The sequence below is a fragment of the Nelumbo lutea genome, chromosome 1 (assembly GCF_056320005.1).
Source record: "Nelumbo lutea isolate HS-2025 chromosome 1, American lotus-T2T, whole genome shotgun sequence".
Classification (NCBI taxonomy): Eukaryota; Viridiplantae; Streptophyta; class Magnoliopsida; order Proteales; family Nelumbonaceae; genus Nelumbo; species Nelumbo lutea.
The window spans coordinates 37,584,468-37,656,556 of NC_142684.1; the positions used below are offsets into that span (position 1 = coordinate 37,584,468).

At 40.7% G+C, this 72,089-nt stretch overlaps 1 protein-coding gene across 1 annotated transcript; it reads right to left on the reverse strand.

The window, feature by feature from the left end:
- Positions 1-12,248: 12,248 nt before the first annotated feature.
- LOC148874309 (putative magnesium transporter NIPA4) lies at positions 12,249-48,222 on the reverse strand. The gene is made up of 9 exons (XM_088963778.1): positions 47,405-48,222; positions 37,317-37,373; positions 23,230-23,320; positions 22,995-23,155; positions 22,210-22,337; positions 21,976-22,113; positions 13,425-13,517; positions 12,879-12,984; positions 12,249-12,780 (listed from the first exon to the last, which is right to left on the reverse strand). The coding sequence occupies exons 1-9, from the start codon at positions 47,568-47,570 to the stop codon at positions 12,674-12,676; spliced, it is 1,047 nt and encodes a 348-aa protein (XP_088819904.1). The 5' UTR covers positions 47,571-48,222; the 3' UTR covers positions 12,249-12,673.
- Between the last annotated feature and the right edge of the window lie 23,867 nt (positions 48,223-72,089).

The following is a 72,089-nucleotide window of genomic DNA, read 5'->3' on the forward strand; positions in this document are numbered from 1 at the left end:
TAATGACTAATCAAACTAGCCCAGTTCGAAATGGGCTTAAGGCCCATTTTGGGTTATGTATTCATTTAGCCTTCCAAACTACTGCCCAGTTGGCCTACCTTGTATGGCGTGGGACCCAAACATTGATCTACACATCAGCCATATGGGTTCAGCCCAGCCTTTGTTACAAGGCCTGGCCGCATACACTATTATAGACAGTGCACCTCCTGAAACCCATCAGATGGGCCCTATGGGCCCAACACTTACCCTAAGTGGTCCCTGGGCCAAGTCTCCTTGTAACACCCAGGGAATGTGAGCAGATGCAAGATTAGCCCATCAAGTATTATCCTCAATGGCCTTACACTTAACCTCTCAGCCCATAATGAACATACACTACCCGACAAGAGAGGACCTCTCCCTCGGCTGCAAGGAACAGTGTTGCACTCTCTCAAGTATGGATCCCAGGAATTACAACCTTTTGCAAATCATTTCGAAACCATAATTTATATACTTTTATATCTCATATAAAATATATTTTGCAAAACAAATTTCAACGATTGAAATCAACTGTCGGCAGTCTTGGTTTCCATTAGTGAGAGTGCAACCCCGATCATTACCTTTGTCCGACAAAGGGGCTGATCCTGTCACTATGATCACCCACTCAGATGAATTCTCAAACTATCCCAACATACCCAGGTTTTGACCCCCGCTAAGGATCTCACTGATTGGTACATCAAAGACAGCCCAATCCGACACCTAGTGCAGTATCATAATCGAGTCTAGGGGTCGGGTGTAACTTTTCAGTTTTGCCCATCATTCTCCAAGGTCCAGAGAAATACTGAAAATCTGGTCCAGTTCAAAGATTCAATTAATCCTACACTGTATGTGCCTAGGGTCTCACCCCGGTAGCTGAGACAAGCCACCCCAACCGACTTGGTGACACCACAATTTCTTGATTAAGAAATCTCCTAATCCTATTAGGAGTTATCCCAATCCAAATCAGCATCTGGATAGAGGATGATCTTAATCCTATCTACAGATTAGGTTAGCTTACTTCTGATCTTATTAGGAGATTACCATATTCAAATCTGATTTGAATTTGGTCTCCTGGAGTGGATTAGGTTAAAGGCCCAATCCTTTTTGATGGAGCGCGATCCGGCCGGCCAAATCTTCCTTCATCACTTTTGCTAACCTTAATCTCAGATCCGCCCCATAAGTGGGTGAGCATATCAGCCCAGTCTGGAATGGGCTTTTGGCCCATTAAGTAATCAGTGCTCAATTGGTATCCAATCTGCTGCCCAGTTGGGCTTCTTTATATGGCATGGGACCCAAGCATTGATCTACACCCCAGCCACATGGGTTCGGTCCAGCCTTTATTATAAGGCCTAACCGAATTCGCTGAAAAGCCCAGTGGACCACTAAGTCCATCACATGGACCCTATGGGCCCAACACTTACACTAAGTGGTCTCTAGGCCAATCCATCTTATAAAAGGTCAAGGTTGTGGGCAGGTGCAAGATTAGCCCATCAGGTATTATCCTAAATGGCCTCACACTTAACCTCTCAGCCCATAATGATCAAACACTGATCGACAAGAGAGGACCTCTCCCTCGGCTGCAAGGAACAGTATTGCACTCTCTACTCACATGGATCCCGGGAATTAAAACCATTTGCAAACATTTTGAAACCATACTTAAATATATATCATATATATAAATTTTGCAAAAACAAAATTCCAACGATTGAAATCAACTGCCGGCAGTTTGGTTTCCATCAGAGAGAGTGCATTCCCGATCATTACCTTTGTCCGACAAAGGGGATGATCTTGTCACTATGATCACCCACTCAGATGAATTCTCAGACTGCCCCAACATGCCTAGGTTTTGACCCCCGCTAAGGATCTCATTGATTGGCATATCAAAGACAGCCCAATCCGACACCTAGTGAACTATCATAATCGAGTCTAGGGGTTAGGTGTAACTTTTCAGATTTTCCCATCTATCTCTAAGGTCCAGGGAAATACTGGAAATCTGGTCCGATTCAATGATTCGAGTAATCCCATACTTGGCAGTTGAGACAGGCCATCCCAACACTTGGTGGCACACCAGTATCAACCTTGGCAGGATAAATCTCCCTAGACTTATCCAATGCCTGTGAACATTAAAAACTAATATGAGTCTCATTAAGTGTCTAGTTTTAGGGTCTTACACAGAATCATACCATACGATCTGAATCAAACATCCACTTTAGTTATTTACAATAAATGTCAAAAGTACATCAAATCAGATTGAAGCTAAGGGCATACAAAACTGTCTAACAGCTCCCACTTGCACTTAGGTCCAATCTGGTACAAGCCGGAGTCCCACACTTTCTACGTGTTTCTCCAACACCTTCTGTGTCAATGACTTAGTCAATGGGCCTGCCACATTATCCGCTAATGCTACCTTCTGAATTAGGACATTCCCTCTACCAATGATCTTCCGTAGTACTTGATGCTTCCTCTCGATTGCTTTGACTTCGAGTGGGCCTGAGGCTCTTTAGCCTGGGCGATCGCTCCATTGTTGTCACACAACAACGGGATGGGTGATGTGCTAGACGGAATAACTCCCAATTCGTGAACGAATTTCTTCATCCACACTGCTTCCTTGACAGCTTCACTTGCGGAAATGTACTCGGCCTCGGTTGTGGAATCTGTAGTGGACCCCTGTTTGCTGCTTTTCGAGCAAATAGCACACGATCCTATCGTGAAAACATACCCAAATGTAAACATTCTATCATCTGGATCCGACTGGAAATTGGCATCAGTATACCCTAGAACTTGTAGTGAACTACCACCGAATACCAGACAAAACTCTTTTATCCTTCAAAAGTATTTGAGAATGTTCTTCACAGCAGTCCAATACTCCTGCCCTGGGTTGACCTGGAATCTGCTTACCACACTCACCGACTAAGCAATGTTAGGACGAGTGCACAGCATGGAATACATGATGTTTTCCACGGCTGAGGCATAGGGAACATCTTTCATGCCCTCAATCTCCTCAGAAGTCTTGGGAGACATCTTCTTGGAGAGAGTGAATCCGTGCCTGAAATGAACATTTCCTTTCTTGGAGTTCTCCATGCTGTATCTTTTGACAATTTTGTCAATGTAAGCAGCCTGTGATAATCCAATTATCCGCTTCGATCTATCTCTATAGATTCGAAAACCCAGTATATAGGAAGCTTCTCCAAGATCTTTCATGGAGAACTGCTGTGAAAGCCATACCTTGGCCGAAGTCAACATTCCTATATCATTCCCAATGAGTAGGATATCGTCCACATACAACACCAAAAAGGTGATCTTATCCCACTGGACTTCCTATAAACACAGGGCTCATCCGAATTCTGCTCAAAGTCAAACGTTTTGACGGCACAATCAAATCGGATGTTCCAACTCCTAGAAGCCTGCTTAAGTCCATATATGGATCTATTAAGTTTACATACCATATGTTCCTGACCAGTAGCAATGAAGCCTTGTGGCTGCTACATGTAGATATCTTCACTAAGATCTCCATTCAAGAACGCGATTTTGACATCCATCTGCCAAATCTCGTAGTCATGGTACGCTGCTACAGCTAGCAGGATCCTAATGGATTTAATCATGGCCACGGGCAAAAAGGTTTCCTCATAGTCGATGCCTTCTTTCCGAGTGTACCCTTTCACCACCAGACGAGCTTTGTAGGTCTCAATTCTGCCATTTATAGATCCACTTGCAACCAATTGCTTTTACCCCGGAGGACGGATCTACTAGAGTCCAGATTCCATTGGCCTCCATCGAGTCCATCTCAGCTCTCATGGCCTCCACCCACTTCTGGGAATCTATGTCCAACATAGCTTCCGCATAAGCACAGAATCCTCCTAACTAGTCAAGGCTTCTACCAGGTAACTATCCTGGTCATAACCATATCTGATCGATGGCCTGGATACCCAAGTGGATCTTCTAAGTTGGTTACTACCTGAAACTTGTGGGACATCTCCCACTGCTCCTGAGCTCTCCTCGTCAAGGACTATTTCCTAACGATGGATGTCCAGGATGTAATCGGTCTCTAAGAACTGGGCGTTTTGACTGCAGAACACTTTCTGCTCACTTGGATCATAGAATAGATAACCCACCGAATCTTTTGGGTAGCCTATAAATAGGCAACGGCTGGTCTTGGATTCCAACTTGTCCGCACCCATTCTTTTAATGTGCGCAGGACAAACACCAAATCTTCAAGTGTCTTACACTTGGCTTCCGAGTGTACGAGAAGTGACCGGACCATGTTCAACAAGGTCCTATTCCTCCTCTCTGAAACACCGTTAAGTTGAGGTGTAGCAAGAGGAGCTAATTGTGACACTATCCCGTTGACCGTCAGGTAGTCCCTGAATTTGTCAGAGAGATACTCGCCAACTCGATCTGATCGAAGGGCCTTAATTTCTCTCCCTAACTGTTTCTTGACTTCCTGTCTGAACTCTTTGAACCTTTCAAAGGATTCAGACTTATGTCTCATTAGGTACACGTAACCATACCGAGAATAATCATCGGTAAATGTAATGAAATACACGTGTTGGTTACAAGTCCAAACACTCAGGGGGCCACATACATAAGTATGTATTAGGTCAAGTGTGCCTGTACATCTTTCAGGCTTACCGTTAAATGGCCACTTAGTCATCTTACCTTGGAGGCAAGGCTCACAAGTGGGAAGATTTTCTACGGTTAGAAAATCCAAAGGACCATCCTTTATCAGCCTTGTGATTCAGTCAACATCGATGTGGCCAAGTCAGTAATGCCACAAGCACGTGGGACTTACTGTATCACGAGTTCTTTTCTTGGGATTTTTGACTGATGTAGTTTCGGTTAAGTTAGTTTCTAGAGAAGGATGTAGAACATAGAGACCATTCTCCAATTCGCCGCATGTGATGAATTTATTATTCCGTTTAACAGTAATCACATTACTAAAATAAATAGTATATCCATCAGCACACAGTTTAGAAACAGAAATTAAATTTCTTCTCAAGTTTTGTACATAAAGACAATCTTTAAGTACAAGTACTCCTTCTCTAAAAACTAATTCTATGGTTCTTATTGCCGCAGCTACAACACTTGCAGTCATTCCCAAGAACAGTGTCACTTCTCCTTCACCCAGTCTTCTGCTAACTTTGAACCCCTGCAGTGAGTTACACACATGAGTTGAAGCCCCGGAGTCAACACACCAGGACACAGAAGTCACTCACATATTAGTTTCTATGACACAAGTTTCGAAGTTACCTTTCTTAGATTCCAGGTAGGCAGGACAGTTTCTCTTTCCAGTGGCCGGTCTACTTGCAAAAGTGGCAGGCATCAGATGCCTTGTTCTTCTTCTGCTTTTTGGGCTTGACGGCTTTCTTTTGGGGCTTCTTTGCCTTTCACTTTTTCTTGCCCAATTTGTTAGCTTCAACAAACATAACCATAGGCTCATCCTTCTTAAGTAAGTCATTGGCCCACATCGGTCTATGACACCCCTATCATCTTATGAAACACTCTGACAGATCCAACAGCAAATGGATAGCCCAATTTTATGGTGCGTTTCCTCATTACTGAAGGACCCATCATTGTGCTAATGACGGAAGGCCTTTAGAGAGTCCATCACATGGATCTCCCTATCACTTGATATGCTGGAGAGAACAAAATTATGCCCTAGTTTATTTTTGGTCAAACCAAAGTGGCTCCCACTGACTTTCATAAAGTCAGATTTCTAGTGGGCCTTAATTGACTAGGATTTCTGCACGTGCCCCTTTTCAAGGTTGTGGGGCCTAGCATGCAAGGAAGGGGTCATCCAATGACCTTAGGGGACACCATGGCAATGATGTGCATTCAGCCATGGTGTGCGTAAGAGCCACTAACGATTCATCATGAGTCAAGTGCTTATGGCTCATGGTCGCAACACATCATAAATCCACACATCACATGCAATGGAAGAAATTGATCTAATCAAAATAATTACTGTAAAGCCCATTATCCAGCCCATTTAAAACATAACATTAATTAGCCCATATACCTTTTCTCACAAGAGTGGGCTTTTGCAGTTTTAACCCTTTAAAACTGGGCTTTACAGGTGGGCCGAATTAATCCCTGCAATTGAACATCAGATTTCGAACAAGAAGTGTGAGAAAACTGATCTGAAAATAGTCCCCTTCAAACCCTAGATTCGGTCCATACGGCTTTGGTTCAATCTAGTCCGAAATTGTCCGAAACTGATTTTCAATTCAAGAGTTAATTCATGAAAGATCTGAAATTAATAATTTGATTTTAGACAATCATAAATCAAATATGGACTGTTCACACCACCTGCAAAGTAGAGGTTAATTACTAGGGTTGCAGTTTCACAAACTGCAATTTGCAGAATGCGATCTCTCCATCTGCAAATCTCCAACGCCGCCTTCTTCTTCAATCAAGGAAATAAAAAATTACAGAAATCCTATTTCTATTAATTAATTACATTCTTGATCAAATCATATACATTCAGTCTAGAAAAACAAAATAAAATAAATAAAATTATTTTACAGACTGAATTGAATGAATAATAAAAAAAAAGAAGAATTGCGCAGACCATCTGTGCCAAATCTACACTTCGATCTCCAGGCTCGAACAGTCCATTAAATCAAAATAAATAAAGAACAATTCTAAGTAAATTTTAGATTTAATAAAATTAATTTCAGATAAATCGCCCTCAATAAGAAACAATTTCTTGAAATAAAGAAAATAATTTGCGCAAATCTTGGTAGAACAACTTCTGCCCATCTGCGCAGGTTCAGATCTGATTTTCTTGGTTCAAGATTCGAACATGGCTCTGATACCACTGAAAGAATGGTAGGATCCATCGTATGGACGCCAAAAATGTTGCGGAATGGGTGGGCGAATTTCAAAAAAGTTTCCTACCTTCTTCCAACTGGGAATCATATTCCCCAAATTTAGAATACAATATTCAAGGATCCTACTTGAATCATAATCAAACCAGATCTGAACCAAAAGACAAGGGAGGAATTATACCTGATCCAAAGAAGTAGTATCTCCCAAAGTTGGTGTTCACGCCCAAAGAGGACACCAAGATCCGCTCCTGCTGAAGATGACACAGCAATCTGTGGAACGGAACCAGCAAAGTGCGTCCTACACATTGAATCCTTCACAAGAATCCTTTGGAAACACTGAGTACCGAATCTTTTCAGTTCCTTCTGCAAAACTGATATCAAGAACTAATTTCTTGATTTCTTTTCTTCAAATATCGAATCTTTTCAGAGAATGGCGGCGGTTGGAGGAGAATTCCTAAGATGAAGATGGCGAAGATTGTTTCTCTTCTCTCTAGAGTGTATGAGATCCTATCTCAATTCGCATGAAGATTTCTTGCTCAAAACCCTAGGTTTGAATTCTGTTAATCCTCTTAGGATTTCTCCTCTTTCTTCTTGATTAAAAAATCTCCTAATCCTATTAGGAGTTATCCTAATCCAAATCAGCATCTGGATAGGGGATGATCTTAATCATATCTGTAGATTAGGTTAGCTTACTTCTGGTCTTATCAGGAGATTACCATATTCAAATCTGACCCGAATTTGGTCTCCTGGAGAGGATTAGGATAAAGGCCCAATCCTTTTGCTAACCTTAATCTCAGATCTCCACCATAAGTGGGTAATCATATTAGCCCAGTCCGAAATGGGCTTTTGGCCCATTAAGTAATCAGTGCTCAATTAGTTTCCAATCTGCTGCCCAGTTGGGCTTCTTTGTATGGCGTGGGACCCAAGAATTGATCTACACACCAGTCACATGGGTTCGGCCCAGCCTTTATTACAAGGCTTAGCCGAATTCACTGAAAATCCCAACACTTACACTAAGTGGTCCCTGGGCCAAGCCATCTTATAAAAGCTCAAGGACTGTGGGCAGGTGCAAGATTAGCCCATCAGGTATTATCCTAAATGGCCTTACACTTAACCTCTCAGCCCATAATGATCAAGCACTGCCCGACAAGAGAGGACCTCTCCCTCGACTGCAAGGAATAATGTTGCACTCTCTACTCACATGGATCCCGAGAATTAAAACAATTTGCAAACATTCTGAAACCATACTTAAATATATATCATATATATAAATTTTGCAAAATCAAAATTCCAATGATTGAAATCAACTGTTGGCAGTTTGGTTTCCATCAGAGAGAGTGCATTCCCGATCATTACCTTTGTCTAACAAAGGGGTTGATCCTGTCACTATGATCGCCCACTCAGATGAATTCTCAGGCTACCCCAACATGCCCAGGTTTTGACCCCCGCTAAGGATCTCACAGATTGGCATATCAAAGACAGCCCAATCCGACACCTAGTGAAGTATCATAATCGAGTCTATGGGTTAGGTGTAACTTTCCAGTTTTGCCCATCTATCTCTAAGGTCTAGGGCAATTCTAAAAATCTAGTCCGGTTCAAGGATTCGAGTAATCCCATATTGCACGTGCCTTGGGTCTTACCCTAGTGACCGAGACAGACCATCCCAACACTTGGCGGCACACTAGTATCAGCCTTGGCAAGATAAATCTCCCCAAACTTATCCAATGGCTGTGAACATTTAAAACTAACACGAGTCTCATTAAGTGTCCAGTTTTAGGGTCTTACACAGAACCATACCATACAACATGAATCAAGAATGCACTTTATTTATTTACACTAAATGTCAAAAGTACATCAATTCAGATTGAAGCTAAGGGCATACAAAATTGTCTAACACTTGGATCCGGACTTGTTGAAGCCGGCAAATCGAGCAAGAAGAAGAGGAAGGCTAAGAAGAAGCCTCAGAAGAAAGCTACTAAGTCCAAGAGGCAGAGGAAAGACAAAGCATCGGATGCTTGTCACTTCTGCAAGCAGGCCGACCACTGGAAGAGGTATTGTCCTCAGTACCTGGAATCCAAGAAACAATGTAATTTTGAATCCTTTGTCATAGAAACCAATTTGTTGGTAACTTCTGTTTCCTGGTGTATTGACTCCGGGGCTTCGACTCATGTGTGTAACTCACTGCAAGGGTTCAGGATAAGCAGAAGACTGAGTAATGGAGAAGTGACTCTTTACTTGGGGACTTCTGCAAATTTTGCAGCTACAGCTATAGGAACTGTAGAGTTAATTTTTAGAGAATAAATTATTGTACTAAAAGATTGTCTTTATGTACAGAATTTGAGAAGAAATATAATTTCTGTTTCAAAACTGTGTGCGAATGGATATTTCGTTTTCTTTAGTAATACAATTACTATTAAAAGAAATAACAAATTCCTCGCATACAGAGAACTTGAGAATGGTCTCTATGTTCTCCATCCTTCTCTGGAAACTAACATAACCGAAACTACGTCGGATGATATCCCCAAGAAAATAGCCCATGATACAATTAATCCCACGTGCTTGTGGCATTACCGACTTGGCCACATTAACATAGATCGTATCACGAGGTTGGTAAAGGATGATCTTTTGAATTTTCTAATTGCAGAAGATCTTCCAACCTGTGAACCTTGCCTTCAGGATAAGATGACGAAATGTCCATTTAACGGTAAGCCTGAAAGATGTACAGGCACGCTTGACCATACTGATGTATGTGGTCCCATGAGTGTTAGGACACGTAACCAGCACGTTTATTTTATAATATTTACCGATGGCTACTCACAGTATGGTTACGTGTACCTAATGAAACACAAGTTTGAATCCTTTGAAAAGTTCAAAGAATTCAGACAAGAGGTCGAAAAACAGTTAGGGAAAGAAATTAATACCCTTCGATCGGATCGAGGTGGCGAGTATCTCTCTGACGAATTCAATGACTACTTGAAGGTCAATGGGATAGTATCACAGTTAGCTCCTCCTGCTAAACCACAACTAAACGATGTGTCAGAGAGGAGGAATCGGACTTTATTGGATATGGTCCAATCACTTCTCGTACACTCAGAGTTACCTATATCCTTTTGGGGTTACGCATTGGAGACTGTGATACATGTTGAACCAGATTCCAACCAAGTCCTCCCTATGAGCCTTGGACCGGTAAGAAACCAAGTGTAAGACACTTGAAGATTTGGGGTTGTACGGGTTCCAACCAAAACCGAAATATCTTTATTTAACGATTTTAAATATAAAATATATTTAAGTTAAAACCGAAATATAAATTTAAATAGATTAGGTTTTTCATACAAAACTGAAAACTGAAGTTTTTAAGATATTTTCTGAAAATATATTTAAAACTGAAATATGTATTTTAGAAATATATATATATATAAACAAAAATATACATACAAATATATTGGAATATATATTTTCTGAAAATATATATCTCACATATTTTAGAATATAGATTTTTTTCAGATATTTCAGTTTTTATGTAAAACCAAAATATCTTTATTTAACAGTTTTAAATATAAAATATATTTAAATTAAAACCAAAATATATATTAAATAGATTAGGTTTTTCATACAAAACTGAAGTTTTTTGTGCAAATATATCATCATTAATTTGATTTTTTTTCAAAGCTTAAACTTAAACAAAACACAAATAAAATATATCAACTTGTAACATGCATTAAATTAAAAAAATTAAATAAAAAAATACTAACCTTTAAATGACTAAAGTTGAGACTTTGAGAATGAGACTTGAGCTTGAGTTGAGAGAATGAGAACTTTGAGAAGATGGGAATTGGGAGAGCCAAGTTCAAATGATGTCTTGAAGTTGAGACTTGAGAACTTGAAATTTTAATTTTTTTTATTCGAGTTGAGAGTCAAATTGTATTAGAGAATAGAGATTGTGCTTGAGTTGAGGGGCTAAGGGGGGCGGACCAAGTTAGAATTAGAATAAAAGACAAAAGTTATCAAGAAAATAGAAAGTCAAACTGCTTTATAGAAAGATGGCTAAAATTTGTATATTTCAATAAACTTTCTAAGTTCTAATCTAAGTAAAAATTGACACCTAATTCTAATTGTAATTGCCTATTTGGTGTAAAAGACTATAGAAATTAAGATAGCGACAACTTAGTTATGTAGGAACTAGAAGACTAGGTTAGGTTGTCATTAGGAATTAGGATAGAGGCAACTTAGTTAAGTAGGAACTAAGTCGATTCAGGTCGGGTTGGTTTCCGTTTTCACACAAGAAAACCAAAAACGACCCAAACCATCAGTTTATGAATTTATACAACCCGAAACCGACCGGTGCTTATGAAAACCCGGCCAACTCAGGTTGAATCAGTCCGGGTTGGTCGGTTTGGTCAGGTTGGGCCTTCTTATGAATAGCCCTAGCAAAGTGTAAAAAGATGGACACAATGACCATGTATGCATGTGATTAATAGTTAGGGCATGTTTTGCCAACATATGAGTGGCCACATTACCAGAACGAGCAACCCAATTTACTGAGCAGTGGGAGAAATTTCTAATAAAAAGTCAGCAATCTGCGATCAACATGTGAATCCGCCAAGGAAAGTGAGAACCAAACTCCAATAGACTTGTAGTCACAATTCTAGAACCTCCCTCAAATCTAAAGCAAACAAAAGGGCTGCATGAGCAGCTTTTGCTTCTAATTCTTCTGGAGAAGCTTTAGGAACTTTAATGGATCTACCATAAATAAAAGCACCTGAGTGATCACGGATCACAACACCTAAACCCCCATCTGAAGACGATAAAACACCATCAAAGTTGATTCTGTACATAGGAGGGATAAGTTTCTGCCAAAAGTGGGAGGAGTCATCCAACCTTGAGATGGTAGTATTAGAAATATCCCCAATAATCGACAAAGCTTCGAATCTCCTCCACTTGGGACTGGGCCTTGAAGATAACTGTCATAGGTTCAAATGCCTGATTTTCCATGATTAAATTACATCTAGATTTCCATATCTGCCACATGAAAATGCTTGCAATAGTAAAATATGATAATTGGCTTTCATTAAAAGGAGAGTCATTTAAACCAATCAAATAGCCACATAGGACGCATATGTACAGAACACTGAAATATTCACTCGTGAAGTCGTGATAGCCTAGCCCGGATTGCATGATTTTGTCACCAGTTGGATAGCATGCACTCAAAAGAGGCAATAACAACACTACAACAGCCACAGGGCTGCCAGAGGCCCAGAATGTGCCTGCTGATAACTATGGATTTACATTTACTCAAATTCAAAAAAACACCACTATATCTGTCACGTCAAATTGATTCAGAATACTCATCATTTCTTCATTATTGTTGAGGGCTTGGGGCTCAAGCTTAGACCAACAAATCCAACCTTTTGTACATCTCTTTCCTCCATACGTATTCATTTATATTTTGAACTGTTCCTCCAAAAGAATATAAATCATTGTAATATTGTTTACACAAACGACAAGTAATTCATGAATTATGTGAGGAAGTCTATATTTCTTAGCAAATTGAATTTAAGATACACTATCATATAACAAATGTGTTCAAAATTATCTTTGCAAATGTCTGCAGATGGGGAAGGGGGGAAGAAGCAAAGGACGAGAACACGGCATAATGGTGAAATAGCATCATTTCATTTTGATCCAGAAAAGAAAAGCCCTACTTGGTTTACTATTTATAGTCAAAAAGAACATGATGGGGTTGATCAAGCAAAGCTACGATGAAATATTGGTTGATGGCAGAGTGGTCCCTCCCTGAAATTGCAATGTAGAGAGACGACTTAAAGAATACATCACGGTGCTCGCAAGGGTTCCTGGCGTCTAAGATGAATGCCTTCAGAATCAAAGCCATCCTCTTCGGTGTACTTACCAAGGCGGAAGGACAAGGATGTCGACAGACCTGTGAAAGGATGCACTTGTTATACCAATCCACTAAAGAAGGGGGAGAAAAAAAAGTTAGTACTATAGAATTTATGAACCAGTCACATGAGAATGTACCTTCAGCCATATCCTTCATCTTGTGAAGAAGAAAAGTGCCAGAAAGTATTGTTACAAATCCACACATTTCTGTCACAATTTGTGTTGGATTTTGCCTATCCCAGTCCTGAATCAAGGTAAATCATATATGATAACCAATGTTCAAAAATGTAAATTCTAAGCCTAGATCATTCAAATTAAATTTAAATAACGGTATACAGTCCAAACTGAGTCCTTGCACCTCATAAGTTCTTTTCCATTTCTTTTTCTTTCTTCTGGCTTAGGTAGAATTTCTTTTTGTTGAAATTTTGTTTCCAATTATGTAATGGGATGTAAGCTCAAAGAATCATGTTGGGTGGCCTTTGCTTCTATGGGGTATTTGAACAGACAATTTCGTGGCTGTGGCAACTATTGCTCACCAGAAGAAACTTAAGATGCTTTGCAATGTTCTCAGTTAATCCATTTGAGCATTTAAAGCATTAGGTCTTTAGAAAATCACAGTAATAATATAACAGCAAATCAAGTAGTAAGAAGTGCCGATGCACATGAACCAGTAGAAAGAATTACCTTAAACATGATCACACTAGCCAAAATGGTTAATGATGTAAACATCACATAGTAAATAGGTGATACAACTGCTGTGTTGAATGTATCAAGAGCCTGCCATTAAATACAAAAGTTGAACATTTTCTCAGTACAGAGTACTCGGAACAAATGATAATTTTAGTTGTTTTAAGAATACTCAACAATCAATGACCATTAGAAAACTCAACAAACAACATGAACTTAATTTTGCATTTAATCCTTCATTAGTTCATCAATAAAAACATCATCAACAAACAACATGCACATGGGACAACCTCCTGAATATGCTTAATCAATATATCTATGGTCAATGCAAATAAATAAAGGCTAATTGCTGAACCTTGGTAAAGACCCATCATAATTGTAAAATCTGATCTCTCTCACAAGTGTTTTAACCATGGTTCATAATATTGATATCGGTGAACATTTCACCATGTAGAGTTGGTGAAATTTTGGAGATATTTCGCTAATTTTGCTAAAGATAGTTGGAAAATCTAAAAGTTAAGATAATTTTCTAAAAACCTTAAATTAGTTAATAAACCTTCAAGATCATTGGAAGAAATACAACTGCACATTTAAGACTCAAAAAAACATAACAAAAAATTGTATAAATCAAATAGAAAGAAATTAAGCGGTTGCAATAGATATGTTTCTCTTTGTCTCCCTTTTGGTCTTTAGCCGTCTCTTCTTTATTTGTGTCAATTGCTTTCGGTTTTAACTTTTGTCTTTATTGTGACTATATGTTTTAATTAGATTCCAAATAGTGAACTCTTTTGTAATTTATGTGCTTTTCTGTTGAATTATAATGACTTAGTAAGTGAATCATATAATAGTAAGCCAATCCAACTACTAATTCCTTGTCGGTTCTTTTAGGAAAATATTGCTTAAAAAAATTGGTGATTTTAATTAAATATTGAAAAAATTTTAATAATATTCTAAAATTGTTAAATTTAAATATAGAGTCTATCATTGAAATCTGAAATATCACTGACATAGTGGCAGAATATCGAGGATATTTGGGAGAAAAGAGATTCTCGGAAGATTTCGTATCACCACCTAGAAAATGGGGATATATCGGGGATATTTCACCAAATATTGTCAATATTGCAAACCATGGTTCTAAGATTCAAGAGGATTTTATCATCAACAATCTCCCAAAACCAGGGAGCCTTTGTGGAAGGGAGACAAATAATTGACCAGATTCTTGTGGCAAATGAATGTTTGGCAAAAAAGAATAAACAAGGAGGGAAAGGCTTAATTTGTAAATTAGACCTGAAAAAAGCCTATGATATGGTGGATTGGTCCTTTTTTCTGGGTTTACTGCAAAATGTTGGGTTGGGTGGAAGGTGGAGAAAGTGGATTAAAGGTTGTATCAGTTTGGCTCACTTCTCAATACCGATCAATGTTGTGGCTAAAGATTTTTTCCCAACAAAAAGAGGGTTAAGACAAAGAGATCCCATCTTCCCTTACCCTTATTGTTGAGGTTTTGAGCAAGTTGATTTTAAAGGCAGATCTAAAAAAACCACATTAAAGGTTGGTTGGAGGGTAGGAACAAAACAGGTTGTGGTAACCCATTTGCAGTTTGTAGATGACAATTATTTTTTGTGAGGACTACTTGGAATCCAAACTAAGAAATTTGAAGGCTCTAATTGATAATTTTCAGAATCTCAAGCTTAAAAGTCAACTGGGAAAGAGTTGTATGGCAGGAGTAAACTTGGGAGAAGAAGAGATTGGTTTGTTGGCCAGAGTATTAGGATGTGAGGTAAAGAGTTGGCCTCTATATTACCTTGGCATGCCTTTGGGGGAAACCCAAGAGCGGAGAGTTTTTGGAAACCCATAATAGAAAGATTTTCTAGAAACCTAGTGGAAGAGAAGCTACATTTCTAAGGGGGGAAGAATCACCTTGATTAGATCCACTTTAGCCAATCTACACACCTATTATCTGTCCACCTTTAAAATTCCAGTAAAAATTGCAAGGCAATTGGAAAAAATAATGAGAGACTTCTTATGGGAACCGGGAGATGAAAAGAAAGATTATTTGGTAAAGTGGAAACAAGTGTAAAGGCAAGGACCAAGGAGGACTAGGATTAGGGAATTTGGTAAAGAGGAATAAAGCTCTCCTAGGGAAATGGCTATGGAGATATCGTATCCCCTAGAAGGAGAAAGGGTGTGGCACAAGGTCATTGAAAGCATCCATGGTGTAGCAAACAATGGCTGGGATGCAAAACTAGCACCACAGGCAGCTTCAAATTCCCCTTGGAAAGCAATCTTTGAGTACCTCCTTTTCTCCCTTTTATCCGTTGCAACGTGGATTGTGGAAATAAAATCCTTCTTTGGGAGACCTATGGCTGGGGGAAACACCCCTCAAACAACAGTTCCCTTTATTCTATGCTTTGTCAGAATACAAGACTGAACCTGTTGCTAGGTTTGGCTTACTCTTAGAGCTTGGTTTAAATTGGGATTTTGGCTTTAGAAGGGGTTTGAGGGACTTCGAATGCAACTCCCTAGTTCTTCTGCTCTCAATTTTGGAAAGGGTCTTCATGGATCAAAATTCCGAGAATAGTGGAGTTTGGTCTCCCTCCCCTGATGGTCTCTTCTCTTGTGCCTCCTTCAGCATCCTTACCCATTCAGACCCTTTGGGAGAAAGTTTCCCGGTGAAAGAAATCTGGTCTAAGCCAATCCCTCCCAAAGTGCAAACCTTTTGTTGGGAAGTGTTCCTTGGAAAGATCCAATACCTTTGATTTGCTACAAAAAAGAAGGCCAACTAAATGCCTATCTCTTCATGTTTGTATCCTCTGTCTGGCTAGTGGTGAGACCCTTCCTCTTCTGTCTTGCATTTGGGATTACTTCTTCTCACTCTTTGATTGCAGATGGGACCCCCCACAAGATGTAGTTAGCTTATTCAGCAAAAATTTTCTGCAGCAACACAAAAAAAGGGCAAAATGCTTGTGGAAGGCAACAAGGGCAGCTATAATTTGGACCATTTTGGAAGAAATGAATCAGGGGATTTTCAATGAGAGCAGCAGATCTAGAGAGGAAGTAATTGAAACAATAAAAATCAGATCTGCCCACTGGGTAAAAGCTGTTGATATCTTCAAAGACATTTCAACATTTTTTTTTTTTGAGAAAAGATAATCAATACATTTCAACAAATGATATAGCAAAGAAATGGAAGAAAGTGATACAAATGGAAACACATAAAGGCTACCCAGTTGGCTATCTTGTATAGTGTGAGACCCAAACATTGATCTACACATCAGCCACATGGGTTCAGCCAAGTCTTTGTTACAAGGCATAGCCGAATTCACTGTAGGAGACAGTGAACCCCTAAGTCAATCACTATGGTCTCTTAATGGGCCCAGCATTTACACTAAATGGTCCTTCGGTCAACCACCTTATGAAAACCCAAGGACTATGGGCAGATGCAAGATTAGCCCATCAGGTATTACCCTCAATGGCCTTACACTTAACCTCTCAACTCATAATGATCAAACACTTCCCGACAAGAGAGGACCTCTCCCTCGGCTGCAAGGTGCAGTGCTACACTCTACTCACATGGATCCTAGGAATTAAAATCTTTTGCAAACATTTTGAAACCATAATATATATGTATATCTTTATATAAATTTTTTTTGCAAAACAAATTTCAATGGTTAAAATCAACTATCGGAAATTTAGGTTTCCATCAGAGAAAGTGCATCCCTAATCATTCACTTTGTCCGACAAAGGGGCTGATCCTGTCACTATGATCACCCACTCAGATGAACTCTCGGACTGTCCCAACATACCCAGGTTTTGACCCCCTATAAGGATCTCACTGATTGGCATATCAAAGACAGCCCAATCCGACACCTAGTGCAGTATCATAATCGAGTCTAGGGGTCAGGTGTAACATTCCAGTTTTGCCCATCTATCTCTAAGGTCCAGGGCAATACTAGAATTTTGGTCTGGTTCAGAGTTTCAAAAAAACCCACACTACATGTACCTCAGGTCTCACCCTGGCAGTCGAGACAAGCCACCCCAACCAACTTGGCGGCACATCAGTGTTAGCATTGGCAGGATAAATCTCCCCAGATCTATCCAACGACTGTGAAGATTCTAAACTAACACGAGTCTCATAAGTGTCCAGTTTAAGGGTATTACACAAACAAACAACAATGACATGAATCAATTATGTACTTTAATCATTTAAAAGGTACATCAATCTGATTAGAGCTACGGGCATAACTGTCTAACATGATCTCCCTGGCATAAACTCAAATTCATTCTCCACTATTCTTATTTCATGTCATAACCTTTGCTCAATTACTCTCTCCCAAAGCTTCATAGTGTGTCTCATTAGTTTAACCTCTGATGGTTATTACAACTATGTATATTGCCTTTGTTCTTAAATATAGCCACTATATACTCTTTCTTCATTCATCAGGCATCTATTTTTCTTTCATTATCTTATTAAATAGCTTGCTTAGCCATAATAAGCCTACTTCTCCCATACCCTTCCACATTTCTATTGGAATATCAATGGTTATTGATGATGCGTGATCTGACATCCCTGCTAGAGGACAGCTTGGATGTCGGGCTAGTGAGGTCGCCTAATCGAGCTGCAAGAAAAGGTCAGAGTGCCCAGGCTGCTTTACCCAGGGTGGGCACTCCAATGCTTAAGTCAGCGAACTAGAGATTTTGGAGAGAGCTAAAGAGCAAAAGAGTTAGAGAGCTGCAAGACCTAAATTGTGCATACCTCTTGAAGTTGGAAATGAGAACTTTATATAAGTATTGTTTGGCGTGAGCTCCACACACCAAGCCTGAGATCTCCAGGAAGACGTGGCTGACCGGTCTGAAGTCCTCGAAGGTAGTTTCACATGAAAACTAGGCTTTTGTGCCTTCCTCCGGAATATTCAGTATGGAAGCCGACTTCCGGAGGACTTGGGAAAGGTGGGACACCCACGGAGGAAGTTGGCGAGCACGTCTCGTAAGTTGCCACCTAGACCTCAATCAAGTCGGCAAGTCCTCGAGGGAGGTCGCTCATGCCGAGGTCCCTTGGACCGGTAACGACGAGGTACCACAGGTCGGCCCTAGACGAGATGCTACCAGCCGCCCTTAGGGGTGGCTACGAGCCGAGCTCTTCACGAGATACTCGAGCTTGACTCATGAAAAGCTCAGTTCGGCTCTGTTTCAGCCGAGCTCGAGCCCAATTTACATGCTCGTTTATTGATCAAGCAGAGCTCAAGCTTAATAAAGCTTGGCTCGTGAGGCTCACGAGTTGAGCTCAAATAGCTAGCTACATACATACATACATACATACATACATAAATACATACATACATACATATAATAATAATAATAAACATAATAATAATAGTAATAATATAAAATTATAGAAAATAATATATATAATAAAAATATTATATATATAATATTTTTATTTTTTATATATAACAATAACTAATTATTATAATTCTTAATTTTTTAATATCAAATAAAATATATTTTTTTATATAATTTTTTATCTTTATAAAACATTTTTCTCAAGACGAGCTCGAGCTTATGAGCTTTAGACTCGAGCCAAAATCGAGCTCAAGCCTCTTACTACCTTGGCAAGCCAAGCTTGAATATCTAACAATTCGGCTCGGCTCGAATTGAATCCACCCTAGCCGCACTACCAAGATGTCCAAGTTGTGTATGAGGTTTCCTTGACTGATTCCGGGGTGCGTCTCCTTGACTTGGTGAGATACACGTCTATCCGTGTGGCGCTGGGGTGTCAAGCAGCAAATATTGCCTTGTGTCACTAGGTCAGCAAAGAGCCAAATCACCCCTCATCAATTGCCCCCCATACTCGAGTCGAGGCCAGTTCGACGAAGTGTAGCTTGTTTGAAGATAAGGCCCAAGGTGACCTGATTTTTGTACACCGAGCCTGCGAGCTCGGTGAAACTTGAGTTTATTGCGACCTGTTCTCTATTTCACTGGTTGCATGAAATTCTCTTGAATGGAAATTCTGAAGTCTTCCCTTCTCCATTTCTCTTTTTTATCAAGCCAGCGGTGAGATACCAACGTCCAATGAGACTGATTCGAGTGGGGTGTCGACCTGCTTAGATCGGTCTACCTATTGCCGAAATGTTTCAAGGTTGGGGCTTGAGGGGGCCTTAAGCTAAAAGCGGTATAGCTTCCCAGTAGAGTTCGGCTTGACTAGGTTATCAAAGCGGATGGTCATTCTGTAGTTGCTTTTCTGCTCAATGCACCTTCTATCATTCAATTTCAAATAGACGTGTATAGGTCGGAATTACACTCACCCAACGAGCTGATCAGTCATGTTGTGGTGCGGGTGCACTTGAAGCACCTGGGAGTTGAGCACGAAGTGCGACTGCATCTATTTTGTCGCGAGGAAGTGACCCTCTTAGGCTTGCATTCGCGGGTCAATGCCGCATATGTGTTGCACCTGCTCCTAGAACTACCAGCCATCTACTCCTACTAGAGCCATGTGGGGCTCACCTTTAGGGGGTGGCTCTATTGTTTGCAAGTCGCCTACCTTCAAGGGAACCATGTAAGGTTCAACCTGTGAGGCCAGCTCCACAGTCAGCCAGCTGCCAACTCTCACAGGAGACATGGAGAGCTCAATCAGCAGTGAGACTTTGCAGTTAGGGCTGAGAGACTATTTGGGCCAAATCGCTAAAGCTTGCCCGGGCTGGTCGTCCAAATTCTTCCCCTCTTGTGATAGTATCATCGATATATCTGTTGTCGGTGTTTGACAGTGGGTCGGTGCCACGGCTACAATGTGCTAGCCCTCAAAAACGATGGTCGTCTACTCCTACGATAGCCACAAGGAGACCAGCCTATGGGGGTGGCTCTACCAACTATAGGTCGCCAACTCGCACAGGAGCCTTGAAAGGCTCGACCTGCAAGGGCGACTGCACAGTCCATTGGCCGCCAACTCCCACGAGAGTCGCAAAGGGATGGACCTGTAGATGCAACCTCACGAACAAAACTAACGAGGCTCATCCAAGCTGATTACCATTATGTGCGAATTTGAAATGAAAGTTGAGAACCTGGCTTTTAAGTAGTGGTTCCCACAAGCGGCGCCAATTGATGATGCACGATCTGGCAGTTCCCTGCTGGAATGTGACTCGGATGTCGAGCTAGCGAGTTCACCAGGTCAACCTAAAAAAGGATAGTATTAGTGTACCCAAGCTACTTTACCCAGGGTGGGCACTCCGATGCTTAAGTCAACGAACTGGAGATTTTCGAGAGAGCTAAAGATCAAAATAGTTAGAGTTGCGAGAGCTAAATTACGCATACCTCTTGAAGTTGGAAATGAGACCTTTATATAAGTATTGTTTGGCGTGAGCTCCACGCACTGCGTCTGAGATCTCTGGGAAGACGTGCCTAGTCGATCCGAAGTCCTCAAAGGTAGTTTCACATGCAGACTAGGCTTTTGTGCCTTTCTCCAGAATATTTGGTATGGGAGCCGCTTCCAGACCCAGGAATGGTGGGACGCCCGCAGAGGAAGTCGATGAACACGTCTCGCAGGTGGCCACCTAGACCTCAATTAGGTCGGTAAGTCCTCGAGGGAGGTCACTCCTCACGCCAAAGTCCCTTGGACTAGTACTGATAGGTACCATAGGTCAACAAGTCCTCGAGGGAGGTCGCTCCTCATGTCGAGGTCCATTGGACCGGTAACGACAAGGTACCATAGGTTGGCCCTGGATGAGGTGCTGGTAGCCGCCCAGTCGAGGTGCTCGAGCTTTGTATGAGGTGCCCTAAACTGATTTTGGGGTGTGTCTCCTTGACTTGGCGAGATACATGTCTATTCGTGTGGCGCTGAGGTGTGGCGAAGACTAATGCCACGTGTCGCCAGGTTAGCAGAAGGCCAAATCACCCCTTATCAATTATAATGCCTTTCCCTTCATCTTGTTTAGTGCCACTTTCAGTTTAGTAGTTCTGATTTTACAAAGGTACACGTTATTTTTAACACTTGTTCATTTAAGAAATTTTCAAAATGGTTTTTCCATCTTATTTTAATTTCCTATCATCTTTTTACTAAGACTTTTTCATCTTCCTCTTTAATGCACCTAACACGGTTGAAATCTCTGCCCATTTCAAAATGATTTTGTTATCTTTTTTGAATAACCAATAAAATTTCTTTCTGTTTACTATATAAAAAAACCAAACCTAGTATGAGCCCGAAAAGTTTTGAAAGCAACATACTCTCCAACCATAAAGGATACTAACATTCATAATAACACCAGTGTTTGGTCTCTAACAATCAAAATTCATAAAATGAACATGCATGAAACAACCAAAAATAAGCCAACAACACACGCATTCCTTGTAAACACCAATAAAAAGAAATGAATAAAAAAACAAAATGAAATCATAAATCACAAGCAACCATGGTTGCTGACATAGGAAAACATATATCTCTTAATAAGCAATTAAAATCACATCACACATTCTTATCAATGAGAAAGCAAATATACCTTGTTTAAGTAGCAAAAATGAGGGAAAGGCAAAACAAAACAAAACAAAAAACAAATACTACCTTGTTTAAGTAGTTCATCTGAGTAATTACACAAGCAATTACAACTATGGTGAAGGCCCATGTTTGGGGATATATTAACTGATTCATTCCCGAGAATGTTAACTTCAAAGCAATTCCCAGTGCCTTGACACTCATTACCTGTTGGAGAATAACAAATTCTGAGAAAAAAAATACCAATTTCAAACTAGAAAGTATAAGAAAACAATAACAAAATGACCATTTCCAAATGCATACCGATAAAGAGCCTATAAGCGAACAAACCCCAATATAAACCATTATATGTGTTTGACCATACTCCGGTATAAAATGGAATATAAGAATAAAAACTGTTGTCATCACCAAAGCAGCATATAAAAGAAAAACTGCATAAGACATAAAAAAGAAAAGAATAAAGTCAATATTGTTAGACAGTTTTGTATGCCCTTAGCTTCAATCAAAATGATGTACTTTATGAGTTTATTGTAAATGAATAAAAGTGCATATTTGATTCATGTTCCCTTAGTATGTTCCCTTGGGGAGAAATCAAGATTGGATCTTGATTCCAATTTTTTGGAGAAAAGATTGGTGGGAGTTGTATTCACAAACCATTCAGATGATTCTTGAGAATAATCAAGTTCTTTTGGAAGAACACTGTTGATTCTGCTCCACCCTACACTGCGCCATCTTTAGTGGGAGCAGATTTTGGATCCTACCTTGGGCGTGAACACCTCCATTGAGAGATATTGTTTCTCTGTATCAAGTATTATCTCTCCCTACTCCTTTTGGTTCAGATCTAGTTCAGTTTATGATTCAAAAATGATCATTGAAAATATGATTTTCTAAATAGGGAATTCGATTCTCAGTTGAAGGGAAAGAAAAATTTTTTAAATTCGCCCCCTTTATTCCGCAATCTTGGGCGTCCATGTGATGGATTTCCTACCCCTTCAAATATGCCAAACATCTTATTGGAGCAAACGAAAAAACATTAGAAAGACACAAATACAGAGCAAATCACATAAATTTCAAATTGTGTCCAATACCTGGCTCAGTAGCAAGATCCCAGACTTCCTTCACAGACTCAATCTCACGTTCTTGAGGAGCATGTAGAACAATTGTTGTTGATCCCACAACACATAATACACAACCAAGAATTCCAAAAATATGCAGTTTCTCCCGTAAAATAATATGTGCAAGTGCAGCACTGAAAATTAGAATAATTATTTAGAACCAAAAATCAGAGAAACAAAGATACTATATGACAAATTTGCTACATACCTGATAATAACACTGAGTGCACCAAGAGGGGTAACTAGAATAGCTGGCGCAAATGCATAAGCTGCAAAATTAGCAATTTCACCAGCAATCACTGTTGCAATAGCAGGCACCTCATTAGCATTCACATCAGCCTGCCTCAAGATTGATAGACTACATGTAATTCATATTGGCAAGGCAATAAGTCCACTCAAAAACAACACCTGCTGATTGGAACAGTTTACAGACAATAACAACATTATTGATGAAGAAGACAAATTGTCCTCATATTCTAACAGTTAACTGGACTATTTGTTCAATCACATCTGTAAAGGTAATCATAGTAATTAAGGCACATATAGCCCACTCAATCACCCATCACCTAGGCAGTACACAATGTGAATCAATAAATGCATGCCTATAACCAAGTTGATCACCTAATGAATGAACTGTGCATGTTGAGTTGATAGACTTCAGCTTGGGCCTATTTTGTGTATATTTTTATTTATTGGGCTATCTATGGTAGCAGACTGGCAGGGCACTTTTTATAATCTGTTACTACTGCCACTGAACTAGGGACAGTATTGTAATTCCACAATCTTTATAAAACTCTCATATAAAAGCTAATGAGGCAGCAGCTAGTAGCCCACATTTCGTCCTCTTTCAAACTATCAATCTCTTTACTCTTGTTAGTCTCCTCTCTTCTCAATTCATATTGCTTTTCTTCTTTTTCTAATCAAATAAATCAACCAACTACAAGTTGATAGGTAACAAACAGAATTTTATTATTTTCATGAAGAAACAATTTGATTACAAAGTTAGGTATAGTTCCTCAATACATTTGATTTTTCAAAGCCCCTGTTTTTGCCAACCCGACAGCTAGTTGATTAGCTGATCTTGGAACCCACCTAAATTGAACTCCAATTTTTTTTTATGAATTCCAATTTCAGAAATACCACTTATCATCATCGACTTAAATTAAGTCAAATGACAATGTCATGATCTCCCTCGTCATATACCTGTCTTTCCATGAGCCCGCTTTGTTGTTCTTCGCCCATGCCATGATAACATTTGAGCCACCTTCAGCTTGTATGTCCTTGATGTAGAGAGATTTTGCCAACCTTGAGGAAGATAAGGAATTACAAGAAGGGAACCAGAGGAATGAGAAAGAAGAGAATGAAGGGACAGGATTTGGGAAGAAACCAATGGATGAAGTGGCAAGAGAATTGGGCCTGAAAATTAAAGAGGTAGAAAACGTGAAAGTTTATGGCAAAAAGAATGGGAAAAAGGACTGTCAAAGAAAGGGGAAGTTGACAGAAGTTGAAAGATTAAAATCAGATGTGACTGCAGATTTAGAGTTCAATGCCAGGGGGGGAGAGACAGAAATGTGCCAAGTAAGGGTTGACAGATTAGGGGTGGTTTTAGAAGTGTTACTATGAAGATAATAAACTGGGATGTTAGAGGGTTGGGTATGGCTAGGAAAAGAAGGGTGATAAAAGATTTAATCAGAAAAGAAAATCCAGACATAGTGTTGCTCCAGGAAACAAAAGTAGCAGATTGGGATAGAAGGTGGGTGAGAAGTGTATGGAGCTCTAGAGGATTAGGCTGGTCTTTTTCGCCTCCATGGGGGGCATCAGAGGGTATAGTGACAATGTGGAGACAAGAGGTAGTGGACCACTGGAAGAGCTAATAGGTTGCTTCTCGATTTCATTGAAATTTAAGAGGGTGGGAGAAGAGTCTGTTTTAAAAGCACAAGGCACAAAAAATGTGCAAGGGCCATTTGCGCCTGAGGTGCAAGGTGCGTGCCTTTTTAAAAAAAGGCGCAAAACTACAAAAAAGCTAAAAAAATCAAAAAAAAAAGTCAAATTTTAAAAAAAAAAATGCCAAAAAAATTCAAAAAAAAATGCCACAAAAATTTTTAAAAAAATGCAAAAAATTCAAAAAATATTAAACATTATGTTAATAAAAAATACAAACATAAATTTTAAAATAAATGTTTTAAAAAACCAATTATCTAAAATTAAAATACATAAAAATAACATGTAAAGCTTATTCAAAAGAAAATTTATAAATAAAAGCAAACATATAAAGCATTTTCAAGCATGTAAAATCCCTTTTTTCCTTAATTGCATTACTTCAAGTAGCTAATGTGATGTAAAACATATTGCATTCTTGATTCTATGAGTTGCCTTTGTACCACACCCCTCGAGGCAAGATCAAACAAGTCTATGTTAAGGTTTGAAATTCTTATTTCTCACAAGAAAAATAATGATTTTATGACTTTAATTGCCTTTTAAGAAGATATTTTATTACAATGAATGAATGAACAACATTAGCAAATAGGGGGTTCTCGGAGCAAGGCGCAAAAAAACAAAAAAAAAAAGCTAAAAAAACAAAAAGTTCAAAAAAATGCAAAAAGATCAAAAATATTAAACATGATATTAATAAGAAATATAAACTTAATTTTTAAAATTAATGGTTTTAAAAAACCTATTATCTAAAATTAAAATACATAAACATAACATGTAAAGCATATTCAAATGAAAATTTAAAAATAAAATCAAACATATAAAACATTTTCAAGCATGTAAAGCCCACAATCTCTTTTTTTCTTCAATTACATTACTTCAAGTAGCTAATGTGATGTAAAACATATTACATTCCAAATTCTACAAGTCGCCATTGTGCCACGCCCCTCGAGGCAAGCCCAAATAAATCCATGTTAAGGTCCTATATTCTTAGTTCTCACACAAAAAAATAATGATTTTATAATTTTAATTGTTTTTTAAGAAGATATTTTAATAGGATGAATGAACAAACAACATTACCAAATAAGCGCATGCCTGGGCCAAGGCGCAAGGCAAACTGTTGCGCCTAGAACCTAGGCGAGGTGCCTACCCTAAAATGTACCTCACCTATGCGCCTAGGCATGCCTCAAGCGTGCCTTTTAAATCACTGTGTAGGGTCGATTCCCAAAGAACCCTATCCCAATAATACAACTCTAGATGCCAGCCTTGTTGAATTACAAAGTAACTTTACAGCTCATCCACTGTTTACCATGACAAGGCAGCTGACTTTTTTGTTTCTCACCTTCTTTTGATTTGAAAAGGGTTACTATAAAGGGTTCTAAATAATGTGGTGTGATAAGTACCATAGTTGTCAAGGCACCTAGGCGATGGAATTTGAAAATATAAAATAAAGATCCCTACCCTTCTTAAGCTACTGTATTAATTTTTATACTAACCAACATACAATTATATTGGTTATTGGCAATAAATTCATTCAAATAAAACATAAAATTCCATCATATATACATCATACTTGTTCAGGCCAACAAAAAAGGAGGAATGTAGCAAAAAAAAGAGAGAAAAATAAGAGGGCAAAGCCCCTGTTTGTTCCAAAAAAAAATATTTCTTAAAAAAGAAAAAAAAAACATAGGAGTTAGAGGACATGGAGCAAAACAGAGAAATAGGAATAAGAGATTTGGACTGTGTTTAAGGTGGCAGAAGCCCTACTTCAAGCTAACAAAAAGGGAGAATGCTGCGAAAAAGGAGAGAAAAATAAAGGGATAGAGACCCTATTTCGTCTAAAAAAATGCATTATTAAAAAATAGTGCAAAAAAATATAGGAAAGTTTTAGAAAGTTGGGGCGCAGCCCCTGTTAAAGAAGAAGGGGGTGGAGCCCCTGTTTCGTTTCCAAAAGTATTTAAAAAAAAAATAGAAAATAAAATACTGGAGTACCAAGGTGCTTTGAGGAAGGAGGGATGAGGAGGAGGTTGAAGAGGCGGTGCCCCTATTTCATCCCAAAAAAATAGGAAAAAAAAAGGACCACAGAACGACTGAAGTTTAAGAAGAAGAAGAAACTTACCGAGAGGTCTTGGATGACTTGGACTGTCCTTGGTTTCTCTACTCAATCTCGGTTTAGAATGCAAACCCAAAAAAGTTTTCGTAGCTTTAGTAAAAAAAGATTTATCTTTATAAAAAAAAGTTGTAACATACAACAAGATGCATTCTGATAAAATAAAACCAACCAATAAAATGATACAATATATAGAGAGGTGTTCAAAAATATAATGTGTACATGTGTGAGCACCTAATATAAAAAACACTTGGCATTGAGCGAGGCGACTTCTAAAAATCACCTAGTTGTCTAGGCGTCACCTTGACAACTATGATAATTACCTTGGACCTTTCACATACATACATGAAGAGAAATAGTGTACAGATAGTTCATTAATTAATAGACTGTCATCCATCTAATCATACAGGTAGCCTAGAAACATGCTAAGAAAAGGCAGTTTCTACACAATGCTTGCCAAAATCACCACATGCGATAGACTTTCCAAACTACCCAAAAATACGCAATAAAAGTACAGTACAAATGTGATGAGATGCTTATGACTCCTTCCATCCCTAATGGCCCTTCACTCCTATCAAACCAAAATTTTAACCACTTTGCGAGTGGTACTTTACCCCCAGCAATAGTGTTCGCTAGTGAGTTCCTAAAAACAATAGTGTCCCTTTTCTTCTTGTCAAAGAGAGGGCTAATCTCTTCCTGCAAACACTCAACGTTTACCGTTCGTGTTGGGGTATAGTCTCCATTTACGCATAGGGCCAATAGAGGATACATACTCTACAGATATCCCAAATTCCCCACACGCCCTAACAAAGGTGTGGGTTCTGCAACACCAATGAGCCAGCAACGGCTCCATATACTCTACCCCCCCCCCTCCCTCCTCCCTCCTTTTAGCGATACCACTAAAGAAGTCTATGGCTAAAAGTAAACCACAAGAATGAAGAAGCTTACAGTACATAAGGTTTGCAAAAACCCAATCTGCACATTTCGTGGGCTCTTCCCCATCAGATTCTCAGCATCACAAAAAGATCTCCTAGAAAGTAGTGTAGAAGCATAGCAACTCTTCCCCTTTTACTATATAAAACCATCCGTCCTCACCAACCACTGCAAACATCGCAGGCTAGAATGTTGCACTGGACTCTTTTCTTTCAGTTCAACAGATTTCTTCCAAAAATGCTCAACATCTATTTGTCCCACAAACAATTCAAATGCATGCATTGGGGCTGATGTAGAGACAACCTCACTTTCATCTATATGTTTTTCTTCCTTGTTAATGGCCACCAGAGATTAGGAAGAAGAAGAAACGCAGAGAATACAACAAACAGTATGACGAAACAAAATGGAGAGAGTTCGAAGTGAAGGAGTTTTCCAGAAGGTAAGGTGGAAAACTGAGTTGAAGGTTGAGACCAAGAGAATCCTGTTCGATCTTGGAAGGGCTGGAGGTAGGAACCTGTTGAAAATCAGAGAAGAAAGGAGGGCGACGGTCCTCCTAAGTGACAAAGCTGTGCTGTGGTTGAAAGGCTTTATTGATGGAGTAACCTACTCTATCAGGAAAGAAGGCTGGAGGAATTCCCTAGAAGTGCACAGGAAGAGATTTAAAGTTGAGCTGAGAAGAAATGAGAGAGGATGGTTCATTGTTATCACAGAATTTTTTGACAATAGGAGACAGATGGTATGTATTCCGGAAGGGAAGGAGGTATAGGGGTGGCTGGCTGTTGCAGACAAGTTACAACAATATCCGTTACATGTTGATAGTGGCTTAAACAAGGTACAAGACGCAAACACAAAGGAGCCTAGTGAGCACAACCATTCGAACCAACTGGTAGTTGACAGAAATGATGTGGAGCAGGAAACTACAAACCAGAGCTCTTCCCTTTGCGGAGAAGCTATTGTTAGTTCGATGGGGGTTAAAAGACTTTCGATTGAGGCGGAGAAGAGTATCTGGGAGAAGAGAATGGTGTTAACAGCTAACAAAGAAGTGAAGGATTGGAGAAAATTGCTGGACACAGTGGTGTGCAACTTAGGAACAAAATCTGATGTAGCTTTGAAGCCTTTCTCCGACAGGAAGGCAATCATCGATGTAAGTGATGGAGAATGGGACTTCACCACGTTCGACTCTGAAGAGGGCGCTTTGGAATGAGTTGGAACACACCACCGGAAGCTTCATGCTCAAGTTGATAGGACTTCCATTTCATCTTTGGAACGAGTCGAACCTGGAAAAAATAGTGAGGTTGCAGGGAGGAGCCTTGGAGGAGATTAATCTTCAAGATTTATACGCTGCTGAGGTTAAGATTGCAGGGGTGAAACAAGAGTTGCTGCCCAGATCAGTTGAAGTGTTATCTGATGGTTTCAGGTATCGTGTCTGGCTGATTTCTGAAGTGGAAGCAGCTCTTTGGGGAAGAAGATCCAAGGTTGAAGATGCCGATGTGGCAGGCTGGTATACATGTGGCATACAATCGGTGGTGAGAAGTATTGGTGAGCAGAGAAATCCTAATGGGAAAGCTGAAAAGTCGGCGAAGGAAAACCAAAAGTAATCTAATTAAGGTAAAGAATTCAAAAAATTTCAAATTAATAGGATCGAAAGAGGCCCCGGCTTCCTACGCTGGCATGGCTAAGAGTGGATGTGGGTCGATTAAATATAGGCCAAGAACTGCTCGCTCTGAACCAACTGGGAGTAGGCGCAGTTTAACTCTTGGTGTGAAGACCGACCCACGTGATATTTTAAGTGATCACGTGGATCGGGGGAAGAGGCATGCGCCTGTAGACAGTAGCTTCTGTCTATCTTCTTCTCCAACAAAGGTAGCTGGGGCTAGTTTCTTACAGTCATGAAGGACTGAACATGGCTCAAGGGGCCCTTTGCAATGGGCATCTCGCACAGATGTGGATTCTGATAGTGCTATCCATTCCTATTCAGACCGGCCAAACCCAAGGTATGCACGAGCTAGTGTGGTTGAGAGGGAGGTAGTGGATGAAGATTGGGTGGCCTGCAGTTTGGAGGAGGTTGAAGGGGAAGAAGAGTTTGAAGATTCATTCAGCCTAGGAAGTGTAGGGGAAAGGAACTTGCAGATAGAAGAAATTGAAGCCACATTAAATCTGGAGTGGCTCTTTACAGAAGAAGCAGAAAACCGAAATAGTGATGGTGTGAAGGCTCAACCTGATAGAGAAGTGGAGGCCAACGTAGTTGAGCACAGACAAACCCACGGGGATTGAAACTTTCGCTTGCAACCAGAAGTTCCATTGCCAAAACCAGAATGCTAGGCAGGTTATATGTAAGAAAGTTTCTGAGGCTTCTCAGCGGCAAAATAGAATTATTTCTGTAAGGGGTAAACAGAAGGGTGAAGGAAGTAATCTTTGTGTTGTACAAGAGAAGGGAAAGTTGTCTATTCAAAACCAAGCCAAGGAAACAGATAACATTCACAATCCAAAACAGGGAATGACAGACAATATTACCAGTCCTTGCAATCCCCCTCGGAATCAGCAAAACTCAGGTATCTGTGTCCGTTCGTTTTGTGTTACTAATGATTGCTCTTTGTCTGTTGTGCCAGATTCCCTTCCCATTCCGGTGGACGAAGCCCGTGTTGGAGAAGAAGGAACAAAAGAGAATAGTAGAAGTGGAGAGGATCTTGAGAAGGGTGAAGGGGAAGAGGAGGTAATGGAAAGAAATGTAAGAGTGGGAAATCTTAAAGAGTCTATTGGATGAGTTCGAGGAAAATAACATACAGAAGGAGATGGTAGATGGGTTAAGTGTAGGAAATGAGAATAAGGGTGTAGGAAGGCGTGAGGGAACAAGGAAAGAGGGTCCAATAAGTTAAGTGTAAGGGAGGTGAATTGTGAGGATTCTGTGGTAGCCTTTGTGGGGAAACTTGGGTGTAACTTGAAAGATCCAAATGATCTCAAAATTTTCTTGCAAAAGTAGGAGGAAGGTGGGGTGAGGAAGAGGAAACTGAGTGAGGCTGAAAGGTTGATGAGGGATATTGGAGGAGACAAGAATCCGGGTGTCAAAGGGGAAAGAAGGAAGGGGATTAAGTAATGATTTACTGGAATTGGGGGGAAAAAAAGAACAAAATGAGAATTGTCAACTGGAATGTTAGAGGGTTGGGAAGTGCTAGGAAGAGAGCAGTAATTAAAGAGGCAATTAAAAAGATAAACCCAAATATAGTTATGTTAAGGAGTCTAAGAGAGCAGATTTTGATGTTAGGTGGGTTAGGAGCATTTGGAGAACTAGGGGGATCAGTTGGGCTATCGCACCCTTCTTGGAACTCTGCAGGGGGTATAGTAACATTATGGAGGAATGAGGTTTGCATAGGACTGGAGGAGTCGATAGGCCAATTTTCCGTATCTTTGAAATTTAGGCAAGTGATTTTGAGTGGATGTTAACAAATGTTTACGGGCCTAATGATTATAGAGAGAGGAGGAATCTATGGGAAGAGTTGGGAGATATAAGGGGCTTGTGGGAAGGACCTTGGTATCTAGGAGGTGATTTTAATGTAGTTAGGTTTTCAGAAGAAACAAATAACCCTAGACAGAGGATGACTACAAGCATGAGGAAATTTAATCAATTTGTGGAGGTTCTTGAACTCAAAGAGATTCCTCTAGCATGTAGTAACTATACATGGTCTAACCTACAAATGAATCCCATCTGTTCTAAGCTGGATAGATTTCTTTTCTCAATAGATTGGGAGGAACATTAGGGTAATTTGACTTCTAGAGCATTTCCAAGGGTAACTTCAGGCCATTGGCCTATTGTGATTGGTGAGGAAGAGTTGGGAAATATAGGGCCTGCCCCGTTCAGATATGAAAATGTGTGGCTACACCACCCAGATTTTATTAATAAAGTCAAGGACTGGTGGCTAGAGAGTGATCCTATAGTAGAATGGAATGGGATGAGGTTCCATAAGAAGCTACAATTCTTGAAGGGTAAAATTAAGGAATGGAATATCTTAGAATTTGGGAGGTTAGAAGAAAGGAAGCAAGATGTGATTGCACAACTGGAAGATTTGGATGTGAAGAGGGGAGGGGTTGTATTACACAGGAGGACAAAGAACAAAGGTGGAAATTGTGAAAACAATTGGAGGATGACTTGTTCAAGGAGGAAATTAGCTGGAAACAAGAGTCAAGGTGTAAATGGTTGAAGGAGGGGGATAGGAATACTAAATTTTTTCATGCTATGGAAAGTGGGAGAAGGAAAAATTTTATCTCAAGTTTGGAAGTGGAGGGGACCACTTTATCTAATCAGGGTGAGATTGCTAGGGCTTTTGCAAACCATTTCAAAACTATCTATAGAAAACCTTTAAGTAATAGGGTGTGGATTGAGGGGATGGAATGGCCAAACCTAAGTTTAGAAGATAAGGAGTGGTTGGAGAGAAATTTTGTGGTGGAGGAAGTAAAGGAGACAATATTCTCTATGAATAGGTCAAAGGCACCAAGCCCATATGGTTTTATGATGGCATTTTATCAAGATGGTTGGGAGATTTTGAAAGAGAATTTAATGCTGGTCTTTGATGAGCTCCACAGAAGATGAGTGATTAATCCGGTGTTGAATTCCACCTTCATTGCTTTGGTTCCCAAGATGAGAGAAGCAACACATCCAAGGGACTATAGACCAATCAGTCTAGTAAATAGTATGTATAAAATCACTGCGAGGGTTTTGTCCCTTAGGATTAGACAGGTGCTCAATACCATTGTATCAAATAACCAAGGATCTTTTGTGAGGGAAGGCATAACTAATCAAATACTTATAGCAAATGAGAGTGTGGAGGGTTTCAAGAAATCAAGGGAAAAGGGTGTGGTTTGTAAGTTTGATTTGGAAAAAGCTTATGATTTGTAGATTGGTCCTTTCTACTAGAGGTGATGGTCAACTTTGGGTTTGGAGATAGATGGTGCAGGTGGGTTATGGGGTGTACTAAGACTTGCCACTACTCTATTTTGGTGAACGGAACGGTGGTGGACTTCTTTCCGGCATTGAGGGGAATAAGACAAGGAGACCCCCTTTCTCCTTTCTTGTTCACCTTGGTTGTTGAAGTCTTTGGGAGACTGATCTCTAAGGCAAATTCTAGGAGTCTAATCAAAGGGTGGAGAGTACGCAGGGAGAACATACCACTCACACATTTGTAGTTTGCAAATGATACGATTCTCTTTTGTGAGGGAGGGGACATGAATTGGATTAGGAATCTAAACTTACAATACAACTTTTTGAGCAAATGTCGAATCTGAAAGTAAACTTTGACAAAAGTTGTGTTGTAGGTGTGAATATGAAGGAAAGTGAGATCCTTGTGTGTGCAAATATTTTGGAATGTGAAGTGTTGAATTGGCCTCTAATTTACCTTGGTCTTCCCCTAGGAGATAACCCTCAAAAAGGAAGTTTTTGGACTCCAGTTGTTGAGAGGTTTGAAAAGAGACTTGCATCTTGGAAGAAAAATCATCTATCTCTTAGAGGAAGAATCACCCTATTTAGGTCTACTTTAGATAACTTGCCCAATTATTACCTTTCGATCTTTAAGGTAACTGCAGGGGTGGCTAGCAAGTTGGAAAAGCTAATGAGAGATTTCCTATGGGAGCCAGGGGAGGAGAAAAAGGACAATAGGATTAAGTGGGAGGTGGTGTGTAGGAGTAAGAAGGATGGAGGTCTAGGCATAGGTAATATAAGGAAGAGGAACTTGGCTTTACTAGGTAAATGGCTGAGGAGATTTTCATTGGAAAAGGAAAAACTGTAGGCTAAGATAATATGTAGTAGTCACGGGCTTGTAGAGAATGGATGGAACTCTAGGATTCTGGCTATGACTACAAGAGCATCACCTTGGAAATCAATCCAAGTTATTCTACCTCTTTTTTCTCCTTGGATCAGGTATGACTTGCACTCGGGTAACCTCATTAAGTTTTGGGAACATGTTTGGGTTGGGGAGTATCCTTTGAAAGACCAATTTCCGACCCTTTTTGCAATCTCCACCTTCAAAAATGAACCAGTTGCCACATTCCATGTTCCCTCAAATTCAAATTCTGGGTTTGGTTAGAACTTGGGTTTGAAAAGAGCTCTTAGGGACACAAAATTGGAAAGTACTTCAACTCTCTTGTCCATTCTTGATGGGGTTTTCTTGGAGCCTACAAAAACAGATAATAGGATTTGGACTTTGTCTCCTTCCAGATCCTTTACTTGTGCCTCCTTCTTTAAAGCCCTAATACAACCGGAAATTCCTATTGGCTTGTCATTCCCTGTCAAGGAAGTGTGGTGTCAACCTATACCTCCAAGGGTTGGGAGTTTCTGTTGGGAAGCTTTCCTGGAAAGAGTTAACACAGGTGATTTACTTTAAAGAAAAAGACCCAATAGTTGTTTATCTCCACACTGGTGTGTTCTTTGCAAAGTTGCTAGTGAGTCTAGTTACCACTTACTAATATCCTATGTTTTGGCAAAAAATATTTGGGAATGATTTGCTTTGTTTGGGTGCAGGTGGATCTCCCCAACGAATGTGCAAAGCTTGTTTACCTCTTCTTCTTTTAACTGCCCAACAAAAAGGTCAAGGATCATGTGGAGATGTGTGAGAGTTGTTGTTTGTTGGACAATATGGGAAGAAAGAAATTCAAGGATTTTTTCAAAAAAGGAGAGAGGGTTGGAAACTATGCTAGGAGTGATCCATATAAGGGTAATACACTGGTTGAAAACAACGGATGGGTTAATAGATTTTTCAACGAATGATATGTTAAGAAAATGGAAAGAAATTGCAAGTCCAGTCTCAATTAAGAAGACCTCGAATCCCACATGGAACCCTCCACCTCTTGGTTTTATCAAACTAAATTTTGATGGTAGTAGCATGGGGAATCTAGGGCCCTCAGGTATAGGGAGTGTTAAAAGACGAGATAGGTAATGTAATAGCTATGTTCTCTGGCCCAATTGGAGTGGGAGACTCTTTGAGGACTGAGGTGTTAGCAGCTTTGGAAGGGATATAAAGGGCTATAGACCTAAATGTCAAGAAACTAATTATAGAGGGAGATTCTGTGGTTGTAGTGAATTGGCTAAAAGAAGACACTTCTAAGCTTTGGAGACAGTAATTGAAAGAGAAAATTCAAATGGCTGATCATGAATATGGAAGTTCAGTGTACTTGGGTAAAGAGAAATGCAAACTCCTTTGCTGATGGATTAGCTAGGCAAGGGGTGAGTAGGGTTTCTGGGTTCTGGGCTCAGTTGTAATTGTTTTTTATCATCAGTTTGGGTGCCTATCCAACTTTTGGGGAGTTAAGATGCCTTAGCTCCTCTTCTTTGTAAGTTTATTCATATTTAATGAAATCTGCTGTTATTGATCAAGGAAAAAAAACAATAAAGATGACAAAGATTAAGGGATTGAAGGCTCTCAAATTGAATGAGTAGTTTCTTAACCCCTAAGTTATTTAAATAGACCCAACACACGCGTGCAATGTCACATGTCACACCAACACAAAAACCACACCTACAAAAATCGCAATCTACAGTTTCCATTTTTGAAAATTTACAAAGTAGACCCCTGCTTTTCATAATAACTCCAACAGTTGTTTAATGCTCACGTAATCAACAAGCCAATAACAACATCACTTAATCATTTCATTGCATTAATGGCTCCTTTTAATGCCTTTCATTAATCAAAATATTCCATCAATAATATCAAACATTGTATTAGAATATCTATGGCTCTCTTACACACGGGGGGAGCTTCCCATCGCATACCTAACGCAGCTAATAGCTCACCCACATCGAAACTACAAAACTCATTCCTTCCCTATTGATATAATTACTTCTATCAATAAGCAGGGGATCTACATTAGGATAAGCAAACAATGAAATGACCAGACCCATCTTTTCCAGCACAACAATAGACTATGCTTACTAACAGAATTACTTCTATCAATAAGCAAGAGGGCTAATGTAAATACATGGATTTAGAATCCATGGGAACTGCAATGGGAGTCATGCAAATGGATCACCACGATGTGACCACACTGCAATCTAGGCCCCAAGTTCATCACATCACAATCCCACTTTTCAAAAATTGCAAAATCACAACTTGCGCTCAATTCTACGACATGACATACACTTTACCATCAAATCGCAAGCTCAATAGTCCTGGCACGAAAACCTCATTGCTGCAACTTTTCCCCACGATTTGATCCTGTATAGAAAGGGTCTACCGTGCTGCAATGGCATCCTGCCTTGGCATCACATCGCAACACCACAACTTTGTTATACTCATCCCATGACTCCATGCCAAAGCCCTATTACCCATCATGAAAAAGAAATTCCTACAACATAATGAGGCTAGCATCTAGAAGGGAGAAATAGCTACACTAATGCCCATGTGTGGGCCCTGATGAGAAGGGCAGGAACCCAAATCCCGGGATCTCCACATGGACACACTCCAAGTGTCTTGCCTATTTTAGATCCAACAAAATTCTAACAAACTTCCCCACTTTGGAAAGTTCGCCTCACTTGTGCATTTATGTCTATAAATAAGAGACGTCTGAGACTATCCTCACCTTTGTCTTCAAGAATCCTTGCGTAAGCTCTGCCACTCTAGAACCCTAATTGTCCCAGGCCTATAACCATCAGTCTATTCTCCCTCACCAGAGCCATCTACCGTCTTTCAAGTAGACCTCGTTACAGCCTTACTCTCCCTGCTTACACCCTTTACTACAAATTCCAAACCTAAATGTGCCAAGTATTAAGAAGTACCAAGCAAAGCATAGTCATCCAAATTCAAGACTGCCTCCATTAACTCTCTTAAAGGCAAGGGGGGGTGGGGGTTAATATGCTCCAATGATCAACAAAACTAGCGTTATTCAACAAAGGTTTAAAATCAAAAGGATTTGGACCATGGTTCATCCCTCGCCATTGATGAGCAAGACAAAAGAGATACCAGAGGGATGTTAACATGTTTCTTGATTCCTATTTCTTGTTTTTATTTTATTTTTTTCTTTTTCATATTTATGTGTTTTCTTCTTTGAGAACCCACTGAAGAATTGGCCATCTAACCTCAAACATGTAGTGATCGTTATTAGGCACAAGTAGACAATATAACAAAGCAGAACAACCTAACCAAGCATTAACTCCATACATATAACACATTTCAAGAAGCAATTTTCATCTAGTAATCTATAAATAACTAATAAAATTATTTTCACCGTGATTATTAGCTATTAGAGGGCCCATTGCTATTTTTAATTTTTTAAAAAAAAGAAAACAATGAATTACATTAATGTGCAGTTCATTTGCAAAAATAATGAACTATACTTACTTGTCATCATGCCTGCCCACCAAAGTGGCTCATTTAAGTAAGAATAGCCTCCAACTCCTGTGAACAAACAAGCAAATATTCATTTTGAATGAGATCATGTGCCACACAATGATAGCCAAAACTTTGCCCTAAATTGCATAGTAGATACGCATGCAGTCAAGAGAACATATAGCGAAGGGAAAGGAGGAAATTATTTCTCTCTCTGAGAATCTGAGTGGTCAGCTTCGAGGTGAAAATCCTCTAAAAAATGAGAACATATGGCATAGACATAGTTAAAATATTACATGCACTAGTTCATAGCAATAAAAAATGTTCAAAGACCTGATAGTACTTAAGTATTGCCTAAAACAAGGTATTACGTAAAACAAAGTAAACAATGCCAAACTTGTAGCCTGTGGAAAGGTCATTCTGCAAACAAACATGGGAGAAAAAAAGATGGTTTTGCTTTAATATTAATTTAGTTTTTCATAATAAAATCAAATTTATTATAAGGGAAAGAAAACACAAGAAAGGTGACCAAAAGTCACCCGAAAGAAGAAAAAGCAACCCCAAACTCAAGATACAACCCAATAATAAACGCTCAACAACCATAACCAAAATAAAAAATAACAAACATCAAAGCCCCAACAATCAATCAAAACAAACAAATGAACAATAGACACCAAAAAAGACAATCCTCGATTACTTCATGTTGCCAACAGGTTGAAAATGATCTCTTTTGTTTCTCTTGCTAGCATTTTTAACTTTCTTCAACTTCTTGGCAGGCCCAACCCCAAATAAGCCCCCTTTCAATCTATTAAAATCTTTCAAGACCTAAACAAACTGATGAAATTTCCGAATTCTAACCAACACCACATAGCTAGCATTGATCCTCTCTAATTCCAACACCACATTCTTCTTAAAGGTCGAATCCTTATCCAAATTTTCTCACTACCCTTTGGAGATTTACCAAACTATTGTATTCCTTGTGAAAATTTATGCATTTACTGTGGTTAAATACTGACTTCTTTATTTTTTATTCCTTCTTTGGTGTTAAAAGTGTTGGAACTGCACAAGGACTAAGACTTTCTCGAATGAAACCTTCAGACAGCAACTATTCAACTTGCCTTTTAAGTTCAACATTTTCTATTGGGTTCATGAAATACGCAGGCAAGTTGGGAAGTTGGGAGCCTGGAACAAAATCAATAGCATGCTGAATGTTGCACATTGGTGGCAACTCATTAGGAAGTTCTTCCGGTGCTACATCTGAAAAAAAAAAATCTGACAATTTGTGTACTTCTGGAGGTGCATCTATAAGTGGTACAGGTGTTGTTTTCTCCACTTATTTGGTTACTACAGCATAGATGACCCATGCCTCTCTGCTCTCTACCTCAAACTCCTTGGTGATCATGTGTAGGGCCTTCTTTGATTCAGCAGCATGCTTGGATACGTTTTCACGGTATTCTTAATTTGTTCAGTTGACATTGGCCTTAAAATAACCTGCTGATTATTGAACATGAAGTCATAAGTGTTCAGATTTCCATAATGGTATACATCCCAATCCAAGGTCATCCAACAGCAGAGGGTCAATCAGCCCAGGATTGGCGATAAAATTTCCAAATCTCCTCATCCCCGCACTAACTCTCCCCTCCCTGCCTCCCTTCATCTCTCTTATCCTCCTAACCACATTGAAATCCCCCCCAAGACCATCTAACCTCCTCCAGCTCCTCTCAGAACTCCTCCCTCTTACCTTCCTCATTCAAGCCATAGACAACTTGTGTACTTCTGGAGGTGCATCTATAAGTGGTACAGGTGTTGTTTTCTCCACTTATTTGGCTACTACAGCATAGATGACCCATGCCTCTTTGCTCTCTACCTCAAACTCCTTGGTGATCATGTGTAGGGCCTTCTTTGATTCAACAGCATGCTTGGATGCGTTTTCACCATAATTCTTAATTTGTTCAGTTGACATTGGCCTTAAAATAACCTGCTGATTATTGAACATGAAGTCATAGGTGTTCAGCTTTCCATAATGGTATACATCCCAATCATATAGCCAAGGTCATCCAAAAGCAGAGGGTCAATCAGCCCAGGATTGGCGATAAAATTCCCAAATCTACTCATCCCCACACCAATTCTCCCCTCCCTGCCTCCCTTCATCTCTCTTATCCTCCTAACCACATTGAAATCCCCCCCACTACCCAAGGGTCACCTCCCCCCCCAAAGACCGTCTAACCTCCTCCAGCTCCTCTCAGAACTCCTCCCTCCTACCTTCCTCATTCGAGCCATAGACATTAGTGACTTCCCAACTCCACTCACCTCCCTGTGCTGATTTGAGACAGACCGACACGGAAATTTCTCCCACCTTCTCCCCTACCTTCAAGAACACATTTGGGTCCCAGATTACAACCAAGCCCCCCTGAAAGTCCTACTGCATTCAATTCCAACCATTCCCCAACACCTGAACCCCAGCTTTCAGACCTCTACCGTAACCCAAACTCCTCCAGTTTAGTTTCTTTAAGGCAGACCACATCCGGCTTAAGCCTTCTAATCAACTCTCTCACCACCATCCTTCTCCTATCCTCCCTCAATCCCCTAACATTCCAGGAAAGGATTTTCATCCTTGTAGTCTTCCTTTCTTAATTACCTTTCTTTTTCCGTTTTTTTTTTCTCTTTTCTTTTCTCTCTTTTCTTTTCTTTTCAGGACTACCACAGAATCTTCACCCTATATTTCTCCCTTGCCCTACGCTTCGCCTCCTTCCACCTCTATTTTCTTCTCCCTTTCTGCCCTTCTCCTCCTCTCCAAATTTTCGAAGGCTTTCCTCACAAATCCTTCCCCTCCCAAGAAAAACAGGCCAAAGGTTTTACCCACCTCCATCTCCCTCTCCACAAGCTTGTTAATGTCCACCTTTCTCTTACCCCCTTTATCACCCAGCAACAATGGACTCCTCCCTCCCTCGTCCTTCTCAACCCCCTCCACTTCCTTACCCTCAGACCTTCTCCCCTCCTCCTCCTTCCCTCACCCTTTCTCCAACTCTTCTAAACTACTCAGCCTCACCTAGCTGGACGCAAACCCTGCCGCAGTATTGGACTCTGATACTAACGCAAGGTTTTCTTTAGCTTTCTTTGTTCTCCTCGACGTTGAACCTAGAACCTCCTTCTGTCTACTTCAACTAAAACTCCCTCCTCTTGCTCTGCAGTAGAACTTCTTCTTTCCTCCTCAGAACTTGGAGATTACCCAAACCCTGTCGACTTTCGATTTGCGTTTCCCAATCTCCCTGCTTCAACCGTCTACCTTCCTCTTCCAAATTTTCTTTCCACTTTTACCCCTCCTTCCTTCTCAACCTCGCCATTGTGTGCTCTCCTCCCTCCATCGTCCGCCGGTGGCTTCTAGACCCACTCCACCTCAAAGTTGTTACACGGGATAACAGGTTGACCCATGGGATCATCCCAACAATAGTGTAGAGCATACCTATCTTCACCTTCCACCATCACCCTGAGCTGATATTGTTCCCCAGCGAACTTGAGCCACATCAAATTTGGGATACAAGATGTGTCTTCCACCTCTACTAGGATCTTCACCAAGTCCATCTTATCCCAAGTTTGATTTTTCTGGTTGTAAGTGAGGAATCTTCCACACTTCTTTCCAATCTCTTGGAACGTCAATACACACCACGCATGCAGAGGAATCCCAGCTCCCACAATCCAGTAGGCGGTTCTGGAGTTTCCAGAATCAATCGCCCCTAGTGGTGGATACCATCTCCCCAGGCGGAGCTCTACCTCCCCAATCTTCGATTGTTCGACTTCTAGCACCCAATTCGCTGCTTTCATACTGTGGAACATGAAGAGAATCAAATTGTCTCCTAGATTTCTGACACCCATCACTCTCTCCTGACCCCATTCCAAAATCGCCCAAGCTTCCACTCTCCCAGCATCTATCTCCCTTCCCACAAACCTCCCCACTAGACTGGCTTCGAAGATGTTCATTCTCTCTTTCATCTTTCCTACCTTCCTAACATCCACTCACACCTTCCCCCTCTCCTCCATGTTGGAAGGCTAGGCTTTCAACTCAGTCAAAGAGAAGGGAAAGCCAAGCAAGGCTTTCATGTGCAAACTATTACTCAATATCACATGCAAGAAAATATTGAAATTGTGAAATGGCTTACCAAAATTAAAACCACCATGGTAAGACCTAGGAAAGGTTATAACAAAGTTTCCAAGCTCCTTGTAATGTTTTAATGAGTAACGTAAAAGAAGGAAAAGGGACACCCTTATCAACAACGTAAAAGAAGGTTTGGACGAAGAAAAAGAACGAGATATGAGCGAGGAGGCTTTTCCTATTGGAGGCAAAAAGAAAAGATCAGGAGGGTAAAATCTAGAGGTTAAGAAGAAAAGGTGTTTGGAGGTGGAGGCAATCCCTATAGATTTTAGAGCACTAGGTGAGAAGGTTTCTATTGAAAAAAAAAAAAACACTTAGTTGGACTTTTGAAAGTAAAGAAGGGGCTCACACTGAAGGGGGAGGAGGTAGAGATAAAGAAGTAGGACGGGTTGGTGGGTTAAAGACTTACAACAAGAGAAGAGGTTATCATACTAGACCTCTAAAAGATGGAGAGGCAGTTTGGGGGAGTGATGAAGAAGAAGATGAGGACTATGACTCAAGTGGAGAGGAGATTTTGATAGATGAGATCCATGAAGTTAAAAAGCAAGTTAATGTGGAAAAGATCATAAATACAGCAGTTGGGGTGAATAAAGCCTTGGGTTTACTGGCTTTAGGGGGTGATGCTTTTACTAGAAAGATGTTTGAGGATCTGGAAGTAAGGTATCCTTTGCCCTCAAGGGAATTAGATTTCAGATCTGAAGTTTTTAGCTCTAGTTTTGAACAGAGAGCTGATAAAATTACAAGAGCCACCACTGATGAGGTTAAAATCTTGGAAGAAGATCAATTGTTTAAGAAGAATTCAGTTATGGAATTGGAAAGAATTAATGAGACTAGAGATTTGTTGGAATTTAGGAAGGACAGTTTGGCAATTAGAAGGTTCAAACATCAGAGAAAACATTGCCAAATTATGGTGTCAAGTATTTTTGCTAGACTAAAAGGATGGCTCTTTGGGATTGATCCAAGTAAAAAAATGTTGAAACACAAGAAGGGTCATAAGAGAAAGTAGAGGCTTCTGTTTTTGTTGTTCTTCAGGTGGAGGGAGATTTTTCTGGGTTGCTTTGATTGTGCTGTTGTAAGAGGTCTGGTTATGAAGAGCTATGTTTTGCTGGTCAGTTTTTTGCTTTTCAGGTTTGGGTCTCTGGGTCCAAGGCAGAGAGTTTTTTCTAATTATGGTTTTGTGCTTAGTGATCTTTTTGAGGTGTCTTAATCAGTGTTTTAAAAGCACAAGGCGCAAAAAAAAAGCACAAGGGCCAATTTGCACCTGAGGCGCAAGGCACAAGGCGAGATGCGCACCTCTTTGAAGCAAGGCACAAAATTACAAAAAAAACAAAAAAATAAAAACAAATGTCAGAAATTTCAAAAAATGCAAAAAAAAAATCAAAAAATATTAAACATAATGATAATAAAAAATATAAACCTAAATTTTAAAATAAATGCTTTAAAAAACCTATTATCTAAAATTAAAATACATAAACATAACATGTAAAGCATATTCAAATGAAAACTTCAAAATAAAAGCAAACATATAAAGCATTTTCAAGCATGTAAAACCCACAATCTCTTTTTTCCTCAATTGCATTACTTCAAGTAGCTAATGTGATGTAAAACATATTGCATTCTTGATTCTATGAGTCGTCTTTGTACCACGCCCCTCAAGGCAAGCCCGATAAGTCCATGTTAGGGACAAATTCTTATTTCTCACATAAAAAATAATGATTTTATAACTTCAATTGCCTTTTAAGAAGATATTTCATTGGAATGAATGAATAAACATTAGCAATAGAGGGTTCTCGGAGCTTCGGTGAGCAAGCAAACCGGAGCGGAGTAGAACCCCCTATTTGGTAATGTTGTTCATTCATTCATCCTAATAAAATATCTTCTTAAAAAGCAATTAAAACTATAAAATCATTATTTTTTGTGTGAGAACTAAGGATTTAAGACCCTAACATGGACTTGTTTGGGCTTGCCTCAAGGGGCATGGGTGAGGGTCCGGGGACGGAGCCCCCGGCCTAGCCGTTAGGGTAAAAAAAAAAAGTAAAAGTGCAGAATTTTAAAAAGACACACGCCTAGGCACACCATGCATGTGCCTTTTGAAAGGGTTGCACCTAGGACCTGGACAAGGCGCATACCCTAAAATGCGCCTCGCCTGTGCGCCTAGGCACGCCTTTTAAATCAGCAGTTGGGGTTTTGGTTATTATCCTCTTTTTTTCTTCTCTCGACTCTCTCTAGTGACTTACGGTCACCTTTCATGTATCTTTTCTTTATTTTAATAATTTTTTATTACCAAAAAAAAGAGACTATTAATTATGGGGATAAGAATACATATAGCTTTCTAAAACATAATAAAAAAATAACTCTTAAACCAATGCAACCTGATTCCTTTGCACTACCCTCTTCACCTCAAATAAATCAGTTCAGGACAACATAGTAAAGGCCCATGAGGAACTTGCAAGCAGTGAAGAAGCTCTTAAAGAAGGCAAGGTTTGAGCTTCATGTATTATGCAAAGATTTGGAGACCTTTTCTAACCAGCAACCACAGAGAAAGTTTCATTAACAATTAAAAAAGAAGATACAACAAGAAGTTGTGAACAAGTAAGTCCAATACAAGGCAAGCCACCCAACCCATATTACAATTGTGCCCAATAGATTAACTATCTTTGAACCCCTTGCCTAGCTAAGTTATCTGCCATGCTATTTGCAGATCTTCTAACTGAACGTACTTGGATATTCATGTCTTGATAGCCACAAGAATCTTCTAAAATCATTCCTCAGCTGCCAAGTCACCCCCTCTCCTTTTTTCAACCATCCACAATTACTTTTGAAACCCCTTCAATAATCAGTCTGTCAATATTCCCAATTCTTTGGCCTTCTCTACCCCGTAAACTGCTGCCAAAAATCCTGCTTTGACCAAATCACAATGCTCCATTGGGCTTGAAAATAAAGCACAAATAATGCCTCCCAAATCCCTAATAACTCCTCCCATACCCGAGGAACCCAGATTACCCATACTACAACCATCTAAGTTCAACTTCTTCCGACCAACCATTGGGGGTGACCAAACCTCTAGAGATTTTTGTTTCCTAGATGAAGAACCAACAATTGCCCCCCAATTCCAGAAAAAGTCCTCCACTCTAAAGTTTGAAAAAAGTTTCAAGGTTTTACCTAATGAGCAACTTTAAGAGTAATACAATCAATTAACACCTCCAAGCTTCTCTCCTTTTCCTCGAAGATTCTTGCATTACTTTCTTCCCACACTCTCCAACATACCGCTACCCTCATACACCTCCACAAAATCCATCCTCTTTTTCTGTGCTTCTTAAAATAGAAGGGCTGAACAGTCCATCCAAATTGGCAGGAGGGTTCCACCTAACAAATATTTGAAGATCTTGGAAACAATAGCATAGAAAAGTTCTTTGATAAACAGATTGCAAAAGAAGATGGCACTATTGAAAATACCTTCAACATATCCACTAAAGAGGAATCATTTAGACAGCTCCAACTTAGATGAGAATGTGGAAGAGATATCTATTAGTTTTCAGATTAGATATGAAGAAGAATGGAGAAGAAGAAGATTGAGAGGAATGGGTTAGAAGCACTGTTCACAACCCCTAATCTTATCATTTACATTAGGGTTACAAGAAAGAATACAAAGACAAATCTTCCCCTGATTAGTAGGCAGGAAGAAAGAAGGAAATTACATATTAGAACATGAGTTGGATTAGTAGGAAGGGAGGAGATATCACTTACACGCTTGCAATTTGCAGATGATACAATCTATTCTGTGAAGGTGGGAACATGAGTTGGATTAGGAAGATGAAATTGGTTATACAACTTTTTGAGCAAATTTCCAATCTTAAGGTGAACTTTGAGAAAAGTTGTATAGTAGGAGTGAATGTGGAGGGAAGGGAGATTAGGGAGTATGCAGGTACTTTAGGGTGTATAATCTCATATTAGATTGTGCATTACTTAGGCCTTCCCCTAGGAGATAACCCCAAGAAAGGAAGTTTCTGGATTCTGGTGGTGGAAAGATTTGAGAAAAGACTTGCTTCTTGGAAGAAGAATTCTCTCTCTTTAGGAGGAAGGACCACACCGAATAGGTCTACCCTAGCTAATCTACCCATCTATTTTATGTCAATGTTCAAGATCCCTGTAGAGATCTCCAACAAACTAGAAAAGCTAATGAGGGATTTTTTGTGGGAGCCAGGAGAGGAAAAGAGGGACCATAGGGAGGGTTGGGAGTTGGTAACTAGAAACAAGAAGCAAGGAGGTCTTGGGATTGGGAATATTAGGAAAAGAAATATGGCTTTATTGGGAAATGGATGTGGAGGTTCCCTCTAAAGAATGATAAGTTGTGGGCTAAGATAGTGCTAGCATTCATGGGACAATGGTTGGGATCCTAGAACTCTGGCAGGGACTATAAGTGCTTCTCCATGGAAACCCATCCATGATCTTCTATCAGTTTTCTCCCCTTGGATCAAGTATGATTTGAATTCAGGAAACCTCATTAAATTTTGGGAACAAACTTGGGTGGGGGATTCTCCTTTGATGAACCAGTTCCCTTCTTTGTGTGCTCTCTCCGAACTGAAAAAATGAGCCCATTTATTCCTTCCTAGTTCCCTCAGACTCAACCTCTGGTTTTGGGTGGAATTTGGGCCTGAGAAGGGTTGTTAGGGATATAGATTTGGATAACATTTTGACCCTCTTGTCCATTTTGGGTAACACTTTCCCCCTTTTTACTAACTCAAGCTTAGTTGACTTTTAAGTTTTAAAACAAGGTCAAGGATCAAAATGGGCTCCCCAAATGCATTGAATAGCATCCACATGGATCTCCTCTAACTTATTAGATGACATAGTTGTCAAGGCGGCACCTAGTCGTCGTCTAGGCGACTAAGCGGTTTTACAATGTCACCTCGCCCAAACGCCTATAGTTTTCTATACTAGGCGACCGCCCAGAGACTTAGGCGGGCGCCTAAATAAAACTTAAGAAATATTTTTTTCATGTTTATTATTCTAATATTTTTATTAGCTATTATGTTGTTTTAAAATACAACCGGTTACATGTTAACATTTTATTATTAAGCCACACTTATAGAATACATCTCATTTTTATTAGCTATTCTGTTTCTTCCCTAGATCTCAACTGAGAACAAAGAATAGAAGCTTCAACAATCTAACCATTCATGATCAAACGTGTCCTGCCTGCAGCCATTTTATGCACAGTTTGGACTGAAAGAAACAGAAGAATCTTTCAAAATAAGACTTCTAATATAGATTGCTTGATTGCCTTTGCTTTCGGCAAGCTCATCTCTTGGGTGGCTGCAGCCAAGGGCCTCCAAGCTTCTATTCTTTGTTCTCAGTTGAGATCTAGGGACTTCCTTGAGTTACGATGTACTGTAGGTGGTTGTGTGTGTTTGGCTCCTGTCATTGGGGGCCTTGGTTGTAATCTGTTTTTTCAGTGTTTCTTGAAAAAAAAAAAATTTCATGATAGATAACAGTATACTCTTTAATATTCCCCAACCTAATCAACCAGGATCTATTACATGACCCTTCATGCAAAACCGTCGAATCGATCTCCTCAAGCTGCTATCATCAATACAAATGCAAACTAACCAAAATTAATTTCATAAGAATATCCAAATGATAGAATGTGATGATATATGCTCTAGAAAGCTAAGCTTTCCTTTTTTTGGCTCACTACTTTAGAAAGCTAAGGTTGCAGACAATTATAGTTATAATGCCGTACTACAACATCAAATGAATTCATTATAGTTCAACAAAATCACCAAAAACATCTAAGATCTCAACAATTGGACAAAAAGACCACTAAATAAACATAGCGCAGATCAATCGTAATTCCCAAATTACATCAATCACACCTCCAAAGACTTCAAAAAAAAAAGAGCCACTCGAATCCAGAGAACCAAAAAAAAATGATTTCTCTACGATTTACCTGCCCTAATTCCAGACGCTCCCGCCTTCTTTAACCCCTTCTTCTTAATAATGAAGCTAGCACCGATGAAGAAACTTGACGACAGTGCCAGAACCAGACCCTTGATGTTGTCCGAGGACATGCCCTTGTAAGAGTCCATCCAGCTGCGAGACGTTTCTGCCGCCATGACTGAAACCCTAGCACTCTTTCAGTCACAAAATCTTGGCCGTCCATTTCGCTAGATCCATGGCTACATTGATTCATGGGGTTAACTCCCCTCATCCTCTGCCATTGTCGTCTTCCAAAGCTCAGAAACAATGAACAGAGAAAGAAGCAACAAGAAGAGGGATGTTGGAGAAAATAGACGGTCGAGATGGAAAGTATTCTCCGATACGCTTCTCGAAGATATAACGCGTCGGAGATAACAGAGAGAAGTTGCAGAGAAGAATGATAGCTTTCGAAATCGAAATCCAAGGAGGGAGATAGGAGCAACTGAAATCGGCGCTTCGTTAATCATTTAAAACCAGTTTTGTTTGAAATACGCTCAGTGCGTGGTACGCATGTCTCCCTCTTCCATTGTAATGATAGTCATGACACCCGGATGGTTGTGCTTTTGGCAGCCTACAAGCGTACCCACGTACAACGTACTGCTGCGTCGGTCTGCTGCTGTCCACGTTCTCGTCGGAACAACAAGTCTTAGCGGAACTCGATTCAGTACTCATAAAAATGTCATCACAGACTTACTGTCCTCACACGGTCATCACAGCCTTTTGCGACCGTACATGGATAACATCTCAATATTTTTAAGGATAGTACGGACAGGCTCAATTCAGAATTCTAAATTCGAGCCCAGAGCATAATCCAAAAACATATATAACTCCACTTTTTCAAAAGTTAGGACAAATTCATACTTAGGAATTATTATCTTGAATGATTTGGTGTCAAAGCCAAAATTGGTTCAATGTCAAAATATGACTCATTCAAAGAAGAAATTGTATGAAGAAAATGTAATCTCACCTCTGTAAATGTTTATCAAGTTGACATATATAGCCCATATATACCAAATGGCTATTAAGGAGATGGTGTATACACTAACCAATACTATTATATCATTGTGCATAAGTTAATTATGATAAAATATATTTGTGATAGTTTTTGCATATTCTCAAATTTAAAATTAACCTCTTAATCCCATCTTCGTAAAATTTTATTAAGTTAACACATATAAGTTCATATTTTCTAAATGGCCATTAAGGAGATGGTACAGACAATAACCAATGCTATTATGTCATTGTCCTTGAGTTGATTGCAATGAAACATGATGGTGCACGATCTGAGCACTCCTACTTGGCAGAGGTTACGCTCCTAGTTGGCGTCGGACAAGATACCTACGAGGAAGAAGGTGAAGGATTCCCGGGAGCTCTCCCATGAGAACACTCCGATTCTTTGGGGCCGGAGCTCTTATATAGTGGTAGCCTGTCAAATCAGGCATAACCACCTTTGGTTCTCTGCCGCAACCGTTACTTGCCAGGGTTGCGCAGGTAACTGTTGCAGAGTACGACCCTACCAAGCGGGGGACACCTCTCAAAGTTGGCAGGCACGATGCCACTTGGCGAGAGACGTGGGTGCAGGGCTCCAGGTTTGGCAGGTACGGTTGTCAGACAGGAGATCTTCTTGTGATACGCCGAGCTATTTTTCCGTGAGCTACCTTGCATTGAGCTACCCTATGCCGAGCTGAAGGTGCCGCATCGAGGTGCTTCTTCCCGACGTGGCCTACTTAGGTTTGAGCAGGAATAAATTTATTCTTAGGAGGCTCCCGAGCTCATCCGAAGTGCCTTGAGCTCGGGAGATTCCTATATTGGGAGAACCTTCAGGAGATTCCTATCTTGGGAGAACCTTAGCTTGGGACGCTTCCTTGGAAGAATCCTAGCTCAAGGTGTTCCCTTCTTAAGGAGGAGCTCTGGATAATCAGAGTGTCATCTGGTACCGAGTTTCCACGCTGGATCTTGGCAGACTGGTCGTGCTGAGTCACGTCTACGTGTCCTCTTATGATGAGGTCAGGTCAAATCACCCTCCATCAATTGCTCCCCACTCCACAAGCCAGGGGTCCTGACCTGGTGTGGGGAGTTCACGACGTGACGGGTGGATTTGGCTTGAAGTCTAGGCTGTCTCGTCAAAATTCGCCAGTCGGACCAGTTTGTTGTTCAACTCAATCAAGGATAACCCGAGTCGTGTACAGTTCACGCACAGACGTCACCAGATAAGTTTGGTCCTTCTACCATGACGGTAGACAGGCTTAGGAACCTGATAGCCCAGTACAACCTTCCTAGGGAGTACACATACCTTCTTTCCGCGGGCGACTTCCCTTGGGAACACGGACATGATGAGATAGTGATTTTCGATGAAAGCTCACGGCCAGACTCCACCTTCCACTACACCCCCTAATTGTTGAAGTGTTAAATCATTTCGGTGTAACCATAGATCAACTCCACCCAAACTTTGCCCATAACGTGGTTGGTACAACTTCTCTCTGCTTCGATTACGCCCTTCCTCTTGACCTTGACATTTTCTCTTCTATCTTGTCGATAAAGAAGAATGCATCTAGCGTTCTCCCTGAGCACAGGCGGACCTACTACCTGTCCCCCCGCCCGGGCTTCAAGTTGTTACATAAGCTTCCTAGTAAAGTCCTAGCTTGGAAACGGGACTACTTTGTAGTTCGTAACTCTACGGGGTGGCCCTTCCCTACTCACTGGAGGGTGGCCATTCAAGACTCCAGCATTAGGTTGGATCGGGATACAAGCGAGATACTTCATTCTTGGGTAGAGCTCGGCTTCAACTACAAGGACTACCTCACCGAGAATAAGCTCATCGAGGTTGGTTTGAGTCCCGGTAGGTCACCTTGTGTAGAGTTAGTATTTTTCTTTAGTAGCCAATTTCTACTTCTTGGTAGCATTACTGACGTCGAACTCTGTTGCATGTCCTATGGAGTGATTTAGTGCAGAAAAACTCTTCGGAAAGATGAAGGGGAGAAAGAAGCGAGCTGCAAAGAGAGCTCGCATTGAATCTCCATGGGCTCCTACCCCGAAGCCCAAACAGCCTGTTGTAGCTCCGGTGATTGACCTAGAGGGATCAGAGAACCTCTCACCTCGGGAGCCCGAGGTGATTGCAGAGCTTGTTACTGATACTACGGAGCCCGCTCCCGAGACCACTGCAGAGCCCACTCTCATGCTCGTCACTTCCTCAGGGAGCGAAGGAACAACTTGGGGCATCTTGAACCCGCCGCACAGCCTTCGGAAGAGCAAAGGGGTTGTGTACGCCGAGGAGGTCTCCAAATGGGCCGAGCTATTGCCTTCTCAACTCAAAGCTCAGGCAGCTACCCACTCTATGGTGGTAAGTTCCATTGACTTCAAACTTCTGCAATTGTTTCCTTACTGGTGCTAACTGGCATTCTCCTGACATGTAAACTCTACCGTGCACGCCTTGACTCTCCTATCTAAGAGGTACCTAAAGCGAGCTTGGGTTGTCGAAAACTCAATCCGCGCAACCCACTCCAATCTGAAGCTAGCTCGCGGAAAAATCCACCAGCTATAGGGCGATGTGCTAGCTCAGAAAGAGTTAGTTACGTCACTGATGTCAGAGAAGGAGGAGTGGTAGCGCGAGAAGGAGGAGTGGTTGTGCGAGAAAGAGGAATTGCTGCGCAAGCTGGAGAACCTCGAGGCAGATAAGGGGACTCTAAAGCGCCAAGTAAAGAACCTTGAAGTCGATGTCAAGGAGCGAATTGACATCCTTCTTGGCACTATGGAGGAAGCCAAGGTCAAGGCCGTCCAAGACTATGTCATGTCGGAGGAATTCGACAGGGTGATGGCGGATGCCTACCGCAAAGGCTTCAAGTTCAGTCAGTGGTTGATAAAGCGTGAGTTCCCACAACTCGATGTGAGCGCCATCACTACATCGCGAATCACAGGAGAGGTAGCCCGTCAAGCCGCCGAAGACCTGGACTCTGAAGAGGAGGGTGACGAAGACATCGGGGAGGCCGATGCTGCTGCCGACCAGGCCGACACTTTTGCGGAGGCCCCAGGCGAGTTCCCCAAGTAGTTTGAATGGTCCTTGTACTTTGAGCCTGCGAGCTCAGTTTTTCCTTCTCCTTTGTAAAACTTTTTTGTAATGAAATACAATTTTTAATGAAAATACACTTTTTGCCAAGTGTTGTGCAATTTACTTTATTAGTAGAAGTAATTATTTTACCCCGAACTGTTGAGCTATCGAGCTAAGTACCCGAAGTGGAGGTTTCTCAACTGTTGTTACCCCGAACTGTCTCCCAGTACTTAGTAGGGGTAACTTTATGATGTACACCGAGGTGAGCAACATAGTAAGGTATATGCCCGAACTGTCTGCACCCGGGCTATGCATCATAGGGTTCACGCCCGAGTTGCCTGCGCCTTAGGCATTACCAATACTTAGCCTACGCCGATGAGGCGACTAGGTCTTATATGATGCCAAGGTCTTTCGTTCGCTTGGCGCTTTAGCCCTTAGGCTGGGGGAGCGACTTATAATCTACTCTCCTAGAGTTCGCCCATGCCGAAGAGGCGACTGGGCACCAAGGTCCTTAGCTCGATGTTTTGGCCCTTAGGCTGGGGGAACGACTTAATAGTCCACTCCTCTAGAGTTCGCCCATGCCGAAGAGGCGACTGGGCGCCGAGGTCCTTAGCTAGGCTTTTTGGCCCTTAGGCTGGGGGAGTGACTTAATAGTCCATTCCTCTGGAGTTTGGCAATTACAGGTAATACTGCCTTAGGTTGACAATATTCCATGCTCGAGGTACCTGCTTCCCTTCTTGGGTTTCGAGCTCATACATTCCTTCCCTGAGCACCCACTTTACTCGGTAGGGTCCTTCCCAATTTGGCCCGAGCTTACCAACACCGGGCTCAAGTACCATGACTTTACAAAGGACCAGGTTTCCGACATGGAGGTTCCGCTTCTTGACCCTAGTGTTATAGTACCAAGTGGACCGATCTAGCTCGGCTCTGCTTGTACAACAAAACCGACATCCTCTACCCCTCTAAGAATGCCAGGCCGATGCAAGTTCTCTATGTATACGGTTCTCATGGTATTATCACATGCTGGCTAATCAGGACAGGGCGTCGCCCTCAGCATTTTCAAATCTCGGGATTTGCTTGATGAAGTGGGACTGAAAGTTGAGCAGAGCCTCTCTTACTTGGGCTAAGTAGGCGACCATGGTTGGCTCGCGAGCTTCATATTCACCTATGACTTGGTTGACGATGAGTTGGGAGTCACTGCAGATGACGATGTGGTTGGCTTTCACTTCATTTGCTAGTGCCAGCCCGGCTATTAACTTCTTGTACTCTGCTTCATTATTGGACGCAGCGAACTCAAAGCGTAGCGCATACACTAGATTCACACCGCTTGGCCCGTACAGAATGATTCCATCCCCGCTACCTAGCTGATTTGACGAGCCGTCCACGTGAAGGATTCAGGGCTCCTCATCTCAATTTGGGTTTAATCTAACTAGGAGAGAAGCTGTGCTGCCTGTTCCCTCACGGTGTTCGAGCTCGTTCGGCCTAGGGACTTCGGTGCTGAAAGTACATTCAGCAACAAAGTCGGCCAAGGCTTGGGCCTTGATGGCAGTTCGCGGCTTGTACTGGATGTCATACTCGTTGAGCTCGATGGCCCACTTCGTCAACCTACTAGAGACCTCAGGCTTGAGTAAGACTTGCCTCGGAGGCTATTTGGTAAGAACAACGATAGTATGGGATTGGAAGTATGAACAAAGCTTCCGAGCTGCAACAACTAAAGCATACGCCAACTTTTTGATCTCTTGATACCTCGTCTCTGCCCCCTACAACACTTTGCTAACGTAGTAGATAGGTTGTTGGACCCGATCTACCTCTTTTATTAGTTCTAAGCTGACTACCTCATCACTCGCGGAGAGGTATAGCTCCAAAGTATCTCCCACCTCGGGTCGGGTCAAGGTTGGGATGCGGGTGAGGTACTTTTTGAGCTCATTGAAAGTGAGCTAACAATTTTCGATCCATTCAAAGCCTTTGCTTTTAATTTCCTTGAAGAAAGGCAAGCAACGATCTGCCGATCTAGACATGAAGCGGCTCAGGGCGGCTATGAGGCCATTCAACCTTTGAACCTCCTTCGACTTCCGGGGTGGTCTCATATCTAAGATTGCCTTAATTTTTTCGGGGTTAGCCTCAATGCCACGTTGGTTGAGGATATAACCTAGGAATTTACCTAAGGTGACACAAAAAGCGCACTTGTTCATATTTAATTTCATGTTAAATTTACGCAAGATTTCAAAGACAGAATGTAAGTCTTTTATTAAATCACTTGAAAATTGAGTTTTGACGACTATATCGTCTACATAGCATTCTACTTTCTTGCCGATCAATGGCTCAAACAATTTGTTTACAAGTCTTTGGAATGTAGCCCCGGTATTTTTCAGCCCAAAGGGCATGACCTTGTAACAATACAAACCTAGCTCAATTATGAAGGCTGTTTTTTCTTCGCTAGCAGGGTCCATTCTGATATGGTTGTAGCCCAAATAGACGTCCAAGAAGCTCAGCAACTTATGCCCTGAGGTCACATCCACCAAACGGTCGATCCTGGGGAGTGGGAAGAAGTCCTTGGAGTAGGCCCGGTTTAGGTCGGTATAATCGACGCACATGCGCCATTTACCGTTAGTCTTTTTTACCAGAACATGGTTGGCCACCCAGCTCGGGTAATGGACTTCCATGATAAAATCGGCTGCGAGGAGCTTCCCGACCTCCTCGTCAACTGCTCTCCAACGCTCCGGGGCTAGGTTGCGTTTCTTCTATCTAACGGACCTAACTACAGGATCAGTGTTCAGTTTGTGAGTGATGATGTTAGGGTCTATGTCAGGCATCTCTGCCACAGACCACGCAAAAACATCTAAATTTCTAAGTAAGAAACTTACTAGTTGAGATCGCAGAGGCTCCTTGTCTGAAGCGCCGATCCTAAAACAGTCTCTTTCATAGGTGCAGCTCGCTCTTTGCAATGCTTCGCAGGTCGCTCCAACTCAAGCTGATCGCCTCGTGCTACCCCAACTCTGAAGTCTGTGGGGAACTTCATCACCAAATAATATGTGGAGACCACCGCACGAAGAGCATGGGTGATGGGCCGACCTTTTATGGCGTTGTATGGGGAGGGAGTTGCGACCACAAAAATGTTGTAGTTGAGCCTCACTATGCTAGGCCAGGTGCCAACCTCCACAGGTACATTGATTCTCCCCAAGGGTCTGACTTCCTCTCCGCTGAAGCCCACTAGGGGAGTACTTGCGGGCTCGAGGTTGCTCTCTTGGAGCTGAAACTTGTCAAACGTGGCTTTGAAGAGGGTGTTTGCCGAGTTGTCGGAGTCGACAAGGACGCGCTTCACCTCAAAATCATTGATCCTTATCTTCACGACGAGTGCGTCATCATGGGGGTAAAGGACTCTGCACATGTCGTTCTCGGTGAAGAAGATTGGTTCCTATGTCTTTGGCTGCTTCAGGGGGTTCTGCTCTTCCCTTCCGATCTCACGAGCTGAGGCCCAAGCTGCGGCCAAGGTGCAACTTGCGACAATCAATCCTCCAGTGATCATGTGTATGGTCCCCCGAATTGACCTCTCTTCAGGGGCTGCTTCTATGGTTGCTCGCCATGTCTGCTACTGGACTCGGGAGCATCTCTACCTTGCTCCCCCTGTCATCCTGTTTTATTATCATTTTGTACAAAATTTCTTAAATATCCACGACGGATGATTTCTTCTATCTCATCGCGGAGGTTCTTACAACTTTCGGTACTATGACCATGATCTTTATGAAAATTACAATACAAATTTTTATTTCTAACACTCGGGTCCCCTCTCAGCCGAGGTGGTCACTTCACTTACAAGGCGTCCTTGATCGCCATGAGGATCTCGGCCTGCTTTGCGTTCAGAGGTGTATAGTCGGTCTTTTTCTGCTGAAGGAGCTCAGAAAGGCTGACCTGGCCTTCCTCCCCGAGCTGGGTCTTTCTTCTTCTTGCTGTCCCCATGGGTCAAGGACTCAACTTCTCTTTTCTTCTTTTCAGGCAAACTTTATTCTTTTGGTTAATCTCCTCCTCTGTCCCTATGAACTGGTCCGTGAGCTTGAGGAACTCGGTTATAGTCTTAGGTCGGTTGACAACTACTTGCCACTTGAACTCCTTGTGCGTTATGCCTCTCTTAGCTGCTGTGAACCGCACTGCGGGGTCCAGGTCGGGTATCTATAGTCAAGTGTCATTAAACCGCTTGATGTAGTTGTGGATAGACTCCCCTTCCCTCTGGACTGAGGAGACTTTCTTGGGTTCTCGGGCATCTTTTGCTGGTGACGAAGTGGAAGGTGAAGACCTACACGAACTGTGTCCAACTTTTTATTGTCCTGGATGCGAGGTTCCTGTATCATGTGCGGGCTACTCCTTTGAAGGTGGTAGAGAAGGCTAGGCACATGCAGGACTCGCTTGCCCTTGCCAAGTGCATATGCAACTAAAAGGCATCCACATGATCATTCGAGTCGAATGATCCGTCATACTTGTCCAAAGGAGGTATTTTGAAGTCCTTGGACATCGAGGCAGCCAAGAGTTTGGGAGATAGAGGGGATGGTACAGAGAGGAGGGGAGTGGTTTTCACTTCGCCCGACGTCGCAGGTGGTGTGTCACAGTTCGGTGAGCTCGGCGACGTCACCGCTGCTTCTTTGCGAGCTCTACATAGGTGTTGCTCGCTTCTGTGTTGTTAGGAACGGTTCTTGAAGGGAGTGGCTCAGACTACTGATGATGACTGTGGATCGGTCCTTGTCTAGAGTCCGCAGCCAGGACCTCGAATCGGTTCTCAAAGAGTGGGGCCACAAACTCAAAAAGTTGAGGTGATGCGGGTCTGGGAGGCTGAGAGTCCCCCAATCTGACCATGCACGAAGAGCTAGGTGTGACTGGATTCTCCCTCCTGCCGTGAGATGAGATCTGATTCTTGGGAGGATTCTGGGCTTGGGAGGTCTCTCCCCGGCGAGAGGAGCATTTATTCCAGCGGCGAGGCTTAGTTTGCTGCAAGGCCAGATGCCGTGGTGGAATCGACGGCTGGTTCAGAGGCAACAGGGGGAATTGTTGCTGATACTGTTGCTGGTAGACATGGTGTAGAGCTTGCTGCTAGTACAACTGAAGCTGTTCGACTTGCTGCACTTGAGCTTGTATGGCTCATATGCAATGCATAAGATCTTCAAGTTGGTTTGGTCCAGCTACTGGGGGAAGAGAGGGCTCAGGGAAAGGGGTGCCTTCCGCTGAGGAGAGCGGAGCACTCACCGGTGCCACGATCTGAGGCACGTTCAGCATCGGGACCCCATCCATAGAGATAGGAAGGGCGAACTGTCAGACACACACTATAGGGAGCTGAGGTTTAGGGGAAGTGTTTGTGCCCGACGTTGCTAGAGGAAGCCATGGATATTGAAGTTGTAGAGTTTGGTGGAAGAAGGCTTTTTGAAGTGGTTCCCATAGACGACGCCAATTGATGGTGCGCGATCTCAGCACTCCTAGTTGGCAGAGGCTACACTCCTAGCTGGCGTCGGACAAGATACCTGAGAGGAAGAAGGTGAAGGATTCCTGGGGAGTTCTCTCGGTGGGATCACTCTAATGCTTAAGTCAAAACTTGGTGGAGATGCGCAATTTTGCAATTACCTTTGTTCTTTGGGGACCAGAACTCTTATATAGCGGTGGCTTGTCAAATCAGGAATAACCGCCTCTGATTCTCTATTGCAGCCATTACTTGCCTGGGCTGCACAGGTAACTGTTGTAGAGTACGACCCTGCCAAGCGGGGGACACCTCTCAGGGTTGGCAGGCACGACGCCGCCTGGCGAGAGACGTGGGTGCAGGGCTCCAGGTTTGGCAGGTACGGTTGTCAGACAAGAGGTGGCTACTTAGGTTTGAGCAGGAATAAATTTATTCTTAGGAGGCTTCCGAGCTCACCCCGAAGTGCCTTGAGCTCGGGACGCTTCCTTGGAAGAATCTTAGCTCGAGGTGTTCCCTTCTTGAGGAGGAGCTCGGGGGCTCTTTTACTTAAGAGGAGCTTGGGATAATCAGAGTGTCATCTGGTACCGAGTTGCCATGCAGGATCTTGGCGGACTGGTCGTGCTAAGTTGTCACTTATGTTGAGTCACGTCCACGTGTCCTCTTATGATGAGGTCGGGTCAAATCACCATCCATCAAAACATATTATCAAAATGAGGATGGTCATGTTCTCCCCGATGAACTTAGCCAATACCTTAGACCCATCTTAATAAAATTTTACCAAGCTAGCAATTAGGGTATATAATGCTGTTATAGGAGGATAACAAAAATATAACACCACCATACCTGGTATATCTTTCTTCCATTACCAAACAATATTACATATCTATAATGTTTTTTGCATGTCTTTAGATTTAAAATTAGCATGTTAATTCCATCTTGGTAAATTTTTACCAAGTTGGTTGATATGGCCCCGTATTGCCAAATGGCCATTAAGGAGAAGTGAGCACACAATAATTAATATTTTATGTCATTGTCCTTGAATAAATTGTCCTGAAACGTACTATCCAAGTGGCAATGGTCATATCCTCCCCAATGAATTTAGCCAATATAGTTTGTTGCTGCCAAAGTTCCAACTTTGTAAAGTTTTATTAAGTTGTCACATATAGTTTGTTGCTGCCAAATGGAATGCAAAGAGAAGTTAGCAAATGGGGCATTCAAGGCTAATGTGAATAGACAATAACCATTGCTTCATATGATAAAAACAAACTATTATGTTACAAAAAGAAATTAAAATAAAAAAATTACTAATACCAATGGGCTTAACTAATATCTTAGATCCATCTTTGTAAATGTTTACTTGGCAATTTGGGCATTCAAGACTTCAAGACCAATGTTTTGAAGTAATCAATATGCAACTTATAACATGAAAGTCATCCCATAATAAAAATCAAGTAAATCTCTTCTATTTTGCTAAATTGGTAAATTTGTACTAAGATAGAAAGAATACCTGGTTTGAGATAGGGGTGCAAGTTGGGTGGGTTGGGCCAGGTTTATGGTCAACTCGAGCCCGGCCCTAAAATTTGGGCTTAAGGCTTGAACCTAATAGGGCTATAGTTGGATCGGACTTGGATCGGATATAGATTTTGCTACATCCAATCCGATTATTGATAGCATACATCCAAATCCTAATGGGCTCAGATTGGATACGACTTTAATTTGACTTTGCTTTAAATTTTCTAAAATAATAGAAAGAGTAAAAAATTACTAATTTTTTAACTATTATATATAATTTATTAATATAAATATAACACACTAAATTTATTATATATAAATTCACATATAATATAATATATAGAATATATTTTTATTTTAAATATAATTATATAAAACTTATATATTAAAATTAATAAATATTACATTATAATCGGATTGGGTAGGGTCAAATCTGAATGCGATACGATTATTAATCAAATGTAGATTGTAACATATCAATTCGATCCGATTACATATATACACCATCCGAATCCAAGATAATTGGATCAGATGTCGGATCGGGCCTCGAGTTTTTGGGTTTTGTTGATAGGCCTAGAACCTGAGGTCAAGCCTGATCTTTCCAACCCATGCCTAGCCTACATTATAATTTGATGCACTCGGGCCCAGGCTCGAGTTGCTCAATGAACCCACTCTAAAATTTTTTATAGATATTTATTTATGAAAATATTTATGTATGTATATGTATATGTATATATATACATATATATATCATATATGTATATGATATATGTATATATATATACATATATATATGTATATGTATATATATGTATATGTATGTATATGTATATGTATATATATATATATGTCCAACATAGTTTCCACATAAGTCGTGGGATCCTCCTCACTTGTCGTGGCTTCCACCAAGTAACTTTCTTGGTCATAGCCGTAATGAATTAGAGGCCTAGATCCCCGGGTAGACCTTCTAGGTCGAGTATCTGGAGCTTATAGGACATCTCCCACTACTCTTAAACTCTCCTCATAACGAACAACTTGTTGTTGAAAATTCTCTAGGATGTAATTTTCTTCCAAGAAATAGGCATTTCGACTGCAAAACACATTTTGTTCTTTCGGATCATAAAATAGGTAACCTACAGAGCCTTTTGGGTAACTTATAAATAGGCAACGACTGGTCTTAGATTCCAATTTTTCTGCACTTATTCTTTTAACGTGTACAGGACAACCCAAAATCTTCAAGTGTCTTACACTTGGTTTCTTATCGGACCAAATCTCATAGGGAGTCTTCAGAACGGATTTGGTTGAAACCCGGTTCAGCACGTAAATCGCAGTCTCCAATGCGTATCCCCAAAAGGATGTAGGTAATTCTGAGTGGATGAGAAGTGATCGGACCATATCCAATACGGTCCGATTCCTCCTCTCCGACACATCATTTAATTGTGGTGTAGCAGGATGGGGTAATTGTGATACTATCCCATTGTCCTTTAAATAGTTCATGAATTCGTTAGAGAGATACTCACCACTTGATCTGATCGAAGGGCTTTAATTTCTCTTCCTAATTGTTTCTCAACTTTTTGTTTGAACTCCTTGAACTTTTCAAAAGATTCAGACTTATATCTCATTAGGTACGTGTAACCATACCGAGAATAATTATCGGTAAAGTTTATGAAATAAACGTGTTGATTACGTGTCCTAACATTCAAGGGACCACATACATCAGTATGTATCAGGTCAAGTGTGCCTGTAGATATTTCAGGCTTACTGGTAAATGGTCATTTCGTCATCTTATCCTGAAGGCAAAGTTCACAAGTTGGAAGATCTTCTACAGTTAGAAAATCCAATGGACCATCCTTTACCAATCTTGTGATACGATCTATGTTAATGTGGCCAAGTTGGTAATGCCACTGGTGAAAGAATGGTAGGATCCATCGTATGGATGCCAAAAAGGTTACGAAATGGGTGGGCGAATTTCAAAAATTTCCTACCTTTCTTCCAACTAGGAATTGCATTCCCTAACTTTAGAATCAAAATTCAAGGATCCTACTTGAACCAAACTTGAACCAAACCAAACCAGATCTGAACCAAAGATCAAGGGAAGGGTTATACCTGATACGGAGAATCAAAATCTCCCAACGTCGGTGTTCATGCCCAAAGAAAGATCCAAGATCTGCTCCCGCTGAAGATGACGCAACGATGGTGGGGCAGAACCAATAGTGTACGTCTCACGTACCGAACTCTTCACAAGAACTCGTTGGAGGCTTAGAGCACCAAACCAAATCAGCCTTTTAGCAAAGACTGATATCAAGAACAGATTTCTTGATTTTCCCTTCAATGGAGTTTGAACTATGCAGCAAGGCGGCGGCGGCTGGAGGAGATCCCTAAGGCTGAAAGTGGCATGAATGTAGTTTTCAACTTAGGGGAGATGAGATCCTATCTCAGATTGCAAGACTGTAACTACAAAACCCTAGATCGAATTCTTGTAATTCTTTGTTAGGGTTTCCTCATTTCTTAGTGATTAAGAAACCTCCTAATCCCATTAGGAAGTATCCCAATCCAAATATGTACTTGGATAGGAGATAATCTTAATCCTATCTGCAGATTAGATCAACTCATTCCTGATCTCATCAGGAGGTTAATCCTATCTGCAGATTTGCCCCTTAAGTGGGTGATCATATCAACCCAGTTCGAAATGGGCTTTTAGGCCCAATAAGTAATTAGTGCTCAAGAAGTTTCCAAACTGCTGCCTAGTTGGGCTTCTTTGTATGGCGTGGGACCCAAGCATTGATCTCCACATCAGCCACATGGGTTCGGCCCAGCCTTTGTTACAAGACTTAGCTGAATTCACTAGAAAACCCAGTGAACCCCTTGAGCCCATCACATGGACCCTATGGGCCCAACACTTACACTAAGTGGTCCTTGGGCCAAACCATCTTATAAAAACCCAAGGATTGTGGGCAAATGCAAGATTAGCCCATCAGGTATTATCCTAAATGGCCTTACAATTAACCTTTCAGTCCATAATGATCAAGGACTGACCGACAAGAGAGAACCTCTCCCTCGGCTGCAAGGAGCAGTGCTGCACTCTTTCCTCATATGGATCCCGGAAATTAAAACCATTGCAAACATTTTGAAACTGTATATAAGTATATATCATATATATAAATTTTGCGAAACAAAATTCCAACGATTGAAATCAACTGCTAGCAGTTTGATTTCCATTAGAGAGAGTGCATCCCCGATCATTACCTTTGTTCGACAAAGGGGCTGATCCCGTCACTATGATCACTCACTCAGATGAATTCTTGGACTGTCCCAACATGCCTAGGTTTTGACCCCCGTTAAGGATCTCTTATATTGGCATATCAAAGACAACCCAATCCGATACCTAGTGCAATACCATAATCGGTCTAGGGGTCAAGTTCAAATTTCCAATTTTGCCCATTAGTCTCCAAGGTCCAAAGCAACACTGGAAATTTGGTTCAGTTCAAGGGTTCAAGTAATCCTATACTACGTGTGCCTTGGGTTTCACCCTGGTGGCTGAGACAAGCCACCCCAACAGTTGGCAACACACTAGTGTCAATCTTGGTAGGATAAATCTCCTTAGACTTATCCAACAGCTGTGAACATTTAAAACTAACACAAGTCTCATTAAGTGTCTAGTTTTAGGGTCTTACACAGAAGCATACAACACAACATGAATCAAACATGTACTTTATTTATTTACATTAAATATCAAAAGTACATCAAAACTGATTGGAGCTAAGGGCATACAAATCTGTCTAACAACTGGCATGTGGGACTAACTGTATCGTGGATTCTTTTCTTGGGGTTTATTTCTGACGTAGTTTCGGTAATGTTGGTTTCTAGAGAGGGATGGTGAACATAGAGACCATTCTCAAGTTCCCCGTATGTTAGGAATTTGTTATTCTGTTTAATAGTAATCACATTACTAAACAAAATAGAATAACCATCCATGCACAATTTTGAGATAGAAATCAAATTTATTCTTAAATTAGGTACGAAAAGACAATCTTTCAGTACAATAATCCTTTCTCTAAAAACTAATTGTACAATGCCTATGTCGTAACTACAACAGTCGCAGAAATCCCCAAGTAAAGTGTCAATTCTCAATCACTCAATCTTCTACTTATCTTGAACCCTTGTAGTGAGTTACACGCATGAATCGAAGCCCTAGAGTCAATACACCAAGAAACAAAAGTGGCCAATAGATTGGTCTCTATGATGAAAGAATCGAACATACCTTGTTTCTTAGTTTCCAGGTATTGAGGACAATTCCTCTTCCAGTGGCCGGTCTCTTTGTAGAAGTGACAGGCATCCGATGCCTTGTCTTTCTTTTGCTTATTGGTTTTGCTACTCTTCTTCTGAACCTTCCACTTTTTCTTGCCCGATTTGCTACTGTCAACAAGCATGACTATCGACTTATCCTTCTTAATCAGTTATTCAGCCCTCTACAACATATTGCTGAGTTCCTAAAGGCTAACATTTTGCTTATTCATGTTGTAATTCATTTTAAACTCATTAAGGACGGTGGTTAGGAATTGAGAACATCATCAATTTTGGTGTCATGATCTAGCCCTGACCCGAGAGCCTCTAGTTCATTGATATAACCCATCATCTTTAGACAATGGTCATGAACCTGTTGGTTCTTGGTCATTTGTGTGGTTATAAACAATTTTAAGACATTATGTCGAATAGAACGATTATGCTCTTTGTACATAGTCTTCAGACTATCCAATATATCCTTGGACACTTCGATCTTATCGAATTGTCGCTGTATTGGATTGTCTAAAGAGGCTATAATATAACTCTGGGAAAGAGAATTTTTCTCTTCCCATTCTTAAAGCTCTCTCCTTCAAGCCTCAGAAGCCCTGTCACCCGGACTATCCGAAGCAGGGTTCTTATCAATTTTGTCCAATTTCTTAGATGTTAGAACCAGCATAAGGTTTCGGAACCAGTCAGCATAATTAGGGCCATTGAGTTTGTTATCATTCAACAACTTAGTGAAGTTTCTGTTTGCCATTTCTAGTAAAGGCAAAGCAGATTTATAAGTGCACAACCTAGTTGATTCATGTCATCACATAGAAAGGGCTTTTAATCTATGTTCCATTTCCATTTTTGGGCATCTTTGAGAATCCCTCCAATCTCAGTGAGGGAGACAGTTGTGTCTCTGGATGGGAAAGCACATGGGGTGCATGGAGCCAACTATTTCAGCTGCAAAACCCCACCATCTTCTGTGAAGGATCTCTTCTACAAATCTTATGAGCTTTCCCTTTGGCCTTTTTCAAACAAGGTTCATAGCCATTTTAGGTTAAACCTTTCTGTCCAGTAAGTGCTCACCCATCATGTTCGTGAACGCCAAGGTACTGTAGAGAGTCTTCCATTTTAGGATAGGCCCCTCCCATATCGGTCTATGACGCCCCTATCATCTTATGAAGCAATCTAGTTGACTGCATTAGCAGATGAATAACCCAATTTTATGGTGCATCTCCACCCACCAATACAGCCAACCTTCATACTAATGATGGAAGGCCTTTAGAGAATTCATCATATGAAATTCCCTATCACATGCAGTTATATTTAGTAGAATGAATGAAAATGATAACTCCCTAGATTTGATTTAGGTCAAACCAAAGTGACTCCCATTGACTTTCTCAAAGTAAGATTCAAAGTGGGTCCAAAATGGCTAGGGTTCTGGGGTGTTCCTCTTGGGAAAAAACTGAAGCGGGCCCCACTGAGAAGTGAGATCATCCAAGGATCTTAAGGACACCATGGCAATGATGTGCATTCAACGATGGTGTTCGAAAGAGCCACTATCGAATTGACATGGGCCAAGTGCTTATGGCCCATGTACGCAGCACACCTGATCACATACATCACATGCATGAACATCCACAATTGATCTAATCAATTGAATAACTGTAAAACCCATAATTAAAATTTAAAACCTTTTCAACCCATTTAAAGTCAATAATATTATGTAGGTATATGGGTCGAACTACAAAGAGCAGTTTGACCCATATAGCATTTATGCTGAATTGGGCTAAAACAGTTTTAACAAATTAAAATAGGGTTTTACATAGGTGAGCCGAATTTCATCTTGCAATTAGCCATCAAACCCTTGACCCATATATGGAATTTCTAAATTGTGAACAGACCATATTGAACCATAGATTCGGTCTAACCAGTTTGGTCCAATTTTGGTTAAACGAGTCTAGGGTTTGCTGTTTAATTCAATATCCAATTCATGAAGACGATCTGAAAATTAATCATGGCTGATAAATGATAATCAATAATCAACAAATAAACATATCAGTGGGCTGTTCGTGTGGATCCAAACCTACAAGAAAAAGATTAGTCACAACTTGTAGATTTGATTTCTACAAATTGTAGATTGTATGTTTTTTATCGGCACAAATGTTTTCTCCTCCACGCGAACTAGCTTCTTCTTCCAACGAAAAAATAGAAAAAGCCTAATTTTTCTATTAATTTACATTAGAATCAAATCCTATACATTCTGTCTAAAAAATTAAAAAAATATTTACATACCAAGAATGAATAGACTATATCAATTGCGCAGATTCATTGCGCCAATAAAAGATTTCGATCTCCACCATACGAATAACCCAAAATCCAAGAAATGTAATTAATTTCGAGTAGGTTACAATCACTAATTAAATTATTGAAATCCTTAGTATGAGAATGATTAATAGTTCTTCCTCCCCACTTATTTTCATTGGACTTGAATGCATTGAAATTCCCAATAAGGCACCATTCTCTACTAGTATTATAACCAATGTTCTTAATCCATTCCCAAACTCGCTTTTGGTTTGTCTTGTTAGGGGGAGCATAAACAAAAGTGCAAAAATATGATTTCTTATTTGACAAATCAGTAATAAGGGTGTGAACAAGTCTTTCATTATAAAATATAACATCAACATTGCATTTGTTCTTATTCCATAGCACCCATAAGCCACCAAAAAAACCAACAGAATCAACAACAAAATGGTCATTGAAACAAGAAAACGAGCTGATAATCTTTTTTGATCTACTAGGATAAACTCTAGTTTCAAGAAAACAACATACATCAGGCTTATGCAACCTTAGGAGTTCCAAAGTCTGATGACAAAATTTGGGCCTTCCAGCCCCACGGACATTCTAGCAAAGAGTCTTCATTGGAAACCATTCGTTATGTCTGGACCCATATTGTCATAAAACACCCAGAAGCAGTGCAGAGGTAAAAAAAGTTCTCATAAAACACCAGACGTGTTGATTTTCACTACCATAAGTAATTGGTAGGGGTAAGTCATCCTGTGCATGTTAACGGTATCATAATCCAGCTTCAAGAAAGATCCAACATTGAGGAGGATGTACTCCAGATCATCTCTAGACCAGAACTCCAAGGGGAGACCTGGGAGCCTAATCCAGACATCTGCAAATTCGAGCTTTACTTTGATTGGTTTAAAACCAATCTTCCAAGGGATGATGACAAAATATTTGCCATTTATTAACCAATGATCATTTCGAGGAATTTTTCGTAATCAGATTTTGATGTAAATATGTGCCTCATAGCACAATTCTATCTATATTGGGAATATTTTCTAATGGAGATATTTCCAATGCACATTGAGATGAATATGTGGGGTACATATAGGCTCAGTGCTGATGTGATGTCGTTAGTAGCATCATTATTTTTTAAGTAATAATAAATTATATAAATTAATTCTTTATTCACCTTAATCAATCAGATAGGAGAGAGAGGTGGTGGGGAGAGATGACGTGGAGGTAGATGTGGGATGGTTTTGCTAGTGACCTTCATTTCTTTTTAAATAAAATATTAAAACGTAATGGGATGGGAGGGTAAAGGATGGTGTCCATACACCATTTGACCAAAACACCCAATAAAATATAAAAAGGTAATGGGATAGGAGAGTAAATTAATGGGATGGAGGGGGTAAATTAATGAGATGAGAGGGCTATAGATGGTGCCCGACGGCCCGTACACCGTTTGACCGAAACACCCACACGTATGGGCCAAATCACATGAGCTAAAAACAAGCATTGGTCCGCACGGGCTTCGCACGAGAAGATCCCATTTACTGAATGGAGAAAAGCCGCTAGATTCCATTTTCTAATGTTGGGGCACCGTCCATACTCCATTTTAATTTTATTATATATATAAGGTGATACACAAGATGGGGTAACAGGACCCCAAATATCAAAGAAATAGGTACAAGATAAAGGTGAAGGGGTGTAAATTAAACTTATAGACAAGGAGTCTAAAACACTTGATTGAGTTTCATGAGTAAGAAAATTTGCCACTTGATTTGATTTGCGATACACATGACAATAGGAAATGCCTTTCTCAAACAGATCCTTAAGTTCGAAATAGTTCGAAATTATATTCTTTAGCCTGTAAGGGGGGTCAACGACCTACACAAGACAAGAGATTACCCACTTCGAGTCACCTTCAATGATAATGGAATAATCCTTACTTTAGTGCCTGATTATAGACTTCCCAAGCAACCCATGCCTCAGCTAGATTTATAAATGAATATCCAAGCTTGTAAGCTTTGATATCAAGCACCTTACCTAAATGATATCTTACATTACTAGAATCATCAAAATTTATTTTGACGAGCCTAGCTTTGGGGCATTTGCACAAGATGGCTCCCACATTTTATCACATGTCATTTCTACTATTCTTAGAACATTCCAAGCATTCCATAAACATGTTTAAGGCCCTCTCAATGATGATAGGAGGAGAGACTAAAGACGGTATTAAAAACATTCAACTTTCTGTTTTTTTTTTTAAATTAACCATAGGATGAATGCAAGCTTCTCTTGAATATTCTTGCTTTTACAATCACCGTCCATCACTCGGTAATAGAAAGGTCATTCTCACTGGGGCATTCAAGATAAGTGTGAATGTGGCCCAAATTTGTCTAGAAAATTCACAACTTCTAAATCCTCCTCATTCCCGCAGAACCCATAGGCAGTATCGATGTTACAACCTCTTTTTCTAAGATAATATTTATGAGGAAGTCTATTGTTGAGCAAAAAGAAAAGGAAAACCTGAATTTTAGGGGGCACTTGAGTCTCCAAAACCTTAGAAAACTAGTCATAAGATTCCCCGCCCTCCAAAACTAACTTGCATTTCACAGCATAGTCCAACTTAACTGAAAATTCTCCAAATGAGTTTGGTCTCTAAATCATTTTGTCCTCACTGTTATTAGAGGGTGTAGGTAACATAGATTTTGTGTTCACCATGGCTTGGTCAAGCCTCCGAAGGTTCGGAGAGGACGACAAGAAAGTGAGAACACGGGAAGGAATATTGGTTGTAGAGGATGGTGGGAGAAGAGCAAAGAAGGGAGGATAAGAGAGAGAGGTCCCCTAAGAAACTCTAGGGTTAGAGTTATATGGTTCTCTTACATGGGGGAGAGTTATTCCCCTTTTTTATATAGAGGACCCCAAGGCTATAAGGAAAAATATCTAAAAGGAGACATTTCCTATTAGGAAAGGGGGTCTTTATATTTATGTCGGCTATTAGGGGAGCACCATTGGGATTTCACCAGGTGTCCAGCAAGATCCTTTAAGAATAGAATTTCCATTCGATTAAGGATTCTCGAGTGGCATATGTAGGCTACATCCCCTTATGGGTTTCCTTGTGGACACGTGTCAAGGGCAAGATCTGGTAAAGGATGGTCCTTTGGGTTTTCTAACCGTAGAAAGCCTTCCCACTTGTGAGCCTTGCCTTAGAGGTAAGATGACAAAGCGGCCATTTAATGGTAAACCTGAAATATGTACAGGCACGCTTGACTTTATACATAGTAATGTATGTGGTCCATTGAGTGTTAGGACTCGCAACCAACACGTGTATTTCATCACATTTACCGATGATTTCTCACGATATGGTTACGTGTACCTAATGAGACATAAATCTGAATCATTTGAAAAGTTTAAAAAGTTCAGATAAGAGGTCGAGAAATAGTTAGGGAGAGAAATTAAGGCCTTTCAATCAGATCGAGGTGGCGAGTATCTCTTTGATGAATTCAGAGACTACTTGAAGGCTAATGGGATTATCTCACAGTTAGCTCCTCCTGCAACACCCCAGCTTAACGGTGTTTCAGAGAGGAGGAATAGGACATTGTTAGACATGGTTCAGTCACTTCTCACATGCTCGGAATTAGCCACATCCTTTTGGGGATATGCGTTATTGACCGCAATTTACATGCTGAATCGGGTTCCAACTAAATCGGTTCCGAAAACCCCATATGAACTAAGGACCAGAAAGAAACCAAGTGTCAGACACTTGAAGATTTGGGGTTGTCCTGCGCATATTAAGAAAATGAGTGCGGACAAGTTGGAATCAAAGACCAGCTGTTGCCTATTTGTAGGCTACCCAAAGGATTCAGTGGGCTATCTTTTCTATGACCCAAGTGAGCAGAAGGTGTTCTACAGTCGAAATGACCAGTTCTTAGAAACTGGTTACATCCTAGACACCTATTAGATAGTTTTGTATGCCCTTAGCTTCAATCAAAATGACGTACTTTATCAGTTTATTGTAAATGAATAAAAGTGCATATTTGATTCATGTTCCCTTGGTATGTTTCTGTGTAATACCCTTAAAATGGACACTTAATGAGACTCGTGTTAGTTTAGAATGTTCACAGCCAGTGGATCGGCCTGGGGAGACCTATCCTAACAAGGGTGGCACTATGGTGCCATCAAGTTGGTTGGGGTGACTTGTCTCATCTACCGGGGTGAGACCCTAGGCACATACAGTGTAGGATTAATTGAATTTTTGAACTGGACTAGATTTTCAGCATTGCCCTGGACCTTGGAGATTGATGGGCAAAACTGGAAAGTTACACCCAACCCATAGACTCGATTATGATACACTAGGTGTCGGAGTGGGCTGTCTTTGATGTACCAATCAGTGAGATCCTTAGCGGGGGTCAAAACCTAGGTATGTTGGGACAGTCTGAGAATTCATCTGAGTGGGTGATCATTGTGATGGGATCAACCCCTTTGTCAGGCAAAGGTAATGATCGGGGATGCACTCTCACTGATGGAAACCAAGACTGCCGGCAACCGATTTCAATCGTTGAGATTTGTTTTGCAAAATATATTTTATATATGAGATATAAAAGTATATAAATTATGGTTTCAAAATGATTTGCAAAAAGGTTTTAATTCCCGGGATCCATATAAGTAGAGAGTGCAACAATGTTCCTTGCAGTTGAGGGAGAGGTTCTCTCTTGTCGGGCAGTGTATGATCATTATGAGCTGAGAGGTTAAGTGTAAGGCCATTGAGGATAATACCTGATGGGCTAATCTTGCATCTGCCCACAATCCCTGGGTGTTACAAGGTAGTTTGGCCCAGGGACCACTTAGGGTAAGTGTTGGGCCCATAGAGCCCATCTGATGGGTTTCAGGGGGTGCACTATCCATAATAATGTATTCGGCCAGGCCTTGTAACAAAGGCTGGGCTGAACCCAACTGGGTAGCAGTTTGGAAGGCTAACTGAATACATAACCTTAAATGGGCCTTAAGCCTATTTTGAACTGCGCTGATTTGATTAGTCACTTAAGGGGCAAATTTTGAGATGGATCAACTGATAGGACTGGGCCCACACCCTATCCACTTAGAGAGTCCAAGATATAAATGAGATTTAGATATGGAAACTTCCTAATTAGGTTAGGAGATGGCTGATCTAATATGCAGATAAGATAAGGGTTATCCTTTATCACTTAAAAGGACTCTAATCCAAATATGATTTGGGTTAGCAACTCCTAATGGGATTAGGAGCTGATCCCTTTAAGTTTATAAAAGGAAGAGGGGGCGGCAACCTTTAAACATCACAAGCAAGCAATAGATAGTCTTGTCTTCAGAGCTGAGATCATAGAAGAGAGAATTCTGCACCCTGCAAATACTCTCTTGCTGCCTCCTTCCTACAGCCGCTGCCTACAGCAGTTCGATCTCCAGTTTTTGGGAGAAATCAAGATTGGATCTTGATTTCAATCTTTTGGAGAAAAGATTGGTGGGAGTTGTATTCACAAGCCGTTCAGGTGATTCTTAAGAATGATCAAGTTCTTTTGGAAGAACACTGCTGATTCTGCTCCACCCTGCACTGCGCCATCTTTAGTGGGAGCAGATTTTGGATCCTTCATTGGGAGTGAACACCTCCATTGGGAGATACTACTTCTATGTGTCAGGTATTATCTCTCCCTACTGCTTTTGATTCAGATCTGTTTCAGTTTATGGTTCAAGAATGATCATTGAAAATATGATTTTCTAAATGGAGAATTCGATTCCCAGTTGAAGGGAGAGAAATTTTTGTGAAATTCGCCCCCTTATTCCGCAATCTTTGAGCGTCCATATGATGGATTTCCTATCCCTTCAGTGGTATCAGAGCCATGGTTCAAATCTTGAACCATTCTGTTTCAGATTTGAACCTGCGCAAATAGGGAGAATGCGTTCTACCCAATTTGCGTAGTTATGGGTTTTGGGAAATTTGTTCCCAAAATTGATGGGCAAATAATCTGAAATTAATTTTATATAAATCTGATTATTATTTAGAATAGTTCTATATGATTTTCTTGATTTATGGGCTATTCGTACAAGAGGAGATCGAATTCTTGGTTTGCGCAGGGAGAACTACAAGATTTGTAGTTTCTTGAATTTATTTATTACATTTGGTCTATAATTTTTTTTTTATTTTTAGACTCAACGTATAGGCATTCGATATGATGTAATTATTTATAGAAATAGGATTTCTATTTAATTTTATTTTGGATCGAAGATGGCAGCGCAGAGAAGGAGATTTCGCAGATGGGACATTCGCTATCTGCGATTTGCAATTTGTGAAACTGCAATCTGTGATCTAACCTCTGTTTTGCAAGATGGAGTGTGCGAACAGCCTTGGTTAACTGATTCTTGTTTTTCTTTTGTCAGTTATTTAATTTCAGATTATTTTCTTGAATTAAATATTTAATTAAAGATCAAACCCTAGACCCATTCGAACCAAGATTGGCTCAAACTGTTTGGACCAAATCTAGGGTTTAATCAAGGCTAAAAGTCAGCCCTAATTTTCCCACTAATGGGCATGAGGATTGATATTTAATTAAATGGTTAATTCGGCCCAACCGGTAAAGGCCCAGTTTTAAATAGTTAAAACTGCTAAAAGCCCACTTCAAAGGATAAAGCTATATGGGCCGAACTGGGTAACCCTAATTCAACCCATATACATAGATAATATTAATGGTTAATATTATGGATTTTTAACGGGCTTCCAATGTGCTTTATAGATAATTAATTGATTTGATCAATTTATCCCTGCTTGAGATGTTTGGATGTGTGATGTGTTGCGTGCATGGGCCATAAGTGTTTGGCCCATGCTCATTCGACAGCGTCTCTTGCGCACACCATGGCTGAATGCACATCATTGCCATGGTGTCCCTTCTGGTCATTGGATGACCTCCCTCAATGGTGGGCTCCACACCTCATCAAGAGGTTACGTGTGGAACCCTAGCCGATTTAAGGCCCACCGAAATCTGGCTTTATGAAAGTCAATGGGAGCCACTTTGGTTTGACATAAATCAAATTAGGGCGTAATTAACTATTCCCTCTAGCTAACATGAG

What these genes read in the sequence shown, in the direction of transcription:
- LOC148874309 (XM_088963778.1), bottom strand. Translation starts at nt 47,570, where the DNA reads ATGGCGGCAGAAACGTCTCGCAGCTGGATGGACTCTTACAAGGGCATG. An exon ending in GTGGGCAGGCATGATGACAA is followed by an intron (nt 23,321 to 37,316) that starts GTAAGTATAGTT and finishes CTATTGCAACAG; the next exon opens with TGATTGCTGGTGAAATTGCT. An exon ending in GATGAAGGATATGGCTGAAG is followed by an intron (nt 12,781 to 12,878) that starts GTACATTCTCAT and finishes ATCCTTTCACAG; the next exon opens with GTCTGTCGACATCCTTGTCC.